This window comes from Mesocricetus auratus, unplaced genomic scaffold (genome assembly GCF_017639785.1).
Source record: "Mesocricetus auratus isolate SY011 unplaced genomic scaffold, BCM_Maur_2.0 Super-Scaffold_100676, whole genome shotgun sequence".
In the NCBI taxonomy this organism is placed as follows: domain Eukaryota; kingdom Metazoa; phylum Chordata; class Mammalia; order Rodentia; family Cricetidae; genus Mesocricetus; species Mesocricetus auratus.
In genome coordinates, this window is record NW_024429266.1 from 40915049 (window position 1) to 40987137 (window position 72089).

The window sequence follows — 72089 nt, forward strand, 5'->3', positions numbered from 1 at the left end:
CTATACTGTGTCCAAATAACTTTTGAAAATTATTTGAAGTCTGTGAGCAGTCTTTCCCAATCTAACCTGTAGAGCTCTCACTAGCTGACAAGGCCTCATTTGTATCTTAAATTTTTCTGTTAAAACATTAACAGACTGGCTGGATGTTCCTTTTAGCTATATATAAAGCAATCTAGGTAGCTTCTGAACTATTTTTGAAGGGATTTAAGTATCCTTTTAATCATATAAGCAGTTCACACTCACGCATTCACAATCACATTTCATACATACCGGTGTGGCCACACCATACATTCAGAACATACATGCATCTTTCAGTCATCCTTTTTCCCTAGGTCATGATTAGTCTGTTGCAATGAAGCTACCTTAATTGAAATCTATGTAAAAGAACAACTCCAGCCAATCCTTGAACTAAAAGGTTAAAAAGTCCTGTATGTTCTTTATCATTCCTCCATTTGAGCTACAGTCATGGGGTACAGCTGTACCTACTCCTTGTAACTGTAGATGCAAGGTAGAGAGGCCAAGCTTTTGGCCAAAAGTTTTTAGAGATGACTCACAAAATAGAACTTAAATGTAAACAAAATTTTTCCATTGTATATACCTTTGTCTTTTTCTTTACTTAATACCAGTACCTCTTTACTGTTACAAATTTTTTTTCACCCATTTTTTTTTTAATCAGGGTTTCTCTGTATTGTTTGAGGCTGTCAGTCCAGCCTGGCCTCGAACTCACAGAGATACGCCTGCCTCTGCCTCCCCAAGTGCTGGGATTAAAGGCGTGCGCCACCAACGCCCAGCTTGTTACCAATTTTTTTTTTCTGTATTATTTGGAGGCTGTCTTGGAACTTGCTCTATAAACCAGGCTGGCCTTGAACTCAAGAGATCTGCCTGCCTGTGTCTCCCGAGTACTGGGATTAAAGGCGTGTGCTGCCAACGCCCGGCTATTCACCCATTTTCAATCCAACTTTCAACCCAGGATGTTCCCTCATGCAAAAAGCCTTAAGATTTACACAATCCACCCTCCAATTGAGGGCAATCTCTGGGTTCCCCTTTTTCCCCGACCTTAGTGTCAGGCTAAGGCCTAGAGATTTAATCCAATCCCCCCTCCAACTGAGGGCAATCTCTCAGGGTCCCCTTACTTTCCTGACCTTTGTCAGGCGAAGGCCTGGAGATTTAATCCAATCCACCCCCCATCTGAGGGCAATCTCTCAGGGTCCCCTTACTTTCCTGACCTTTGTCAGGCGAAGGCCTGGAGATTTCATCCGGTACCCCTAGCTTGGTACCCCTTTTTAACACATCCACATAGCCTTACTGGCTAGCCTTTTAGATCTCTCAGTTCCCCTTTACTTTCCTGACCTCAGTGGATCAGGCGAAAGACTGGAGATTTTTTATTTTATTTCTTATTTTACCCTTTTTTTTTTTTCATTTCTTTTTTGAGACTGGGTTTCTCTCTATCCTTTTGGAGGCTGTCCTGGAACTTGCTCTATAGACCAGGATGGCCTCATTCCTTCCTATCTCTGCCTCCCGAGTGTTGGGATTAAAGACGTATGCCACCAACACCCGGCTCTCTGAATATCATAGCAAACATCCTCCCAATCTGGGACATTTAAGCCTTCCCCAGTAATGAACCATGGGCTCCCTCGTTCAATCCATTTTAAAAAGCCTGCCATGGTTGTAGTCCCCTGTTCTTCAAGCAACTTTTTTACGGGATACTGTAATTTAAACTTCCAGGGACTATTTCCCATTGTTTCTTTTCCTATTTTCCTCCATCTGTCCCTGGCTGGCAAAAGGGACAACCCAGTCCACTTACCTCGCTGTCACGATCTCGGTGGGACCTCCAATTGTCGCGTCTGCTGCGCGGCCTGTGTCCGAGAACGTGCGGAGGGTGTCGGGGATTGACAACACAGAGACTCGTTCAACGATGTAAAGAAAACTTTAAGCAGGCCCCAAAAAGGTTCAAGAAAACTTCCTAAGAAAGGCTCCCACCAGAGAAGCTTCTGCTCTCTCCTCTACCCTGGCTGGTTCTGCTCTCACCCCAGAAACTGATCTGGGCGTGGCAGAAGGGGTGGTTAGTCTTTGGACAAGGTCGAGGTCAGGGTGGTTTCTGTAGGCAGGCCTTTTCCAGGAACTTAATGCCCCCAGGCATTGTATTGTTTTTAGTAAACATTGTCTTACAGCTGCCTACTCCCAGGCAGAAGGGGAAGTGGGTCTCTGCTCAAGGTCTGGTGTTCCCACAGCTAATGGGTTTAGCTCATTAAATAACTACAATAAAAGACTCTTTGCTTTTGCATCTAAATGGGCCTCTTGGTGATTTTGGGGTTCAGAATTTGGGCACAACAGTCACCAAGTCTGACAACCTGAATCCAATTTCTAGAACACTTATGATAGAAGGGGAAAGAGAATCAGCTCTGGCAAATTACACCACGCACAGAGAGAGAGAGAGAGAGAGAGAGAGAGAGAGAGAGAGAGAGAGAGAGAGAGAGAGAGGAGGGAGGGAGGAGGGAGATAACTTGTAAAAATTAAATGCAAATACAAAAATTAATATAAAAAGTTAAATTAGGCCGGGCGGTGGTGGCACACGCCTTTAATCCCAGCACTTGGGAGGCAGAGGCAGGCGGATCTCTGTGAGTTCGAGGCCAGGCTGGACCGACAGCCTCCAAAACAATATAGAGAAACCCTGTCTCATAAAACCAAAAATATATATATATATATATATATATATAATTGGCTATAAACATTATTGCAAGGTGGTTGAGTATAAGTTCTCTGGATCATAGGGGTTCTACCATCAAAAGGGATTAATGTACTTCCCTACTCCACCATGAATTAGCTACACTTAGCCATGTCTCTCGTTGTTCCACAGTCTGCTTGCCCAGTCTTCCTGCATTCGTTGATACATATGAGGCAGAGGCACTCTACCAGAAGCATCACAGCCTTGGACCCTAGCTTCCAGGGCCAGGAGCAAATTAGCCAGTCTCAAGCATTTTGTCATGACAACAAAAAATGAAATACAAGTAAGGGATGCACAGTGGATGAGTTCAGTGAATGATTGAGGTGCTAATAAATAAGGGGATAAGAAGCTCATATTCTTGTTTAGTAAGAAGTCACTGGAAGTTTTCAGACATAGGAGAGCCATGGTTAGGTTGACTTCTAAAAACACATACTCTCATTACCATAAGAAGAGTGTTTTAGACAAAAGGAAGACTAAAGAGGGACTGTCTAGGTTGACACAGGCGGGGTTGGGGAGGAAAGTGACAGAATTCTTATTTGTTTGTGGGATGCCATCGATAGGTTTGCCACTAGAGCAAGTATGAGAGAGGAGAAAAGGGTTTTGCTTAAACTAGAAGATGGTAATTATCTAATTAACTTTAGAAATTATTGTTTGGATTATATGGTGCTTGTGTTGCTTAGGCAGAGATGGAAAGTAAATGATTACATTTGTAAATTTTAGTGGATGGTTGCTAATAGCTGATTAAAATATAAATCAGCAATTAAATATAAAACCTATGAGTGATTATTGTTTGAACTTAAGAGTTTCAGTGCAATAAACATGAAAGGTATTATAGTATGCCAACTTACAGATACAGCAGAGGAACAGAGGTATTCTTTGCAAATGCAAAAGACCAGGAGAATAGCAAACTGTGTGCCACAGTGTGTGTGTGTGTTGTGTGTGTGTAAACAATAGACAAACCCTTGGGTTGAATGCTCCTGAAGAGCTGAAGAGCTGAGTATAGAAGAGGTTAAGCCAGACGCTGGAGCTAATATCTGTAGAGCCAACACTTAGGAAGTTGAGGTAGGATTGTGTGAGCTGGTTGTCACCCTGGGCTGCCATGTGAGACCTTATCTTAAAAACAAACAAACAAACAACAACAACAACAACAAAAAGAACTACAAAGCAAGCACCATGAAAAAAAAAACATGTATATGGGCATGATAGCTAATGCCCTTGATTCCAAAACTCAGAGACTCAGAGGTGTAGGCAGATAGATATATCTCTGAGAGAGACAAACCTGATCTATTTAGAGTTTTATGCAAGCCAAAGCTATACAGTGAGATCTCTCTCTCTCTCTCTCTCTCTCTCTCTCTCTCTCTCTCTCTCTCTCTCACACACACACACACACACACACACACACACACACACACACACACACACACGGGAAGGAGGGAGGGAGAGAAGGAGGGAGGGAAGTCATTGAATGACTGAAAGTAAATTGTTCCAATTAGGTGAATAGAAAAGTACAGTAGGAGAGTGAACAGATGGAGAGTGATTATGAGCAATAGAATCTAAGTTAGATGCAGAAAGAAGTAAGGATAAAATTGGGTGGTCAATAACGACATGATGATACTGATGGGTCAGCAGTAGGCTCAGTGCACACTTAAGTCAGATGTTAGGCTCTGACACTCAATAGGCAGCCTGAACTATAGGTAAGTCAAGGAGCAGGATGAAAATCAAGGTCTTCGAAATGGCACAGCAAGTGATGGTGATGAGGGGTCGGGGCACAGGAATATGATGGGAAAAAGTATCACAGGGAAGGAGAACACCAAGGGCCAGAGAGGTTAGCAAAGGCATGAAATATGTGGCCTGTGGAGTTTGTTTTTTGCTTGCTTGGCTTTTTTTTTGGTATTTTGCTTTGTTTCGACAGAGTCTCACTGTGTAACCCCAGCTGGCCTGAAGCTCAGAGATCCACTCACCTGTCTTTTGAGTGTTGGAATGAAAGTATACCAGCATGCTGATTGACTTCCATTTTCTTTCTCTTCTCTCCTCTCTTTTCTTTCCCTTCCTCCCTCCATCTCTCTTTCCTTTGAACTTTCTTTTCATATTTTGTACCTCCTTTGTAACACAAATCTTTGTCTTTTTAAAAAAAATACTTTTATATTTGTGTGTGTGTGTGTATGTGTGTGTGTCTGTGTGTGTGTGTGTGTGAGAGAGAGAGAGACAGAGAGAGAGACAGAGAGAGAGAGAGAGAGACAGAGAGAGAGAGAGAGAGAGACAGAGAACAACTCACGAGAGTTAGTTGTCTCCTTCCACCATGTGGATTTCAGGGATGGAATCCAAGTCATCAGGGTTGGGGGCAAACAGCTTTACACACTGAGCCATCCCACCTTGCCCATTCTGCCTTTTGTATATTGTATTCACTTCTAGATTAGGCAATGAAAGCAAGCCTGTTGGTGTCTCCTATAGCACAAAACACACCTTGTAACAGTTCTTCAGCAACTGAGATAATAAGCAGTGACTCTCAGATGAGTTCATGGGACCTACGGCAGGGTCATTTTATCAAGGACAGCCTTGATTTTTCTTCTTCAATGTGGAAGATAGAACCCAGGGCCTCCTAAATGCCAGGCAATCACTCTACACCACTAATGTTACCTTTCACTCCTATTATAGATAAAGGAACACAAAACAATGGTTTAAGGTTCATCACTCAGAGAAATCAATGCCATGCAAAAAGATAAAGAAACAATCAACTTTTATTTTCAGAAGTTTTCAATTCTTAAATAGTATAAAAATAAACAAACATTTGTTCTAAGACTTCTTTTTTACATAAGTTAATTTAAATACACATTTTTCTCAGGCACTGTAACAGACACACACTTAACCTGAATTTCCAGGTTCAGTCAGCAGGTTCATGTTCAAAACAATCAAGTTGGCTTGATTAAAAAAAAATCAGTGACAGTAACAATCTTTATACAGTTTTTTCTAAAGCTGATTATTTTTCCATCTTAATCATGAAAAGCATATAATCTTTAGAATATTTTGTAATTATTTGTAATAAAATAAATCTTTCCTTTCTCTTAATAAGACACATTTTCAGTTATTTACATAAATATTATCTGTAATAAGTTCTTGATCCATGGATACTAATGCCTATAGTGCTTTGAAGACAATTTCTTAATTTGACTAGTTAATAGAGCACCTACAGGGCCTTCAAAATGTCTAAGATGTCAGTCTTTATAACACGTTTCGGTGAGACAATGTTCTCTGCAGTATGCTCTATGGATAAATTCCATCTTTAAACCTCTCAATATACCAGACTAATTTTCTTAAAATTTATCTACAAACATTAATCTCATCATTTTGTTTGATTGTTTACACAGGATTTCAGAGAGGTAATCACAAAAAAAGGTACATTGATTCTGACACAAATCAAAAACAAACACTTGTAGGCTTAAACATAGTTTATAACAATAATGTCTAAAAGACATAATTATCCTCAATAAATTAAGTAATATACAGTACCTCAGCTGATAATGAGATGTAGAATTATCTTCAGTATTGTTTTATGTTTACTACTATTGCCCAGAACTACTCACTAACTGACCTTGTTTGTAAGTAAGAAAGCCATTCTTCACAACAAGAATGTAACTTTCTTGTTACAAACCCCCTACATTTCCATATAAGGCACTCATATCTTGATAGGGTCCTCTAGTATAGTTAATTATAAGTAAAAATTTCTGCCTTTCACCTAAAGTGAACTTACTCCTCCAAAGGGGAGTACCTAGTAGTCCTGAGCTGAGGTTGTCCTGAATGTAAAATTTCAAGTAGAGAAAACATTAATAGAGGTTAAAGAGAGAATAGACCTGATATTAAAAACCTGGAAAACAGCAAAGAAAAATCCCAACCCTAGAAAACAGCAAAGAAAAAATCATCAGCAGTTTCTCATAGTAAAATGGTGACAAGAAAAAGAAATAAGAGGAGCAGCGTGCTGGCATCCAAGCTGGACTCACACAGTGCACAGGTCCCTCTGCACTTCATATAGAATGAGCAAGAATAAATTTCAACACTTGGAAGAAGCTCACAAGGCCACTGATACATTTGGCATTGAGAGACGGACTGTTGTATCATACTGTACAAGAGAAAAATGGTTTAAGTCCAGCTTGCTAAGTCATTATTCTCACAGCAAAAACCTGTTGAGTATCATGCCAGCATCACACAAGGATCAAAACGTCTCCTTCAGAAGTGTAACCCCAAATGTGATCTTTAATTGGGAATCCTTTGTCCTTGGTTATTTTATTTGTAAGTCTTTCATTGTTGAAGATTTGCTTGCTACTATTCATATAATCAAACTCTTTAAAGATCTTACTCTTAAACTAGAACAGCAGGAGCTCTACCCTCTTCCTATACTGGCATCTTGAATTATAAGGAAGGTCTCACCACCACAGTAAGTAGCATTTCACTCCTACTGAGAAAAAAAATCCCTGACATAGTTTTTAACCACTAATCATAATGTAATTTCTACTAATTTGAGAGATTTGTGTTTATGATAGCTGTTTTATTGGGATGGGTCCAAAATTAACAGCTTAAGAAAGTGAGAGCATTCAAAAGGGATTCAAGCTCTCCATTTAGAAATTTCAAATCATTCATTTTAAGACTGCTTTTTTAAATGAACTCATTGGCAGTATCTGCCGTAAATGGTCATTGAAAGCTTAGCTGGTACCCTTTTGTTTAATGAGATATAGATATGCAAGATTTCTTTAAAATTCCACATTAGCTGCTCCTAACGTAGCTAGGAAGATACAGTCATAATCAACAGTGTAGACATTTGCAGCATCTGTCATGTTGTAACAGCATTTAAGTATTCAAACATCTTTCCTTTGCTCTTATTAAGATATAATATGAGCTAAAATTCAAGTAAAAATATCAAAAATCATTTCCCATTGGTTTACATAAAAGAGTGAAAGCCGTTTTTCTCTTTCACTCGAGGGCAACATATATTCCAAGTACAAACACAGGAATCTTCACAAATGTAACATCATTCAGGACATTGCCTTCTGTTACAGAAGGTGTTAAGTGAAAAGGGCATTCTGTATAAATATTAAATAATTAAATTAAATTGTTCATATAAATAAATAAATATGACCAGTAGACTTCTACAGCTCAGTTGAACGCCCTTTGATGAGCACTGTGGGGTTGATGTCGTCTAGTCTGGCATGGGAGGCACTTGCATTGATGGTGGCTGCTTTGGTAGGCTGCGGATCGTGCACACTGAAGGAGACGAAAGGGCAGCCCTTAACGTTATTACAGATGAGAGACTGAATTGTGGCAGTGTTGATGATCTTAAAACCCACTTCTCCTCCAAAAGTGCTTGGCTTCCAGTACTGAGGAGAACAGATGGGATTACCCATAAGTCCTTTCAAGGAGAATGGTGCTCCAAGTTCTACCATGGTCTCCCCAAAGATAGCATCTGGACGAGGCTTTTCCACCAGCAGGGCAGGATACAGCTCCATGGCATCAATGTCACTGTAGAGGGCTTTCAACTCTGCGGCCATTTCTGTCTCTCCTAGAAGGTAAAGAAGACAGAGATACAGGCAATGTCAAACTAGAAAAAGGACAAAATAGTTCCAGCTTTCAAGCATAGGCTTTTCCCTGCTCACTAGCCCACTCCCATGCTCACCCCTCCTCAATAAACTGAGTCCTTAAAAAGGAGAGAAGAAGGAGGAGGGAGAGGAGGAGGCTCATCCCTTATCAAATTCTCTCTCATCTTCTCTTTCCCCATTTAATCCTTGATCCTTTTAAGAATTTCAGAAACAATCTCTCACCTGTAAGTTCTTCAAATGATGTATAAGGCTTCAGGGAGAAGCGTTTGCGATACTCATTGAGGGACTGGTATTTCATCTCTCTGCTCTGGTCAATGGAGGCCTTTGCCACTGCTTTTACTGCAACTGGAACATTCCTACCCCCAGCAACCTGAGGAAAGGGAATAATAAAATGCGATTCTTAGGCATATTCCTGTTGTCCTATGTCTTGACGTCAACACCGTCAATACCTCTAGTCTGTAAAGAACTTGTCTTTTACAATTACAAAAAGTAAGCTGATACACAAGTCTGAGTATTTACTTCTATAATCTGTCAGATGATTGCAAGCTATTTAAAATATTAGTTTTAAGATAATGTTTTGTTATTTGCTTGATAACTGTAGATTAAAACTATAGCCTTTCAAAAACTGCCTAGGCTTCATTTTCAAGAACCAGTAGAACATCTGGTTATCCTTATAGTATAAGTTATCTCTATGACAGAAATCCTAAAGCCACTGACCCGCTTGCTCTTGCTTTTTAGGATGATGCTTACCCGACCAGCAATCTGTCTGGTGAATGACTCAACAAACTGGGCGAGTCCGTGCTCGAGGAGAATGGAGTTGTTGTAGAGGAACTGTTTGAAGTTGTACTCCTGGTCCTCGATTTGAAAGGTGTCGGGCAGCAAGGGGTGCCAGTGATACAGTGTGTTGAATTCAGCTGCAATGCGGTTCTGATACTGGAACTGCTGGTTGAAAAGCAGCTCCGGGTCGAACTTGAGTTTGAAGTGGTAGCCGCTCAGGTGCTGCACATAGTCTTCGATCACGATCTTGATAGTCTCTCCTGTTGGACAACACAAGAGAGTCTGTTTTCCTAACGATCAAATGGTTGATATGCTAGCAGTCATGTTCATTCTCACTATTCACAACAGTGTGTCAAAACATAGCAACCACAACACGTGAAGTTTTCTTTTTCTTTGGGGAGATTACTGATTTTCTCCTACTCACCTATCAGTATGAGTCTGCTTGTCTGGAATAACCGCTCATCGTCCCACTCAGGATGCTCCTGTTTAAGCACATCACACACTCTGTTGTGCTCTCGCAGCCAGATGGTAGCATACATCATCAGACCAGGCACCAGACCAAAGACCTCCTGCCCCACAGCGAACCGTAGGTGCTCAGGGGTGTGAGGAGGGTAGATCATCTCCACCTGGGTGTCTTTGACTGTGGGAGGATACACCTCTCCACCAATGACCTAAACCAAAACAGTAATAATAGCAGAGAGTTAAAATAACTCACAAACACACACAACCAGCCGTTTTAAAATGTAAGTGAAAACGGCAGGTGATAATTCCTATAATGTAAGGAAAATACCTGATACTTCAATTTTCCATCCTTGAAAAGGCGCAGTTTATGTTGTCTCTCTAGGGTTTCACCGTAAATGTGGTTCAAGTCCACCTAGAAGGTTATGGAGAAATTTCAATTTACTAATGTCTAGCATTTGTTACTAAATTATTATGACTTAGTTGCCTTTAAAATTCAACAAGTGACGTTTTTAGATTTATTTTATTTTTATATGTGTGAGTGCTTGCCTATATGCACCTATATACATCATGTACATGCCTGGTGCCCAATGAGGTCAGAAGGAGGCATTAAATCTTCTAGAACTGACTGGCTCTAGAGATAGATGCTTTAACCTCCGTGTGAGTGTTGGGAACTTAAGCTGGTTCCTGTTCAAGAACAATAAGTGTTCTTAAACACTGAGTTATCCCAAGCCCAACAAATGGCTTTTTAATCATCACAAAATACTAAAATATTGTCATTCAGTGCTACAAGCCTGCATGCCTCTTTTTTATTAATTAGTTTATTTATTTTACATCCCTCCCTCCTCTCCTTCTGTTCTTTTTCCCTAACTCCCTTCTGTCTCCCCTCAACTCACCCCTGTAAATCTATTTATGTTGAATGATATTAGTACCTTATATTAAATACGGTGCATGCCTCATTATAACCATGATAGCTATTTTTATATTATTTTAAGCAGCGTAGTCATGGTGCAGCTATTTTTTTTGGAGTGATGGGCCTGTACCTCAAATGGCAGAGCACAGTGCCTAACAATCACCAAGTTCTAAGGCCACTTCCCAGTGTTACCAATAATTAGTTAATTAATTTTTGAAAAACGCAGCATTTTTTGTAGATCAAAATTTTAAACTAAATATGTAAGGAAAGTATACATTAACATATCTCTGTGAATTCTGTTTAAAGCCACACTCTACTATGGCTTTAGTAGACATGACATTTGTATAAAAGATGGGTGTGTATGATTTGTTTGGCATGGCAAGGCGTCAGCATTTCCTAAGGATTTACTTTGATTCTGAGTTAAGCCTATCTTACCCCATGGCCCAGTCCTCGGGTGAAGCCAGGTCCTCGTTTCTGATCTGTCTTGAAAAACTGATGAGTAAAGTGCTGGGCAAAGAATGCAAACATCATATTCGTGCCTTGGGGATCAGGGATGAACTTTCTCCTGAGAAGAACTTTTTCCAGAACTTCTTTCGAATCAGGAAGCTCCTTATTTCCTGAAACATGAAAACTCTAAAGTAAAAACCCATTCATACATTTGTTAAAGCAAACAGATGACTGTCTAATTCACGAGAGCATTGGTCACTTAGAAACATAGTCTCAAGGAGGACTGTAAGACCAATAAAGTTGTTTTGCTTTGCTTTGAGGCACAGTCATATGCTTGTACTCCACACTACTCAAACTCCCTCTCTATCCTAAGTTGGCCTTGAGCTTACTGATGAATCTTTACCTGGTCAGTCTAATGCTGAGATTACAGTCAATGAGCCAAGAGTACAAGAATTGGGGAACATCTTATTGAACAGTTTTACCATTTTTAACTAACGCCAATTCTATTTAGCACAATATGCTAATGTTAAGACATTATATCAAAGTGAAGATTTACTTTTACAGAGTAGGCACTTTAAAAATCCTCTGTGGATAGTCATACTAAGTTACGTACTAAGTAAGTAAATGACAATCTAAGGTACCTTTTTAAAATGCACACCCAACCATCACTGCAATTGCTACATCTCTGTTTCTTCTCACTCACCTTTCACACCCAAGGGAGTTGGGCAGTCATCAGCCACAGGAGGAAGGACTCTGGTATAGTAGGAGAGGTTGGAGAAAGCTTCCCAGTTTTTGTAACCATAGTGTACATTGTAAGTTGGTGGACTGTCAATCAAATGTGATCTGGCTGGAATTTTAAAGAAAAAAAATTATTGGCCCTGATATGAAAAAAACAGGGAATGTTAATTATCATTGTACAGTGTGGAAGGCACAGAGATTGGCTTTCATTCAGACAAAGACACCCTGCTTTACAATGACTACACTTGAAAGGGCACCTGGAAATGTGTCTTCAATGAAGCTTAAGCTTTGCCCAGGACCTTATGCTCCAGTAGTCTTGACTTTTCAGGTACCACCCACTCCCTGTTCCATAGCTGATGACTGATACAGTTGGGCATGGCCCTCACTTAGAACTATAGAAAGTTATTTTCTCTTCTGACCCAAAGCTGAATCCACCATTTGCTTTAAAGGGTGATGCATGTTCAAAACAATTCTGGGAGCCATAGGTACTCCATAAACAAGGGGAGCACATTTTCTCCACAGGAGTGAAGGTTGGGGGTCGTAAATAGGATCCTGGCTACAGTCTCACATGTCAATATTGTGGGCATTTTGGGGGGGGGATGCGGGGTTGAAAAGGTTGGGAATATATCTTGGGGTTGGGTTTCTAGTGCATATTTTTGTGGGAGGATCCTAGAAGCAGGGAGTTTGTACTTACATGTCAACACGTATCTCATGATTGAATTTCGAAGAAAGGAAATGTTATTCACAATGTTCCAGACTCCCTTGAAGTGGGTCAGGATATAGTGTACTGTGTTTGGGGTGGGCTTCAGCAGCAATTTAATTCTTGTCAGAAACTCGGCTGGAGAGAGAGCAGGGGTGGGGGGAGAAATTAGGAGAGACTCCCCACAGGGCACAAATATATAAAATGATGGTAACTGTATGTGGTTCCATTCCAAAGGAAGAAAGCTCAGGGGAAACTTACGTATAGTGCAGTTTTCACCATAGAATCCTGTCCGAGTACAGTCGCATTTATACTGGTCAAATCCTGTGCTCATACATTCACCTCGGTTTTGACAGGGGTTGGAACAGCAAGGATTTGCTACATTAAAAAAAAAAAAACAATAATAAGACAGCCTGTCAGTCACTCTTGTCATCCTCATCTTAACTTAAAGATTTAATTGTTACTATGGGTCAAGTTTACACTGGTAACTTAGAATACACAGGTAGTGGGGGGGCTGTTTTAATTAAGTCTGTCTCATCAAGTGACTGTAATGTAGAATTTGCAATTTCTTTTTCTAGGCAAGAAAAGTAGAGGACCTAACATCATAGCTCACATTATTAACATTTCACAGTAATTTCTTAAATGTTCTGATTAGAACTCTTAAGTAGCACTTTCGAAATTAAAATGGATCGATCTAGTACGTTAATTAAAATTTAATGTAAGGAAAACCAAAGTAAAACAGTTTACTTTTAACATTTTGAATATCTTTTTTAAATGTATTCTGAACTTTCTTGGGGGCAGAAAAACACCGGCAGGTATTTAAAGTAATCATTCCTACTCAGTCGTCCCCAAACATGCACTGCACATGTATTGATCATATTTTATCTTACACAGACAACCTGCAAACTATTATGGCTATTAGGCTTTTGCAGATGAGAGTAGCTCTCTGCTCCGCATAACTTGAGAGCCAGTGGCAAAAGCAAGCCATCCTTGCGGTTCCTCCTGACCCAAGTGGTCCAGGCTCTTTGCCACTGAGCGGTCCCTGCACTAGAAAAAGGGGTCTGCGCTGGAGATCGTGGGGGCGCCTTAGTGCGCGGGGCCACTCACCTGCATGGCTGAGCGCCAGAGCGGTGCAGAGCAGCACAGCTCGGAAGAGCATCTCGGAGGTGGCGGCGGTGTCGGAGGTGGCTGAGCTGGCGGGACGCAGCACCGAGTTCCTTCGTGGACAGTCTTCTGACACTCCTGGAGCTCTCTGCTCGCAGTTTGACAACTGGCTGCTAACGGGGAGAACCTCGCTTTTATGCCTGCAAAGAGCCCCCACGTGACCATGTGGTGACTGGTTCTTTCCGCCCAGTCTTTCGCCTACCCCCAATAGCCTTCCCCCACCTCCTCCGCTTCGGGGAGTTGCGCAAGGCGGGTGGGGGCAGGGCTGTAACCCACGCAAACGGAGACGAGGGAAGCCGGGAAGCTGCGCTCGGCTGCCCCAGGTGGTGCCAAGAGAACTGCGCCGCCCTCTCGCATCCCTCCTGGCGCCCCGAGCGGTTCCTGTGCGCGCACCCACGTTGGCTCTCTTTGGGGTCCCTGGGTTCCTCCCAGTCCCGTATCCAGTGATCCAGGTGGCAACCGGGAGCGCTGGATGTCACGTTTCCCCTCCCGGATCCGAGGTCGGAACGCAGGGAATCCCCGCGCCGCCCCCCGGCTGGGGCGGTCTGACGTGCGTGCTGCTCAGAGCGCGCACACAGCCACCGCTTAAAAATTTTTATTTAACTTATTCTATTTTTAATGAAGTGAAAGGGCTGCTGTCAGGGTCCACATCCGTACTGGTGGGGGTAGGGTAAAGTCTGTCAGAACTGCCCCCAGGCTCCTCAGTCCTAGCCCTCCAGTTCCAAGGGACAGATTCTGAGCTTCACTTCATCGGAATGCTAAGTGCCCACGGCATTGCCATAAGGTATTTTTTCCTCTCCCTGCTGTTATGCTTTTATCATTTCGGTCAGCAACTCTTTTCACAGGATATACCACTAAAAAAGAATTCTTTTTTTTTTTTAAGAGGTACTTTTTTGCCTTTTTCTGTTCACGATCTTCAAGAAGTTGTGTTATGGCAATGGGTCAAAGATAATACCTACGTTTCCATAACTGGCTTTATTCTGGCTAACCTCCAAACCCCTATTCATTCGGAAACATTGATAAGAAATTAATTGCATAGAAAGGTGATTTTTGACAGTTTTGAATGTCATTCTGTTTTTTGGTGGTGGCCAGGGAAGGATATGTAAGGATGGAATAGTGAAAAACAAGCAAAATAAGAAAGTTAGGAACTAAAGAAATCAATTGAAATGTTGTTGTCTTTAGCATGAATGGAGGAAAACAGGACACACAGTCTGAAATTAAACTATTCGCTCAGGAAAATGGTTTGAGGCAGGCTGGACAACACAAGACCCCAGCTCAAACAAACCAAACAAAAATTTAAAGAGACAGGGGAAAGCAATGAGGGGAAAACCCATGAAAAACACCATTTAGAAAACTACACCAAATACCTCAATCTGTGGAAGTCTTGGAGAGATTAAAAATACTCATGGAATTTTTTTCAATGGTTTGCTTCATGTGTGTGCTAATTTGATTCTACATGAGACATAGTGACTAAAATTCCATGTCATCCAGCTCTTTGTTCTAGTCATGTTTAATCACTCCATTTCTGGCACTCCCAACCTTTTACACCGATTCCTGTGTGAAATTTCATGTTTTGGTAATTCCTCTAAATAGTTCTTGGTTTCTGTTTTCTTTTGAGTGGATTGCCTGTGCTAAAGCTAACTTTACTAGAGCTGCGGATTCCAACTCTAGATCTCGACAGTGTCCTCAAATCTCACAGTGTAATCTTGAACTGATTTCTTTTTTTATTTTAATTTTTAAATTTAAATTAGAAACAAGGTTGCTTCACATATAAATTCCAGGTCCCTCTCCCTTTCCCTCCCCTCCACCCATGACCCCGCACCAACCCCCTCAACACCTCCTCATTTCCCCAGGGAGGGTGAGGCCCTCCACAGGGGTGTCCATAGTCTGTCATTTCATCCAGGGCAGGGCCTGGACGCTCCCCTGGGAGTCCAGGCTGAGACTGCATCCCTCATTGCTGAACTGATTTCTAACACTCCCACCCTCTTGTGATGTTAGCTGTATAGCTGCTATGTAGAGAAGTGTATTCTGATGCTCTAAAGATTGTGACATGAGAAAAAGCAGTACACTGTGGTGCTGGCCTTGATTCCCAGCACTCAGGAGGCACAGGAGGATGACCCTGAGGCCTGCCTGGTCTACAGAGCAAGTTTCAGGAGAGCCGGTTCTACGCAGAGAAATGCTGTCCCTAAAAAATAAAAATAGAAAGATTATGAATTCAAAAGTGAGGGGAAAACAGGGCGTAGAGAATAGTCACATTAAGACTGTTTGAAATGGAAAGACATTAGAACACAATCATAACGGGGAATTTGATTTAGAAATGTGTATGTTTCAATTACTTGATTTAATCTGTAACTTCAAATGTATAAAGAGAGCTCCGTGTAGCTGTTGAGTTACACAAGAATTCAGGAAGAAACTTGAACCTTGAAGACAAGAGCAGTTTTGAAAGGAAGTCCAAATAAGGATGTAAGGGAAAACATTTTGTAATTGTTTACTTCAGAACGCATCTGGGATGCTAGAGTGAAATACACGGGTATATTTTGAATACTGATTACAGGAGGATATAAAATGCCTCCAAATCAGTATGTTTAGCCTGTTTCTTTTAGCAAAGAACAATGGTAATGATGTACCTCAGTAAAATGGTTATTGTGTGGCAACTATAGCTGTAAGTTGTGTAGAAATTTAGTGTTTCTCTGTACATTTGGGTACATATATGTGTCTGTTATACAAAATATATTTTGTTAGTGTCTGAATTTTTTTGAGAAATTCTAAAGGAAAATAAGAAAGTATATTTATGTCTTTGAGAACATTCTGTTGAGTTTTACTGCCCTCTTCTGCTACTTGAATTTTCAGCAACTTTTTTTCCCCACTTAAGATGGTGGGTAGATTAGATTGTTAGGTAGATTTTGGTTCTGGTTTTATAATGTTCTTATATAGTCATACATGCAGTGTTTATGTTAAATTTGAAGTTCATGCATGTACTGACATTGTGACATATTTGTTGTTGTTGTTTGAGACAGGATCTCTCTGTGTAGCCCTGGCCATCCTGGAACTCACTCTGTAGACCAGGATAGTCTCGAACTCAGAGATTTGACTGTCTCTCTGCCTCCCAAGTGATGATACTAAAGACATGCACCACCTCTGCCTGGCTAATAAATGACATATTTCTTAGTTCAAGCAATAGCCCATTCATAATAAGTCAACAAAGAATTATATAGATTAAAAGTAAAAGGGAAGATATTTCATCTTAATATTAATCAAGCGAAGATAAAATAGTTCTATTTATTTTTAGACAGAGCACTCTTTAAAGCAAGGAAAAATTAAGAGGAATGAAGAAGAGTATGATGGAGGGTTTAAGGAAGTCCACAAAACCCAGATAAGTGATTAACAGGTATTTATAAGGAGAACACTCACACAAGCCAAGGTCTTCCCGATCCTGAAGATGCAATGTCTGCCCTTACAGATGCTTCAACCATAACCCAAGAGAGGGAACCAGCCTCCCCTCTTCCTTATAAGGGGTCAAGTAGGCACACCTGAAGCCACACCACTAGGATGTGGCTACCACCCGAAGTTCACTGTTGGAACAAGATGCCACTACAAGAGTATTGTAGTTGATAGGATAGAAGATTCTTCAAGAAGATATAATAATCCTTATGTATCCTGAAAAACAACAGAGCATTGATATATACATGAGGCCAAATGAATAAAACGACAGGGAGAAAGAGATGCTGGGCACCAAAGTACTCTTATCAGAAATCAGCAGGTCTATTTGCAGATAACATAAAGGAGATAGCCAAAGTCAGTAGAACTATAAATCAACTAGACATGGCAGTTTTGTCAAGGACAGCAATATAAACACTCTTCTAAGTTACATGGAACATCCAATAAGATATAATGCATTCTAGGCTATAAAACACCTTAACACACTTAAAAATAGTAATCATGCAATGTATATCTCAGGCTATGGATAAATTAAATTAAAATATGAATCACCAAGAGCAATAAAACAGGCATAGTAATGCATGCTTTTTATCCCAGTATTTAGGAGGTAGAGACAAGAGGATGAGGACTTCAGAGTCATCCTTGACTACATAGAGAGTTTGGGTCTTAACTATAAGAGACCTTACCTTTGAAAAATGAAGAAAAAGGAGGGGGAGGAGGGAGAAAAAAGTAAGATGAATCACTGATATCTGGAAAATTCCCGAGTAGCTGGAGATCACAAGATGCATTTTAATAATGTAGGCTTCAGAGTGGAAGCTCAAAGGATATTAGAAAATATTTTGAGTCAAGTGAAAGCACAACTTGAAATGTGTAAAATTCAGGAAAAGCCGCATGGAAAGTTCTAGCGCTAGATGTGCAGGTGAGAAAGGAAGACTGAAAACCAAAACTCAAGGCTCCCACTTTTTCAGAGTAGAAAGAAGGAGCAGTTAAATCCAAAGAAAACAGAAGAAGAACAGAAACAGCAGAAATTTGAAAGAATACCAGTGAGAGTAAAGTCAGGAAATTAATAGAGAAAGACCATAAACAGAGGCTACGTTGGAAAGGCCAGTAAAATTGATGTCTCTAGTCAGCCCAACTAAGGAAAAAAAATCAGAAATGAACCTAATCACAAAGACCTTAGGAAGAGGAAGCTGTCAGTACAGAAACCATGGACATTAGGAAGATAATTAAAAGTACACTATGAACAAGAGAGTCAGAGACGGAGGTTTCCTGCAAGTTAGAGGCCAGCATGGTCAACATAGGGAGTTCAGGCCAGTCAAGGCTATATGGCAAGACCTTGTCTCAAACAATCAACAACAAAATTGATACACTATTAAAAACTACTGTTGACAGCCTTTATGCTTTAAACTGAGTGTACCAGTCTCTTCTTCCCCTGGCCTCTTCTTCCCCTGGCCACCCTGCCTCCCTCTGTGTGTATGGTGTTTGGTATATGGATGTACTGCCTAAAGAACAGTGTGCTGGTCCCTCCCACAGGCATTTGGACATCAGAGCATGTTACATTTGTCTTCCTCTTTTCGAGGTCAGAGCAGGATATCAATGTCTTCCTCTATTGCTCTTCCCCTTGTTTCCCTGAAACATGTTATTTTACTCAACAAAAAGCATGCTTTTTTTGGGCTAGACTGCCTGGTCAATGAGTTCTTGGGTCCTCCTGTCTCTGCCAGCCAGATACTGAAACTTGCAGCCATGCCCAGTTTTTTATGTAGGTGCTGGAGATTCAGATTTAGGTCCCCATGTTTGCAAAACAAGTGTGTCTTATCCACTGAGCCACCTTCCCAGCCCCTGTACCAACTTTCCTTTGATACACACACACACAGACACACACACACACACACACACACACACACACACACACACACACACACACAGAGACACGCACATACGCAGTTTATTTATTTGTTTAATGTGTATCCCTGTATTCTATGTGCAAGATTGCTGCCCGTGGAGACCAGAAGAAGGCATCATTTGCCTTAGAACTGGAGTTACAGAAGGTTGTGAGCCACTCTGTGTTGTGCACAGGAAGTTGAACTGGGGTCCACTGGAAGAATAGTCAGTACTTTTTTAAACATCAAGCCATTTCTGTATCCCCATGTACCAACTTTTTGAAAGCAAATTCTATAAAACCTCAGGTAAGAAGAGAACAGTCGCTGAATCAATAATAACCCTGCCAAACAGAAAGAATCAGGGCTTCACGGGCTTGCTGGTGAGCTCTGCCCAACACTTAAAGAGCAATCTCTGTTAGAAAGTGGAAATAGAGGTGTTACTTCCTGTCTCAGTCTATGAGGCTAGTATGACCCTCACGGAAGTCAACAAAGACATTACAAAGACAACTATAACATGAATATTCAAGCAAACACAGGGGCTGGAGAGATGGCTGAAATGATGGTTAAGAGCACTGACTGCTCTTCCAGATGACCCAACGGGGATTTCCAGCACCTGCATGACTTCTTACAGCTATCTGTAACTCCAGCTCCAGGGCTTCAGCGTCCTCTTCTCATCTCTGAAGGAACCAGGCACACACATGGTACACACACAAAACACAGGAAGAAACAAAATGCAGTCAAAACACCTATACACATTAAATAAATGAACTTTTAAACACAAGCATTAAAAATTCAAGTCAAGCAATTGCAAATATAATTAATTATATATTACGGCCAAGTGGAATTTTTTATGATGTATCTTTTTTATTTAATATTGTATAGCATATAGAAGATATATATTTATATCTTTTATTCTTCCTTATACTTTACATCCTGACTGCAGTTTCCTCTCCCTTCACTCTCCCAGTCCTCTCCGTACCTCCTCTCTCCCCATATTCACTCATCTTCTGTTTCCCTTAAAAAAATAAAAGAGCATGCCTCCTAGGGACATCAACCAAACACAGTTGCAATACTACTAGGCCCATATCTCATGTCAAGGCTGGACGAGGCAACCCATTAGGAAGAAAAGGGTCCCAAGTTCCGGCAAGAGTCAGAGACACCCTCTAACTCCCATTGTTGGCAGTCCCACAAGAACACCCAGCTATACAACCATAAGGTACATGCAGAGGACCCAACTCCACCCATACAGGATTCCTGTTTGTTGTCTCAGTTTCTATGAGCCCCTATGACCCCTGTTTAGTTGATTCTGTAGGCTGTGTTCTTGTGGTGCCCTCAACTCCTCTGGTTACTTCAATCCTTTCCCCTCCTCTTCTGTGAGAGTCTCCTGGCTCTGCCTAGTGTTTGGCTGTGGATCTACATCTGCTCTCATAAGATGCTGGATGATGCATCTCTAATGACAGTTGGGCTATGCACTGGTCTATGAGTATAGCAGAATATCAGTAATCATATTGTTGCTTTTTTTCATTGGCCAAATTCTGCTCCAGCATTACTTCAGCATATCTTGGAGGCAGAGCAGACTGTGGTCGAAGTCTTTGTGGCTTGGTTGGTATCTCAGTTCCACTCCTGGAAACCTTGCCTGGTGATAGAAGATGGATGGTTCATGCTTCGTATCCCCCATTCTTACCATTATTATCAATAGGGTCACTCTTGAAGATTCCAGGGAGTTTACACTGCACTAGATTTCCACATTGGCTCCCAAATGCTTCTCAATTCCAGTCATCTCTCCCTCTCACCTCCATCTGATCCCTTCTGTTCCCATGCCCACATGCCCCCCCTCCCCCGTCCAACCATAAAATCTATTTCATTTCCCCTTCCCAGGGAGATCCTTCTTTGAGCTCTCCTTGTCACTTAGCCTCCCTGGGCCTAATTGTAGCATGATTGTCTTTACTTAATAGCCAATGTCCATGCCTAAGTGAGTACATACCATTTTTGTCTTTCTGGGTCTGGATTACCTCGCTCAGAATGATTTTTTTTCTAGTTCCACCAATTTGCCTGAAAATTTAATAATGTCATTATAAATCTACCACATTTTCTTTATCCATTCTTCAGTTGAAGAATATCTAGGTCGTTTCTAGTTTCTGACTATTATGAATAAAGCCACTATGAAAAAGGTTGATCAAGTGTCCTTGTGGTAGGATGGAGTATCATTTGGGTATATGTCCAAGAATAGTATAGCTGTTTACGTAGGTGTTCCAACTTTCTGAGGAACTTCCATATTGATTTCCGTAGTGGCTGTACAAGTTTGCACTCCCACCAGCAATGGGGGGGAGTGGTCCTCTTACTCCACATCCCCACCAGCATGAGCTGTCACTTGTGTTTTTGAGTTTAGTCATTCTGACAGGTATAAATGGAATCTCAAAGTTGTTTTGATGTGCATTGCCCTGATGGCTAAGGATGTTGTACATTTCTTTGAATGTTTCCCAGCCATTTGAGATTCTTCTATTGAGAATTCTCTGTTTAGATCTGTATCCCATTTTTCAAATTGGATTATTTGGTTTTTTGATGCGTAGTTTCTTGAGTTCTTTATGTACTTTGGAAATCAGTCCTCTACCAGAAGTGGAGTTGGTGAAAGCCTTTCCTGTTCTGTAGGCTGCCATTCTGTCCTATTGACAGTGTCTTTGCCTTACAGAAGCTTTTTAGTTTCATTTATTGTCAACCTTAGTGTCTGTGTTATTGGTGTTCTGTTCAGGAAGTTGTTTCCTGTGCCTATGTGTTCAAGGCTATTCCCCACCTTTTCTTCTATTAGGTTCAGTGTATCTGTTTTTATGTTGAGGTTTTTGATCCACTTAGACTTGAGTTTTGTGAAGGGTAATGGATATGGATCCACTTGCAATTTTTTTACATGCTGACATCTAGTTTGGAGGTCAGAGGAGAATACTCTGGGGTCAGTTGTTTTCTTCCACCTTTATGTGGTTCTGGTAATGGAACACAGATTTCCAGGCTTATTAAGTCAACACCCACCTTTACCCAACATATATATATATATATTTTTCTGGGAATATATTGGAAGCTCAAGAATTCGTGGTTGTTCAGTCTACAAAGCTGAATGTCTCGGCTGGTCTTTAGTATATTCAGGCTCTAATGCCAGCCAGAGTGACCATAAGCAGGCTGAGAGAGAGCTTCTTTCTTCCATGTCCTTTATATAGACTGCCACCAAAAGGTGTGGCCCAGATTAAAGGTATATCTTCCCACCTCAAAAGATCTTGATCAAAAGTGGTTTATCCCACCTCAAGTGATTTAATTAAGAATAAAAATTCCTTACAAGTATACCATGCCACTTAGGTTTTAGTTAATTCCAGATATAAACAAGTTGAAAACCAAGTATAGCTGTTACAAGTCTACCCCTTGTGAACTTGACACACAATCATATCTTTATGGCATGCTTAATTTCTACATGAAAATAATAATCATGCCATAATTATGCCTAATATAATATAGTTAGCTCATGCACAATTGCAAATGCATATATTTAGCCAGGGCATAATTAAGCCTACCAATGTAACTATACCATGTACAAATAATTGAAAAGACATTATAAGTTTTAAAATAGGTAGCATTCTTTCAGTATCTCAAAACTTAAATATGATAACCACTGATATTGTCTTTTTAACAATTAGTCATCTGTTTATTAATATCATAGCTCAAAGTCCAATTCAGTTTCACCCATAATATGTATACCCTATATCTATTTCTTTTTCTGTATTAACTTTGAAGCAATTTTGGGCATTATGTAAAGCATTTACCTCTGTAGGGAAGGGAATGTTTACCTGGGGGCCAGACCCAGCTTGCATCTAGCTTGCTTCCATTTTGCCTAGCCAGTATCCCACCATAGACCAATCCCAACATCTTATTTCATGTTATATTATGAAATAAAGACATCAAGGAAAGAAAACAGAAATATCTGTAGTAACAACATTCTTAACAAAATATGACAGAAACAACCCTTGTTTCTGCAATTGTTCACATGACCTTAGGTATTTATATATACTTTCCTCTACTACCTATTCTGTATTGCCTCCAGGGATTCATCAATGTTTTCACTATTTTCCCTGGCAGTAACAACTCTAAAGGCTTCCATTTGGCCTTTCCAACCATAATAACCCGCACTCCAAGTCAAGGAACCACTGTGAGAATTCTGCCAACTTCTAAATATATCTATCCCAATTATATATTCTGGACTGGGGAAGTAACCACTGAATGAGTTCAGGGGCCCACTGAACCTACTCTAAGGCAGATACCATCCAAACCTTCATTGATTCCATGACCTTCATAAGCCTCTATTCTAACTGGCGGGTTATAAGTTTCTTTGGGTCTCCTGGAATCAGTGTCAATTCAGAATCATTGTCTGGTACATCCCAGAAAGTCTGATTCGATTTTTTTCACCCAGTGTACATTACTCTTGTAAAATGTCTCCCTGGAGAAGGACTGGAGAAAGGTTAACAGTAATACCTCTTAGGTATTTTATCAAGGTCCTTGCTTAGGGAAACCTGCCCATATCTCTTCATTCAAAGAGTTCTGGGTCTACAAACTGACTCTAGTCTTGAATTTGATTCCTGGGCTGAGATTCCTTTTTGCCAATGGAATCTTTCATTTGTCTGAGAATTTTTCCACTTATGCAGATCAAACAAAAATGCACTAGACTTCTCATCTAATTCTTGCCTGAAAACACCATGATTGATTAGCCAATTCCCAAAGGTCTATAAAAGTCATGCCACCATAAAAATCACTTTGCCTGTGTTGATCATGACAGTCATGCCATTATGGACGTTGCTTTGTCTATGCTTCCCATTATGACAACTGCTATCATCTTGCTTTTGACAATTCAGTGCTACCACCAGGCCCCTGCTACTTCCCACCCCAATTCAACAGCCAAGACATTTTTGAGAATACAACCAATAGAGAATGGTACTGAGGTATTTTTCAGACCTGATAGGAAATGAGGTCTCATCTATGAAAAGAGAATGAGGAATTCAAATGCATATTACTAAGTGAATGCGGATGTAAAACAGCTCTTATCTCAAGGGGGAAAGGAGATTCTGAACCCAATATGAGTCACCTGGCCCTAAAGGAACAGGGATTCTTAATATCCTGTTCTATGGGGGCAGTTACATGAAACTATTACTTCCAGAACAAAGAAAGTTACACATCAAGGCTCTTACCTAATTTTGAGGGGCAAAGGTAGGTAGCTTAAGGCGAAGCAAGGCCAATTCTAGTTATGAGTTTTAGATGCTATCTGATGACATTCTTAGCTTTTGGGCTGGTGGAATCTGGTGGTCTGCTGAGAAAACATTTTAATGGGTTTTAAGTGACACTCAAAAGGGTGCTAGGGCGTTGTCTCCACTGGTGTGGATAATGATTGGCTATTAAAGGGACTAAAAGTAGCTCAGATAAATAACCTGCAGGATTCTGCTGCAGAATTCTGCTTAGACTTGGGAAGTTCCAATCTGCCATTCAGCCTTGTCTAATCTAACGCAACAGTGTGCTTTCTTTTTCTGAGAACTTAAGACACCAATATGAAGAGGTAGTATACTACAGGATTTCACCGAGTAGGTGGGAAGATGCCATCACACATGTGTCAAATGGGTACCTTCAACTCTAGGATAAACCCCTAGTGTGCACTGTGGGTTTGAGAACTCATATGTGTGTTCATTGACTGCAACACTAATATAACACAGTGGAAGTTATAGTGGGTATGTGGGTGCTGGGACTGTATAGGCACTCTTTATTTCTAGACCCCAAATAAGTTTTGTTTTACAGTTAACCTCAACCTATAAATAATGGCTTCTGAGTTTGGCTGTTCTTTGTTGTCTATCCCCCTCTGCATCTGTATTGCTGTAAGGGAGCAGCCTTTGCTAAAGGCATTGCGTGCTTGTTGGCCGGCTCTTCATAATCACTGGGGAAAATCTTCAGGCTTGAACGAAGTGGTTTTAAATAGCATGGATACTCTTGCTCCAAGCCCAGATGGGACGTCCATTTCCTTTTCCACTAGACCCTCACTCTACCTAAGGGCAAACAGTCGAGGAATTTGTCCCTCCCAGTCCTCTTTGCACATCCACAAAGAACTTGCCAGTGAAGTCACCTTCTCTCTTTTTCTAGAAGCAGCTCTCCTGTCTCACAATCCTATCATGACTTCAGGAACACAGTCACGTCTGTCCTCTCACATGACTTGCCACATGTCTGGTTTTCCCCTGGGTCTTTTTGTATCACCATACTAAAAGCTCAACTTATCTTCTTTACAAAAAAAAAAAAGCCAAAAGTATTTCCAGCCAAAATTAGTGAGGATTTGTCAAAACAAATAAATGTAAGGAAATCATATAAAAACCTACAAACCAGGAGTGGTGGTAGCACACATCTTTAATCCCAGGGCTGGGGAGGCAGAGGCCAGTGGATCTCTCTGAGTTTGAGGACAGCCTGGTGTACACACTGTGATCTTTAACTGTTCTTTATGGCAATGAACAACCTTGTGACCCATCCAAATCCACTGTTAGTGTTTATCAGCATGAAATGTGGCAACTTTAATTGTATTTCTCCTTTGTTCCTGGGTATGTATGTTTCCTATCTCTCTTTCCTACAAAAATATAAATTCCATAAAGATAAGATTTTTAGCTTGTTTTGCTCAGTGTTATATTCCAAATGCTTGGCATTTGGGTCAAAGAAAATATTTGTTGAATACATGTGGTCTAGTTTCTGTAACATCAACTTTAAAAATAAAATGTATTCATTTTATCATACAGTTGTTTCAAACCCAAGGCATCAACATTATTAAATGTCTTTTTTTCCCCTAAATGTCATTGGTAGTTGTTGCAGAAGCTGTTGGAGTTATCTTGTGGTGGCTGGAACTCTGGCTGGCATCTTGTGCTGGGGTATATAAGACATGGAATGTTCAAAATATTTGACAGTACTCTTCAGACTGAGTCCTTAACTGTTTTCCTTGGAACTTGTCTCACTATGCATTTCTTGTTTAACAAATCCAAAAAACTACACATACACAAACAATTCCACTGGGCATGGTGGCATATATCTGTAGTCCCAGCACTTGAGAGACAGAGGCAAGATCAGGAGTTCAAGGCCATCCTCAGCTACAAAGTAAGTTCAAGGTGAGTCTAGGTTATATGAAACCCTCATTAAAGCAATCTGCCTCAACAAAATTAATTGACCAAATATATGTCCATTGTAAAGACCCTGGAGATTTGTAGGATCTGGAAGAGGAACAGAGTCTCATCTTCCTGAGTGAGGGGTAAGGGGAATGTTAATATTAAGCACTTCTACACTTTTTAGTGCACACAATAAATGTAATCAAAAGACAAATTAAACTAGGGGGTAAGTAATTAAATGATGTTATGGGGTACCCGAAAAGAAAAACTCCTAAGAGGCCTGAATAAGTCAGATGAAATCTGTATTAACTACTGGCAGTATTGTCCCAAACAGATTAGCCAGAAGCAACCCAACCCCCAGCTGGAGTTTTTAAGGGGAAAAAAATGCAGTTGTGACATATACAGAAAGGCAGTGCCGGAAATCTGCAACACTCAAGCCTTGCTTACAGAAGTGGAGAGATAACAAAGGGTCAAGCAGTCAACGTGTAACTCACAATCACATTGTATAGGAATTTAGGGCTGGTCCAGAGACCAGTTTTAGCCAAGATAGTTTCAGTCTTAGAAACACTTTATGAGATAGCATAACTATATTTCAGTAGCTTACATTGACATTTGCAAATGGATAAAAATAAATATATCAATCTATATATCTAAGTGTCAAGGGGTGAGTTCTAGTTCAAACTAGCAATGGACCATCGAGATGGTGAAGGTGTTTTCCACCAACCTGGTAACTGGAGTTTGATTCTGGAACCCACATGGGGGAAGTTGAAAAATTCCGCAAGTGCACATCTCTCCATAGCCATGCACAGAAATAAATAATAAATGTAAAACACACTAAGAATGGAATGCGAAATGGAATACCAGGGGTTTCTTACCAGCATACCTTAATTTGTTTGTTGTTGTTTTGTTTAATGACAGGGTCTGGTTAGTCCAGACTGTCTTGAATTTCTGATTCCCCTGCCTTAGCTTCCCAAGTGCTAGGAATACAGGGTTGTGCCATTTGATTTTTTTTTTCTTTTTGCTTAATTTGGTTTTACGAAACAGATTTCAATTCTGTTTCTATCAAGGACCCACCTTTAGGTGCCTGTGGTTCAAAGAAGATGGCGGTTAACCTGAAGCATGCTTATAGCCTTGGGCAAGGAAGTGCATGCTGTTATAGCCTTGGGCAAATGCTTACCCTGATTATGCCTCGGTTTCCTCTTTGTTCAACATTGCTGTAAAGATAAGGGACTGCTGGGAAGTGTGGGGAGAAGCCTAAATCTACTATGTGCCTCTACTTTTAGGCATGTTCTTTCAGGTACAAGTCTTCACTGCTCCTGAAAACCCATTGTAGTTTGCTATGCATATTTCACTCACCTTTTCACTTCTGCTCCTCTGTTGTCATCTTTTAAATTTTACTTTTTAAACCACATTCTGAACAATTTACTCAGTAATAGGATGCTTCAGGCTGCTTTTGGCCCTTGAATCCAATTCACTTACTCCAGGCACGAGGTCACACAGCCTAATAATGTCAACCAACACACGGCATCCTGTGACCACAATAATGATGGGTATTACCTCTTCATCTGCCACAGCTCCTGCTGACTCCTCGTTCTCTGGTGCTGGGACTCTACTGTCACTGTGAACTGGAGGTCCAGCACAGTCACCCAACAGGAAGTGAAGAGCTCAACCTGGAACCAGAAGCCGGAAGGACCAGAATGATGTAGAGGGGGAACAGATGAGCACCCGGATGGTGGCTGTCAACAGGCCCACATCCTTCAGGTACTCTGCCATGCCCTGCTCAGTGTTGAGGACCATGCCACTGTCTATCAAGGATCCATCCTTAGAGAAGGTTGCCTGAGCCTCCAACCTCATAGAATTACCACTGGCCATCAGCGCTGCCATACTAAAGTACAAGGACATCCAAGCCCCAAATGAGGCAGGTGAGTGGAAGGACAGCGAGATTATAAGGCAGGGAATGGCACTGTCCCCAGTAAGACCCACAGGCAAAACCTCAGAGTTCCTTCATTCTCTTCAAATATCTTCTTTCAACATCTTCCCTCTTTTAGCCACTTTGTCCTATGTAGGTGGAGGTTCATGACCCACTGCCCTTCAATCCCAAATGAACAAGCAAAGACTTATATTAATTATAAAACTGTTGGCCAATATCCAGGGCTTCTTATTGGCCAGATCTACCTTAATCATTAACCCATTTCTATTAAGCTATGTATTTCCACATGGTCTTAACTTACCGGTGAAGGGTCCCGAACTGTTACTCCTTCCTCCACTACATGGTGTCTTTTTTTTGGTCTCTCCCTGCCTACCCTTCTCAGAATTCTCCTCATCTCCTAGTCCCACATATCTTCCTGCCTCTATTGGCCAAACAGTATTTTATTCATCAACCAATAAGAGAAACATATATACAGAAGGTCATCCCCCATCAGCCCTGGGCACTGTAGTGCTAAACAAATTCTCCACTATGCATCAAGGGTGAGCTACCAGAAGTGCAGTTAGTAGACCCCAGCAGCCATGAACTTTTGGATGTTTAAAGTACTTGCAGATTGAGACGGTTTTTCTGTAGCTTTTGAGTCCATCCTGGAACTCACTCTGTAGACCAGGCTGGCCTAAAACTCTCAGAGATCCACCGGCCTCTGCCTCCCAAGTGCTGGGGTTAAAGGTGTGGGCCACCACCACCTGGCTAAAGTATTTGCAGATCAATATTTGGGCTGTTGGATATTAGAAAAAAATCACCTTCAGAGATGATTATTGGCTGACAAAATGTTGTATGGCCAGAACATGGTTCCTTTTTGTGGTTCATCATGACTTTGTCCTGGTCCATTATACTTTTAAATTTAGGTACTTCCATTGACATTTTAGTCCAAGCTTGGTATGCAAATCAGCTGTTTTTACTTAGAAGTGTTGAATGTCATTTATTTTAGCAACAAATGGAAAAAGTCTATTTAAAGAAGATGTCAACTTCTAACTTTTAAGTTCCTTATCAAATATTTTAACTTAAGAATTAATTTTCAAGTCTGGTGTGCTGACGTCTGCCTGGCATCCCAGGCCTTAGGGGTTGGAGGAGGCAAGAAGATCAGGAGTTCAAGGTCATTCTCAACTACATAACTAGTTCCAGGATAGCCTGGTTATAGGAGACCTTGCCTCAAACATTTTAAAAATTAAAAGTTATAAAAATAGCTTAATAGACATATTTAATACATTTAATTTTGAAGTTATGTGGAGATTAAACTGATAACATTATTTCCCAAATTTAATCTAAAGCAATCCCTATACATTTAGCTAAACCTGTTGTGCAGTTTGTTTCTTTTTTAATTGTTATTATTGTGAGAGGGCATGGAGTACCTGTCAATGGACTACATGTGGAGGTTGGAGAACAACTTTTATGGAGTCAATCAGTTCTCTCCTTTTACCTCTATGTAGGTTTTGAGAGGGTTGTCAGAATTTACAATAAATGCTCTTACCCACTAAGTCATCTTACTGGACTCGTGTGTGTGTGTGTGTGTGTGTGTGTGTGTGTGTGTGTGTGTGTATCATATGCATGGCACATGTGTGAGGGTGCCAGCACTCATGTGTGCTCATGCAGAGGCCAGAGGATGACATCAGGAGTCTTGTTCTACTTTTGTTCACCTTACCACCTTGACATAGGTCTCTCAGTCAAACTAAAGTAATCTAATATAAATACCTATGCCATAAAATATTATTCTTTCTTTTATATTGTTTCACCGGAAGTAAGGAAGAGGGGGAGGGAGGGAGGAAGAAAGGAAGGAGAAAGTAAACAAAAGTTTAACCCCCTTTTTCTTTTCCATGGTTACTCTTGCACCAGTAATTGTTAATATAGAAGAAACACCTGGTATCAAATATTTATCTTGGTTCACTAAGAGAACACTCCAGTGCCTTTATAAATATCAATAATAAAATATCATTCCTTCATTAAATCATAGCACTGATGAGTATCTGTAGAAGGAAGGCATGTTGGGGAAAATATAGAATTCGTCGCACAGCCCTGTCTGAACTTTGTTATTCAGACTGCTCTGTAGATCATGACCCAGAACCCAGACAGGATGAAAGTCCCATACCCAGTGAGTTAGAGACATGAAGCTTAAGTACTTACCCTCTCTTCTGCCTACACTGCCTAGTAGTAGGAACCTGTGTGGGTAGGGGTGCTTTGGGTTCAAGTTCAGCTAATGCCTTGTTGCCTGGTCTAGGAAAAATTACCTGAGTGTTTTGTGTTTTAGTCTTCTGACTTTTAGTGGGAATAAGATATGGCAAAATACCATAAACATAAAATAAAAATAAGTAAACCTTAAAACACACACATACACACACACACTTAAAATGTAAAAGACTAGGTGTGTGTTCTTGGGAGGCAAAGCAGGCAGATCTCTGGCTAGCCAGTGGTCTACGAGATGAGACTGGCTCAAGAAAAGAAAAAAAAATAGAAGGAAGAAAATTAAAGACAAAAACATGTGAGCGCTAAGTTACATAAAAACACAAATTTTAAAAGTCAAAAAGTACCACACATTACATAACCGAAAACAACTTACTAATTAGTGAGTTACATGCCATACACACATCTCCTTTTCCTCCTAAAAGATGTTAGGTTATAGCAATAACACTTTCTCTTAATTTTTCTTTTTCTTTTCTTTCTTTCTTTTTTTATTGAGGCTGGGTTTCACAGTGTAGCCCAGGTGCCCAGGTGCTGACCCTGAACTTCCTTGGCCTTCCACAGCGCTGGGATTATAAGTGTATACCACTATCCTGTCTAGGATTGGATTTTGTACTACAGTGGCTTACATGTAGACAAAGCTGCTCTTGAACTCTAGACAGACACCAGTCGGAGCAAAGGGCATGCACTACTACACTAAGCCATTTTTTCCTTCCTTTTGAGACATGGTTTCCTGTATCTCAGGCTGGCCTTGAACTGACTGTATAGCTGATGGTGACCCCAAATTCTCAATGCTGAGAAGGTTACAGGCTAACCCCAAGACGAGCAGCTGTCAATAACATTATTTTCAATGATCAGATATTCTCTCCTGTCTCTCCTTCCCTCCCTACTTCCCTCTCTCCCTCCTTCCCTTTCTTCTTTTTTAAACTGAGGCAGAGTCTCCTGTGGCCTTATTGGGTCTTAAACTCACTGTACAGCCTAGTATGACCTTCAATTCCACATTCTCCTGCCTCTTCCTACCATGGACAGCTGTCACAGTCTTTCTCCTACACTCCTGTTTTATCAGGACCTTTACAGATAAGGACACAAAGGCACAGAAAGGTCACTCAATTTGCCTAAAGTCAAACTGAAATTTGAGGCAGACAAGACTGAAGCCTTCATCATCAAGTCTGAGCTAAAACCAAAAGACAAAACCATTCTGCCTCAGACTCCAGAGTTAGGGATTGCAAGTGTGGGCCACCATCATGGTTTACTTGTTTCCCTCCTTCCCTCCCTCTCTCCCGGCTTCTCTACCTCCCTCTCTCTCTCCCTGTCTCTCTTCTTTTCTTCCTTCTTCCTTTCCTCCCTCCCCATCTCTCTCTTTCTTTCCTTTTTTTTTTTTTGAATAGGGGTATCATGTACCTGGCTGGCCTTGAACTCTATGTAGTGGAGGCTGACCCTGAACTCTGACCCTGTCCTTTACTTCCCAAGTGCTGAGATTAGACAAATAATCCCAGTGTAGTCTTCATTTTCTTTATTCTCTTAATTATTCAAGTCTTAAGAAACTACAAGAACTGAAGTGGAGGTAGTGGGAATGTGTGATTCTTTCATTCTTGATGCTAAAGGCAGTGTCCCTGCCCTATGAGGATGATGCAATTTGATCTTGAGAAGAACTGAGAAAGACCTTCTCCTTCCATCTGTCTGAAAAGAAGGGTTATTGACTCAATAGTGGACAGTTAATGTTATTTTCTTTTGGCCTTGCTTTTGACTAAATGATTTATTTCCTTTGATCTTTTAATTATGTTCATCACACTAATAGATTTCCTAATTCTGAAAGCTTTTCTTTGGGAAAACCCCTGTGAGTCATGGAGAATTTAATTTTTTTAATGTCTCCCTATACTACTAAGGAATTGTTCATTGTCGTTGGTACTCTTGGAGAAGATGGCTCTGTCCTGGGTTTGATCTGGACTGTTTGTTTGCTTGTTTGTTTGTTTGAGACATGGTTTACTTTGTAGCCCACATTTACTTGATTCTTTGTAAATTGGTGGCCTTGAAATAATTGTGATCCTCCTGCCTCAGCCTTGGGACTGTAGTTTTAGATCACGTTTTTGTCAGCATTTGCTACTGCAATTTAATTGTGTGTTTGCCTGGATTCTCCTTTGGAGGAAACAGAAAAATGTTCCAGCTGATGAAAATAGATTTACACCAAGAGTGTGTCTTAGTTAAGATTACTGTTGCTGTGATTAAACACCATGACCAAAGCAGTGTGGGATAGGAAAGGGTTTATTTGGCTTATGCTTCCACTGTTCATCATTGGGGAAAGTTAGAACAGGAACTCTAACAGGGCAAGAACCTAGTCAGAAGCCGATGCATAGATCATGGAAAGGTACTGCTTGTTGGCTTGGTCCTCATGGCTTGCTCAGCCTGCTTTCTCATAGAACCCAATACCACCAATCCAGGGATGGCCCTACCCACAATGGTCTGGGCCTTCTCCTGTCAATCACTAATCAAGATAATGCCCTACAAAGCATTTTCTCAGTTGAGGCTCCTTCCTTTCTGATGACTGTAGCTTGTGTCAAGTTAGCATAAAACTAGCCAGTTCAGGTGGTGGGAACTCACCAAGAATCTCAGCACTCTGGGAACAAAGGAAATTTGAGGCTGGTCTGGGCTATATAGTGAGTTGGAAGCTAGCCAGGATTATACTGTAAGACCCTGTATCAAAAAAAAAAAGAGGAAAAAGAAAGGAAGGGAGGGAGGGAAGGGGAGAAGGGGGAGAAGAAAAGAAGCCAGGGATTCATGAAGACCTTTGAAGGTTTCTGGGTGTATGAAAAACTAAACTAGAAAGAGGTACACTCGGCTTCCCTTTGTTACATCTCTGCTCTCTCCTTCCTATCTGTTCCCCATCCCAGTGCAAGCAATTTTTTTTTTTTTGGCAAAAATTGGTAAGTCATCTCTGACTTAAAACTCTTTAATGCTTACAGATACTCTTAGGATAATGGGGGAAAGAACTACTGTTATTGAAGTGCTTGGGTGATAGAGTTAGAAGGATTATCAGGAGTCATGGCCAGTTCAGGCTATAGAGTATATCCCTGTCTCAAGAACAAAAACAAGAGACTAGAGAGATGGCTCAGGAGTTAAGAGTTCATGGTGCTCTTCTAGAGAGATGGCTCGGAGTTAAGAGTTCATGGTGCTCCTCTAGAGAGATGGCTCGGGAGTTAAGAGTTCATGGTGCTCTTCTAGAGAGATGGCTCGGAGTTAAGAGTTCATGGTGCTCCTCTAGAAGATCTTGCATTTCCCAGCATCCACCTGGTAGCTTACCACCATCCATAACTCTAGTGCTGGAAACTGAACCCAGGTCCTTCTGCAAGATCAGCAAGTGTTCTTAACCACTGAGCAATCTTTCCACCCCTATTCCTACATTCTTTTACAAATTTAACAAAGAATTTTCATCCTTTAGGTATCAATAAAAACAAATAAAAAACTGTAATTGTAACTCTCAGGTCATTTTATATATTTCCTGTTATAAAAGAATTTACTTACTTTATGTGTGCATGTATGTGCATCTAAATGTAGATACATACACTGTGTGTTTGCTACCCGAGGAAGCCAGAGACAATGTCCAATTCCCTGGAGGTGGGATTACAAACAATTGTGCCACCCACCATTTAGATGCTGAGAACTGAACCCAGGTCCTCTTCAAGAGCAGTAATCACTCTTAATGGCCGAACCATCTCTTTTGTCCCATGGAAGTACTTTATGTTTAATATGTGAGTAATTATGTATGGGACATCTCTGCAACTAGAATGCATGCTTCATCAAAAGGACCCTCCTCGGGCTAACACAGAATTCTGTATGTATCCAAAGTTGACCTCAAATTCATAGCTATCCTCCTGCCTCAGCTTCCTCGGTGCTAGGTTTGTAGGAACCTCCCCATGTTCATCCTTACCATTATATTGTTAACAAAATGTTTCACTATGTTTATATGAGTGAATGAATAAACCAGTGACTGCAAAATGACTAGAGTCATTAATTCTGGTGTAGATCTTAAACTATCGAAGTTCAGTATTATAAATGTCTCATCATAGCATAATGGGTACTCTGCAACAGGAATTGCCTATAATTTACAACCACACACTTCTGCGATCACATCTGGTAAACTTCCTCTGCACATAGATAAAATCTTACTGAAAGAAGTCGAGTTGTAGGATCTTAGCTTTTAAAACTGCATCTGCAGTAAGATCGTCGGCGAAGGCATGATTCATTTCAGTTAAATGGATTGTATTCGGAAGTCCGGGCTTGAGAAATAAGTAAACAATGATGGCCTTTAAAAAAGATATCAAGTGTTTTCCATGATGCTGTATATTTCCACTCTATTCCCTTCGTGTTGCATTCATCGGAATCAACAATTTTGTGGCTCAGAAGCACATCATTGCCATCATTGCATTAACTGTGAAGAAAGTTTCGGTGACAACATCACTGCTGCAGCAAAGCAAATGTGTGTGGATGCAATGTGCCCAGTGAAAAGCTTCAGGCAGACTTAAGATTGGAGTTGACTCTCTGATAGTCACTATTAGCTTAGGAAGAATAACTATCTCCTAGGTTTGTGGGTTTGTGGGTTTGTGGTGAGGAGTTGTTGTCATTGTTGACTGAACTTCCTTTCTCCATCACTCAGGCTTACAGAAATCAGGTTTTTTTAAAGCTTTTTTTATTACTTTAATTTTAAATAGCTTGCTTCACATGCCAATCCCAGTTCCCTCCCCTCCTCCCACAACCCCCATCATCCTCTCCAGCCTCCCAGTTTTGAAGCTCTGCATGTGATGCTGCTACTGAACCAGTGTTTTACATCTCTACCCTTTCAGTACCTGCCTCGTTAAGTGAGCACTTGGGCTTTGCAAACTTCTTCATTTACTACTCAGTCATTCCTCAGCATTTCTGTTGTATACAAAGATCCTAGAAGTATCAGGTTTGTGGTGGGAGCGGGGGTCATAAGAATCAGGCTTTTATAGAAGGCTTTATTGATGTAATTAACATCTCTGTCTCCAGCATGTACTTGGCTATTTTGCTCCAGTTCTGTTTCTAGGATGATATTTGAGTACCTGGTTCACCCAGGAAGTCAGGAACATGAGTCTGCCTCTGTGAAGTTAGCAGCTTCTGGGCCAGGAGAGAGTCAAAGGGCTACCTGCTGGCTTCACAGCTCTAGAGTAAACTGGTTTTATGTTTGGATTTTAGCTTCCTCTTTTGTGAAGCATAGATGATACATGACATAAGAGGTTTTTTTCATATATATAAGAGGCTTATAGTGATAATCAGAGCAGGTGAAATGAAAAACACTGTGAATATAAGTTGGTTGGTGCTACACAGGAATATAAAACCATCAGATCTGCATTTAGCTAATTCTCATTCATTGTGAATTAGTGAATAAGGCACTGACATTTAACAAGATGATGAACCCAAACAACTTTGCTCCAAAAACATAATTCCATTTCTGCAGGCATTACTCTAGTAAAGGAATAGAAACAAGAGCTGAGGATGTATCTCAGTGGTTGTGTCTGCCTGGTGTACACAAGTCTGTGGTTTCATCTTTAGCACCATCTAAACCATACTTAGTGGTACACTCCTGTTTATCTTGCCCTCAGCATGGAGGCAGAGGAGTGGGGAGATCAAAATCATCTCCAGCATCATAGGGTCATCAAGGCCGGTTAGTTAAGACCCTGTCTAAGCAAAGCAAAACAAAATAAAAAAATAAACAAAAGATACTTGTGTGTGTATGCACACACACATTTTAGTTTAGAGTTTACTTCAGAATTTCCCATTCTTTGACCAACGCACGTTTCTTAGGATGTTAGTGAGAAGTAGGCAGGTTAAACGAATGTTTAATTAGATCTTTACAATTCGCCATTCTCTGGCCAACTAGCCAAGCAAGAGAATGAACACCTGTGATCCCAGAATTTAGAGGATAACTTTGAGATCTAGGCCATTCTTGGTAACTGTAGCAGGATCTATTGTCAAAAATTAAGGGCAAACAACAACAAAATCAATAAATCACTATATACCATTCATTTTCAAAGAGTTAAGCACAAACTAAGATGTGAAGCAAAAGCATAATTTACAATTTCTATTATGTGCTGAAATGAGGGGAGGTAGTGTGTTTTATCTATGGTAACATTAGCTGCTAGTTAAAAGTAGAAACTACAGCCTTCCGAGACAGTGAATGCAGGAGGAAGTGAGCCGGGAAAGGAGTGGACAGTAAATATTCAGTATTAGCTGTTAATGTAATAACACAATGGGATCTGACAGGGGGAATCTTTGATTACAATTACTGTTTATTGGCTAGGTGGTTAAGGGCACTCACTGCTCTTCTGGAGGATGTAAGTTCAATTGGCTGGCACACAATTGCCTTCAACTACAGCTCTAGGGTCTCTGACACTCCTTCGGCCTCCTCAGGCACACACATGCACATTCCTGTACATAGACACATAAACACATACATAAACAGTAAATTTTTAAAAAGAAAATATCCGGCATGGTGGCATCCTCCTTCAATGTTAGCACTCAAGAGGCAGAGACATGTAGATCTCTGCAAGTTTCAGTCCAGCCTGACCTATGTATTGAGGTCCAGGCCAGTTAGGGTTAAATAGTGGGCCTCCTCAAAAATTCATATTTTGTGAAATGCTTGATTAAAAGAACAGTTTAATAGTCATAAATGGTAGGGATCCCCTGTAAAGAAAGCTGGATTTTGGATCAGTTGTCACCATTCCCAAGAATCTAGTAATTTCATGAAGTTTAGAGCTGTGAAATGTTTGGAGAAACTTCTTTAAGCACACACACACACACACACACACACACACACTCACTCACTCACTCACTCACACGGATGTGTTATAGTACAGCTAGTCCAACAATGTCCGTCTACTGATGGAAGGTCCAGGAATCCAAAAGTTGTTCAGTCCACAAGACTGTTGTCTCAGCTGCTCTTTGGTATATACAGGGATCCCAAAGAAGGAGGCTCTAATGCTGGTGAATGAATGAACTGGCCAGCAACAGCAAGGGCAAAAACTTCCTTCTTCCACGTTCCTGATGTAGGCCACTACCAGAAGGTGTGACCCAGATTAACGGTGAATCATCTAACCTTGAAAGATCTGGATTGAAAGTGTGTTTTCCCATTCAAATGACTAAGAAAAGTCTCTCCCGGGTGTGCCCAGTGGTTTGGGCTTTAGTTAACTCCAGATGTAGTCAAGTTGACAACCAAGAATAGCTAGTACACCCACAGAGCATCCAACCTTCTGTAACTCCAGTGCCAGGGGGTCTGACACCTTCTGTAACTCCAGCGCCAGGGGGTCTGACACCTTCTGTAACTCCAGCGTCAGGGGATCTGACACCTTCTGGCATTTGTGGTCACCATGCACTCATGTCCACACACCTAAATGTAGCCATACATACCTGCACATGATTAAAAATAATAAAAATAACTATCTTTAAAAGATCTTCTTTATGACATAAGAAATTAACTTTAAAAAATAGTAGTTTGGGGCTACTCACGGTGGCACACACCTGTATGTAATTCCAGCACGTGGGAAGCATCAAGATTTCCAAAAATGTGAAGACAGCCTGGTGTACAGAGAGCCGAACCCTGGCTGGGGATGTACAATGAGACTGTGCTTCAAAACATGAAACCAGAACAAAAATGGACTTTCATTGTGTATGAAGTTTATTTATTAGCACATTTATGTATTGGTAGAGAAAAATCCATCCATGTGCTATGATTGTTTAGTATGGTGAGAATTTTTTTCTCAGGGTGGGTAGCTAAGATTGGGTCTCACTGGCTAGCCTGGAACTCACTAGGTGATATAGGCTGGCCTTACATATTGGCTCTCTTTCTATCTCAACGTACCCAGTGGAACTGCAGGTGTGTGTGCATCGTCACATCTTGTAAAAGAGCTGGCTTTGCATTGGCTCTGGCAGGTGGTTAACTGATGATTGCCAATAAGTAGTGTGTATTTCTTCATTTGGACTTCTCACAGCTCTCTTATCTTGGTGCATGTGGGTGGGGACAGAGTGGAGAGAGATACCATGTGACCCTGGTTGGCTTGAAACTCATTGTGAATTCACAGGGATCCACCTACTTCTACTTTCTGAGTGCTGTGATTAAAGGTACATGTTACCATCCCCAGTGTACCTTAACCTTCAAAAAATTAAGAAAGAAGTCATTATTCATCATAATCAATCTTTTTTTGGTAAAATGATAACTATTATGAAAGATTTTTTTGAATGTTAAGTCATGTGAAAGCAAACTAGTCCATAACAGGAAGTCAATTATTAGAAATATCTGTTCTCTTTTCTCAAACTCTGACCTGGCCAGTTTGGCATTGGTTAATGGGTAGAGGTAAGAAAGAACTTGCAAAATTGAAGGCTCCTCAAGTCTTTATTTCAGAGCATGAAATATGAAATAGGAAACACTTCAGAAGGCATTCTGAAGCAAAATGTATTGACCCATTGCAGTGTTACATACACATAGCCTCCTTATCCCAGATGTCCACAATCCCACTGTTAATCTTCATTCACACTTTACGCATGCAAACTGCTTAAGCTCCATCCTGTATGCTGAAGGTGATAAAGGGTGGAGCCCTTAAGTGGTTATCTCATTACACCTCTGCTGGTGAGATTAGAGCTCTTTTGTGAGAGTCAGTGAACCACCTCTGCTGATAAAGATGCTTGCCTTCAAGCCTGACAACCCAGACCCAGTTTGACCCCTAAACCAACAAGGTGGAATGAGAGGATTCCTGACAGTTGTGTTGTCCTCTTACAGTGCGTGTGTGCACACAGACAATGACAATACACACACACACATACACACACACAGGCATGCACACAATATTTAAAAAAGAGAGAAAGGAAGGAAGGGAAGGAGGAAGAAACCCAAGATAGTCCTGTTCCTTTTCCCACAGAGAAGACATCATTTACAAACTAGGAAACAGGCATCCTCCAGACCCTGAATCTTGCTCATGGACTCCTCAACTTCCAGAAGTAAAAGACATAAATTGCTATTTATCCTGGTGAGTTTTGTCAACTTGACACAAGCCATAGTTATCTGAGAAGAAAAGATATCAATTGGGAAAATGCTTCTACTAGATGTTATATGGAAAAGTCTGTGGAGGAATTTTTCTTGATTAGTGATTGGTTTGGGAAGGCCTCGCCCAATGGGTGTAGTTCCATGCCTGAGCAAGTAGGTCCTGGGGTGTATAAGAAAGCAGGCTGAGCAAGCTGTGGGAAAAAGCCAAAGAACATTGTTCCTCCATGGCCTCTGCTCCAGTCCCTGCCACCAGGTGCCTGCCTTGAGTCCCTCCCTGACTTCCCTTCGTGATGGACTATAAACTGTAAGCTGAAGTAAACCTTGTTCTTGCACAACTTGCTTTTGGTCATGTTTATTACATCGTTAGAAACCAAACTAGGCTAAAACACTGTTGTTTCCTAGCTTCTCTGTGGCACTGTCATCCCAACTTAGATGGACTGAGAAATACACCAAGGACCTGGTTCACTCCACAGAATTGGTTTTAACATTTGGTCTATCTCCAATTTTAACTCATTTATCTTTTTAGTATACCCCTTTCCTCCCTATCCCAAAGTGGAAGTTGACAGAGTGAGTAAAAAAATCTTGGTATACACCTCTTATCAATAAAGAAAATTGTCCATATCCAGGCAGTGATGGTGCACACCTTTAATCCCAGCACTCAGGAGGCAGAATCTCTGTGAATTTGAGGCCAGCTTGGTCTACAAAACTACACAGAGAAACCCTGTCTCAAAAAAAAAAACACACAAAAAAAAGAAAAGAAAAAGAAAGAAAACAAAATATTCTATAATATTCTACACAGTGTTGGATTTTGTTGGTGAGTGGTTAGTTGGCTGAAGCCCAGGTTTGCCTCAAACTTGAAATTTTCTTGCCTCATCCTCCTAAGTGCTGGGATGGCAGATGTAAGCCCCACATCTATCTGTTTGCTGAATTTCTGAATGTGGAAAGGATTTCCCTCCCTTCCTCTTCCCTTCCCTCTCTGTCTTCCTTCCCTCTCTGTCTTCTTTCCTTCCTTCCTTCCTTCCTTCCTTCCTTCCTTCCTTCCTTCCTTCCTTCCTTCTTTCCTTCCTTCCTTCCTTCCTTCCTTGCTTGCTTCCTATTTTTTAGAGATAATCTCTCTCACTCTGTAGCCCCAGGCTAGTGTTGAATACCCAATTCTCCACCCTCAGTTTTAGGGTTTTCAGGCATGTTGTCTGACTGAGTATATTTCTTTTAGGATGGTATTTATTTCTTCTAAGACAAAACACAACTTGGAACATTTATTTAATATCAAGTCATAAAAAAGAAAATCCCTAACCACTATTATGTTCTTCCCTCTTGACAACCAAAGACTGAAAATTTATGCCATACCCTTTCACCATGTTTGTCAATAACTTCTAAGCAAATGTGAACCAAAAAATATGTGAATTTTATGACTGAGCTATTGGGTTCTTGATTTTTATTGCCATGATTTTTATTCTTTTGAGAAGGCTGTTTCTATATCCATATGTAGGCCCCCAAACAGCTTTACCCACCCTGAGTTTCAGGATCACAGGTATACACTACCATGCCAGCCTGGGTTCCTGATATGGCATACTGCTGAATTTATATATATCAGATTCTTATTTGAAACTTCATATGGAGATTTTATACCTTTACTACAGGTTAATTTATACCTTCACTACAGACAAATCTTTGATTCCATCCCATTAAATATCGTTCACTAAAGTAGTAATTTTAATGCATCCCTTACAAGGTTTCCTGCCCATTTTAAGCTTCTCTTTATAGTATTAGACTATTTATTACAAGTAAATATGAAGGCATGTTTGTCAATTATGATGACAGCGTGGCCCAACGTTGGTAAATGCAGATCTATCCTTTCAACTGTTCGTCTAAGCTATTGAATAGCCAGTGTGTCAGACTCTCCTCCCAGGGTGATATGTAGACATAAAGGGAATTTAGAAGTGTCACTAGAATGTCCAGAACAGAATCACTAACTGTCTTGTAGAGGAAAGTCGTGAATTTAGGACAAGAATGTTGATGGGGCTGATTTGAACATCAAGTATGAGTAGGACTAGCTAATATACCTGTGAGAGTGGGTTCACTAACGCATAGCAGCAAAACCTAGCCTTTGAGTAATGTTTGTCTCAATGTTGTACAGAAGAATACAAATGATAAGAAAGTGTTGTGTCCATAATATATAAATAATTCCCAAGTGCCAGTAAGACCAATGACAATAATTGACTGGGACCAAACCAGACCCTCTGAATGTGAGAGTCATGTGACTTGATCTGCTGGGGAGGGGATGCTGGCAGTGGCACCAGGACCTATTCCAGAGGCATGAACTGCCTTTTTTGAGCCCATCCCCCATGGTGGGATACTTTGCTCAACCTTGATGCAGGGGTGAGGGGCTTGGTCCTGCCTCAGTTTGGTGTGCCAGACTTTGTTGACTCTCCAAGGAAGGACTTAAACCATGTGAGGAGTGGATTGCGGGGAGGGAAGGATGGGAAGTGAGGGGGTGGAGAAACAGGAGGGGGGAACTGCGGTTGGTATGTAAAATGAAAAATAATTCTTTTAAATAAAGGAAAGAAAAGAAAGGGGGGGTGAGAAAAACTAAAAATAAGCCAAGCATTTATAAGAGACAAAAAAAGATTACCAACAATAAAACCAACCTATGAGTAATATAAACAGGACATTTTACAGAAAAATGACATAAGTATGTACATAAAAGTTACTCTAACTTGTAAAGCAAATGCTATCATTTCATACTCACCCACTTATTAAAAATTTAAAAGTTAAAATACTTTGAGGGCAAGGGTCCATTATAAATTTATTTTGTATTAAGTAGCTTGTTTATCTAATTTAGTGGTTGTTTATGAGTTTGTTTTTGTAGCCTAGGCTGGCTTCAAGCTTACTATGTAGCTGAGAATGATCTTGAACTCTTCATCTTCCTGCCTCTACCTCCTAAGTACTGGGATTATAGATTTGTGGAACATACCCAGCCCTTGCCTTTTTAAATAATAGTAAAACACACTGAAACATCAAAAGGCAATGTTGACTTATGCTTAAACTTATGAAAATATTCTAATTTGGAGGTACACTATTCACTAAACTTTGCCACAAGAGCAAGCTGTATCTCTGTGTCATATTTGTTTTTCATATTTTATCCTTAGGATTTGGTACATTCCTATAGACACAGAATGCTTACCATTTGTTGAAGGTGTAATTCACAAAAATCAATTATAGGTGAAAGGAGCCTGACTCCACGCATTTTGAATGACAATTCATTATCTCTGTGAAGAAGCTCATCTGTATTTTTCCGTCCTTATTTGAACATGGTGAAAGCTCATAAAATGGAAAATTCCAGATCTTAAGAATGTGTTTATTTAAATATCATTTCATTAATAAAACCATGTACTTTTAGTAATATTATCTATAAATTTATTTCACTGACATGTTCCGTTTCTTAGTTTGTGAGTGGTGGAGAGTAAGTTGGAGATTTAAACTCTGAATGGCACCATACATCATATCCCAGCAAGCAGTGGGGAGATTGAGGCCAGCCCATACCTCCATAACTCTGTCACAACAAAGAAAACCAAAACCAGATTAGCGGTGACCATGGAGGTAACTGACTGTAGAGCAGCCCCCTGTAGTCTCACTCATACACTGTTTTGATTTCTTCACTGTGGTAGAGTTGCAGCAGTGTTCTGTTCTGTCTCACTTCCTGCCTTGCCTCAGCCCCCACAGAACTTTGCTTAAGCATTTTTGGTCTTCGCTGTCTTGTATTTCTGTTAAGAATCTTTTTGTTTGGATGGTTTTGAGAAGTTTCAGCTGGTTTGGTACTCATGCCTTAACCCAGACTCAAACATATGGCCATCCTGTCTCAGCTTCCTGAATGGTGGGATTATAGAAGTTTACCACCACTTCTAGCAGCTCCAGGTAGGAATCTACGACTTCTCAAGTCTCTACAAACACACACACACACACACACACACACACACACACACACAGACCGACTTATTTAAAAGATTTTGATTATGAAAAGAAACTTGGTTATTGAACGCTTATCCTTTTTTTTTTCTTGGTATGTTGTCTTAGATGGCAGGGGATTACTCTGTGTACCAGCCTGGCCTTGAACTAGCAGTAATACTCTGCCTCTGCCCCCAAGGGCTTGGATAACAGCAGATGTTACCATACGTGTCTTAATAGGGGTGTGAAGACACTTTTGAAGCACAGAAGTTTCTGTAATAACCGAAGTTAACCCCAGTCTTAAGTGGAAACTTGCCTGTAGTGCATCTCTCCTCAGTGTCCTTCCTCTGAATTAGCATTTCAGATCTTTTGGGGCCATTGGGTCAAGAGCTAAAGGGATTTTCTCCTGTAACTTTTCTTTGACATTAAAAAAACAAAACAAGAAAACCCCAAAAACCCCAAGCCCCAAAAAAGTCACGCAATGAAAGTCTTACTGGAGTCAAATGTAAATTTCCAGTTTGTTCATTGGTCTATGATACATCTATGAGACATTTGTTTGACGTTACACAGTACCCTTTCACCTCCCCCCCAACTAACTCAACTCTCTTCATTCTTTAAAAATTCAATTAAAATGTCAAATTGTTATGCTATTTTAGCATGTTCCCTCTTCTTTTCATACCTTTTTTGAGACCGTCTCAGGCTATCCTCAAACTTGCGAGTGAAGAATGACTTTGAATTTCCTGAGTCTTCTGTCTCCATTTAAATTAATGTTCCCATGTTGGAGACTGAACCCAGCTTTGGCAAGTACCTTCCAACTAAGATATATCCCTAGTTCATCAATACATTTATTATTAAATGTTTTATTTGTTTTCTTAAACTAGATCATGCTATATAGCCTGAACTCCATGTGTAGCCCCAGTGAGTCTTCATCAAACCCTTCCTTGAATCTCCTGTGTCAGCCTCCTGAGTGCTGAAATTTACTATTTGCCACCAGATATGGTTAACATTTTGTATTAGAGACTAATATAAATGTGCATTGTGGCACTTAACTTTGTGGCGGTGACTGGAAAAAGTTGAAAGAAGATAGCACTGAGGCTGGGTAATTGATCCCCAATCTGTGTGTAAACAGAGGCTGCATTAATAGTGTATTCACGGGAATAGAGATGAAAAATTAAGGAAGGTTCTAGGATAGCATGAGCCAGGGAATGAAGAGAAAGACAAATGTTATTTTGTATAACTTACCCATTATGCAATAGACTAGATGGTGGGAGAAAAATTCACTTTCAGTTTGTGGAAAACTGAAGAAGTTTTATAACATATGCTACTTGTTGTGGGATATTTGTACGCCAGGTGAAGATATGTTGCTGTGATTGGTGGAGAAAAAGCTGAGTGGCCAATAGCTGGAAGGAGGGATAGGCTGGACTTCCTGGCACAGAGAGGACTCTGGGAAGAAGAAAGGCAAGATTCCTCGGGGAGACACAGAGCAGGTGTGGCATGGAAGAAAGGTAATACCACATGGCAGAACATAGATTAATATAAATGTGTTAATTTAAGTTACAAGAGCTTGTGGAACAAGTCTAAGCTAAGGCCAAGCTTTCATAATTAATAATAAGTCTCCATGTCTTATTGTTATTTGTGGGCTGGCATTGCCAACGAAGAAGTACTACTACAACTACTCTCTAAGTCAGATGTATAGCACATATCCTGTTCATACATTTTCATTTTATGCTTTTTACTCTGTTTGTTTGCTTTTTGTTTTTGGAGAATGTCTCACTATGTAGCCAATGCTGGCCTTTAGCTCTCAGTGGTCCTCTTGCTTCAGACCTCCTAAATGGGGTGTAGGAATGAGCCACCATGCTTGACTATATCACGTTTCTTAATTTCCTTTCTATCAGAACATTTAACCATTATGTCAGTAATTTCACTAAGTATTCCAAATAAAAGACAGAGAACAGTATACTGGATAAAATTATAAAATCCATTATGCACTACTTATAATAGAAATGATTACAACAGCAAGTTTCTGTTTGCTTGAAATTCCATTGCTCAATGGTGACATGAGGTTCAGGAGTTCAAGTTTATTCTTGGATGTATAGAAAACTTGAGGCTTTTCTCAATTGGCCCCCCAGATAAACTCCAAAAAATAATTAAATTTGAATATACCTAGTCACATACTTTGGAATGTGTAAAGCAAAATTTTCCAAAGGCCTAAGGGTAAATATGCAATGTACGTTTATAAGAAAATGTAACTGCAATAACCAAGAGATTAGAGAGAATTTTAAAAGATAGCAAAGATTTGAAAACTCAAACCAAATTTTACTCTGGAACTCAGTGGCAGCCACCTGCAACCCTCAAGTTGGGAGTCTGAGGTACAAGGAGCTAGACTTCTAGGCCATTATGGACTACAAAAGGAGAACTGCCTCATGACAAGATGTCTCCCAATCTATGACATGTAGAATACAGCACCTAATTATTTGTAGAACACACGTTCTTTTCTAGTAATGAAGAAGCTGTTTTACTTTGTTTTAAGATATGAACTTGCCATGTATCTCAGGCTGTCTTGGAGATCACTATGTAGCCTAGGTTGGCTTCAAACTCATAATGCCTATTTTAGCCTATTGAGAACTAGGATTCCTGACCTGATAAATGCTTAGATTTAATCTCTGAGGACTGACCTAGGCCCTTTTTTCTTTTTATTTTGAGACAAATTATCATAAAGTATCTAAGCTGGCCTTGAACTCAGTAGCCCATGCTGGCACTGAACTTTGGATCCTCCTGTCTTGACTTGTCTGTCTGTTTATTTGCTTTTGAGACAAGTTCTCCATCTTTATCCAAAAAGAATTCCAGGTGGAAGCAACACATTAACAATGAAACAAGAAATTTTACATTCAAGTAGATAAAAATACATACTGCTTTGGGTGTAAACATTTGAGTGCTATTAAATGTGCTATGGTAGCATTTGGGGACATAAAAGATGAAGTGATGAGCCATTGGGATTTTAACAAAATCAACTCTAGACTGGAAAAACATCTTATAAAACCAGTAATGGAGTGCTGAGTGGTGGCACAGCCCGATAGCCTAGCATCTGAGAGCTGGAGGCTGGAGGATTAGGAGCTCAAGGACAATCTTGGGTTACATAGTAAACTGAAGGCCAATTTGGGTTGCACGAGACCCTCTTTCAAGAGATCCAATCCAAACCAAAACAATGAGGAGAAGAGAAACTTGACTGCATAATGCACGGTTGGAGATTATCTTTGTATTTCCTACTGCTTAAAAAGCAAACAAGACAAAAATGAGATAACAGCAGCAGGATGTGGCTGGGGATCTAGAGTGTTAGCACATGGAAACACTAATAGATGTTAGGCATTCAGTAACTGGTTCTGAGTGATTATTGCCTGTTTCTCTATGTAGAAATTCATCCAAGTCAACATGTATGAGTTTAAATCATTTTCTGTGCCTGCCTGATAGACCATATAGAATGGATGTACTATTGTGCAGAATATCATGTACTGATGGAAATATTAAATTATTCACATTGTAGCACTGGTCATGCCAAAGGTTACCATGATGCATAGATTGAATCATAGAGACGAGTCTTGTCATGTAAGTACAGCATGATTTAGAATAATTGGAGTATGAATGTATTTCTGGCAAGCTAAGGAAACTTTTGGAATCCCCTCCCAACCACACCTAACATAGAACATTTTGAATGATTTTTGACAGTCCCTTTATTTCTGGTTTGGATGGTGTAAAGCCAGTGGGTGATGGGCAGGGGTGGTGGGGAAGGGTGGCTTAAATCTACTGGACTAGAGACTCTGCATGTCTTTAAGTCCCAGCTCTGTCTAGATTTCTTTGGTTGAATTTTGGGTAAGTTTTTTCTCTTTGTCTATTTTTATCTATTGCTTAGATTCAGATTATGATTATTTAGTGCTTTGATAATTAATTCTTGGCCCAAGCTTGTCTTCTAGATCTCTCTATCATATTCTTGCTTCATCCTTTCACAATATTCTTGTCCTGGCTTATATTGTCCTTTCATCCATCTCATCCATCTCTGCTTATGTTCAGCTCCAGGCCCTGCTAGGTACCACCTTCCTCATGGCTTCGTTTCTTCCCTGTTACTCTCAGGAGCACTCTCCACTCATTCTATATGCTATACCTGCATCCCTTTCATGACTTCTCATTTGTGACACATGGGTTTGAGACAGAATCCTCTGTTGAGTATATTAATGTTGAAAACAAAGTGTCTCCAGCATCCTGTCTGGAGCTTGGTGCTTGGTGAGAGTGCTTAAACAAATGAATGGGGATAATGAACTAAGAGGATGATAAGGTGATTGTGTTGTGAGGTAAGTTCATAAGAACACAGGTAGGAGGGACATCACCATCCTTCCATTGATGAACTCACAGCTTGTTAGCTGTGGCCACTGGTAACCATGGAAAATGTGAGTGGTTATTTGAATTTCAGAAATATAAAAATCTCAGGTTAATCATACTAGTCAGAGTTCTCTAAATTAACAAAACTCTCTCTCTCTCTCTCTCTCGTGTGTGTGTGTGTGTGTGTGTGTGTGTGTGTGTGTGTGTGTGTGTGTGTGTGTCTTATGTGTAGGCTATGGCTCAAGTAATCCTACAATGGCAGAAAAACAATGAAACTGGAATTGTTTCATTAGTTCACTCTGGTGCTGGCTTCCTGGAAGTTTCTTAGAGAGCAACTGGTCCTTGGTCCCCACTGGAGTACTGAAGAAGTGAGCTCTCCTATCAGTGAATGAAAGCCTCAGAAGCAGCAGGATAGCCAGGGAGAGTGAGGGCATGCAGGCACAAAGCCTAGCTTCCGTCTTCCATGACATTTTATGTGTGCTGCCACCAGAAGGTGTGGATCGGGTTTCCACTGGGGCTTCCAACCTCAAATGAGCCAGTCAAGAAAATCCCTCAGAGCCAAACACAGCTGCTCAGGTTTTAACTGATGACAGATGAAGTCAAGCTGACAGAAATCCCAGATTAGCCATCACATTACCTTAGCTTGAGAAACAAGGTGTTAAGTCTGTGTTTTTCACTCATATCAGTTATTTCACACAAATACCCTTCTTTATATTTAAGAAAAAAGAAATTCTCCATGTAAGCCAGTCTACTAAGGTGATGTGAAATATTTTTTCAGTCTTTGGATATGCCTGAGATCATTTAGTGTTTCTTTTTGTATGTTTTTCTGTTGATTATGAGTCTTATTTGCAATGATGCTTTCTACATATCTGAAGTAGTTCATGCATACAGCCTCCACTTTGATATATGTCCCTATGTTTCTGCCTTTCTTTTATTCTCTCATTCATTCTTTTCCTCCACTTATAGCAATATATTATTTATGATTTAATAAAGCTTGCCCGTGAGTTCAGAATGCAAAGCTAGCCACAAGCCATAGAGGTCAGGCAGTGATGATACACATCTTTAATTCCAGCAGTCATACTAGCAAGCCAAGGGCCAGGCAGTGGTGGCACACACCCTTAATCCCAGGACTCAGGAGACAGGTGGATGGATCTCTGTTACTTCAAGGTCACCCTGAGCTACATGAAATTGATCCAGTCCTAAAAAGAAACAGATCACAGGCCTTTAATTCCAGCATTTGAGGTATATAAGATAGGAGCAGATATTCAGTCTGGGCATTTTGGTCTCCAGCCATATTCTGGCAATTAGTCTCCAGCCATGTTGAGCGCAGGATTGCTTTACCTTGGGTAGTAAGAGCAACTGGCTTGGATGCTTTGCTTTTCTGACCGTCAGCTTTTCTGACCGTCAGCTTGAACTCTAATATCTCTGGGTTTTTATTTTCCGTGTTATATTCTCTCCCTCTTTACGCTCTTCCAAAATGATCTCACAGTATAGCCTAGGCTGGCTTTCACCTTGCAATGCCTTTGCGTCTGTGTGTGCTGCTATGCTAATGTATTTCTTTTAAAAAATAGTAATGTAATGTCTCCTTAATTATGCAAATATTGGTAGGAAAACTCTGTGCTAAAACAAGTATTCTACATTTGCCTTTTAAAGATGATTTCTACATAAAGGTAAAAAGAACAGAAAATTGAGGGGCTTTTCTTAATTAAACAAACTCAGAAGAATGAATCTTTTGAGTACCAATGATTAATTTGATGGATGCCATCCAATTAAAATAATTCACACTGTAGTATAAAGGTGTCATGCCAGACTGTGAAGTACGTGAACAAAGATGCCCACATTCATCTGAATTCTTGGCTCTGGGTATGAAACTGACATTCAATAATCGTCTGTTGAATCAGTGATGCATGATTAAATGAAGAGAGTGGATTCTCAGAATTCTCAGATTCCACAATTGGCAGGGACATACCTGATAATTAAACAGCAATAAGTATCAGCTCCTGTCCTTTGACTGGAGTCTCAATTCAGGATATAGTAGGGCCTGCTTTACTGAATTTCCCAGTGTCTTTTTATGGACCATGGCTTGTCTTAAATAGGCAGAAGCTTCACTTTCACTGTTTCCCCAGCATTTGCTCCCACATCTCTAGTTGCTCGGCGACTGTTGTTTCTGCCTAGGCATAATGTGACTTTGGGTCAGTGATGACTCAGATGGCCACCCCAAAGTGACTCACAAGAATGTGCTGCACCTGGTGATCTATCCTACAGAACCCTTCTCTAGTTCTGATGCCTCCTTAAAAAATCAGGTGCTGTGACCTTTGGACAGAACGATTTGTTTATTGCCTATGAAAATTGCTTATAAAATTCTCATCTTAACATGGAAGTCTCATAATTTTTGTTAAAAAGTCTTAGGATCATTAGGGAACTGTTATCATCTACCATTTCACACTACTGGCCATCCATTGTTCACGTGGTCAGTCCGGTATTAGGCATGCACGAGGAAATTCTGTACTTGAGAGAATTCAAGGAGATGATGCAACATATTTCAGAGAAAAAATTACTTTTTAAAATTGTTTTGTTTTGCTTTTTTTTTCTCTTTTTCTTTTGTGTGAGGCAGGTATGCAACACTGGCCTATAATCTACAACCTGAGATTACAGTTACCTCCAACTCCTGCGTGTTCTCCCTGTGCCAGACCTGTACGTGCTGTGGTCTCTGGTATGTGTCCCCATGCCTGGTAACAAATTTATCTTTACACTAAGTAATAAATCAAGGTTTCTTCAGAGAAAACAGTTCCTGAGATCTGACATGCTGCGTTCGTCTCGGATCAGCATTACAAGGACTTCAGGCATTTTGGGGAGGGACAGATGTGTGTCACCATCATATGGCTGGCTTGGAATTCTAGGTCTGTTTATCATTTTCACTGCTGGGATTACAGTGTGCACCACCACACCCACATTCTGAGTATTTTTTTGAGTAGTATTAAGCTTTAAGGACATTTATTTTTGGACCAACTTTGGGCAATGTCCTGCCACCTTGACACTTCTGCCTCTTCTCAGGTATTCATTAGATACAAGCCAACTCAAGCTCCAAACATATTGATGTTTTCTTAATCATATATTTCACTCTTATATCAGTGGAAGAATGCTACCTGGCATTCTCTGTGTTCTTGAGTTCCTGTCTCTCTTCCTTTTTTTATTTTATAAATTTTATTTACATTAGAGACAATCTTATTTTACATATAAATCCCAGTTCCTTCTCCCTCCCATCCTCCCATATCCCCAACCTCCCCATCCCATTCCCCCATCCACCCACCAGGGAGAGTGAGGTCTTCCCTGAGGGACTATCTAAGTCTGTCACATCAGTTGGGAAAGGACCTAGGCCTTCCCCTGTGTATAGACTAAGAGAGTATCCCTCTATGGGGAATGGGCTCCGGAGTTCATTCATGAACTAGGGATACACTCTGGTTTTACTGTCAGAGGCCCTGTAAACTACCCAGCGCTCCTACATTCAGAGGGCCTGGTTTGGTCTTATGTTGGTTCCCCAGCTGCCAGACCGGGGTCCATGAGTTCCCACTTGCTCAGGTCAGCTATTTCTTTGAGTTTTCCCAGCATGGTCTTGACCCCTTTGTTCTTCACTCCTCCCTCTCTACAACTGGATTCCAGGAGTCCAGCTCAGTGTTTAGCTGTGCATCTCTGTTTCTGCTTCCATCAGCTACTGGATGAAGGCTCTAAGATGGCATTTAAAGTAGTCATCATTCTCATTATAGGAGAAGGGCATTTAAGGCAGTCTCTCCACTATTGCTTAGACTTCTAGTTGGGGTCATCCTTGTGGATCTGTGTATAATTCCCTAGTGCCAGATTTCTCTTTAAACCTATAATGGCTGTCTCTATTGATGTGTCTCTTTTCCTGCTCTCCTCTATCCATCTCCGAACTCAATCTTCCTGGTCCCTCATGTTCGCTTTCCCCCTCCTCTTCACCTTTCCTTTCCCCTCCCTCCCTACCCTCCCCCCATTGCTCAATATCCTTAGCCATTAGGGAAATGCAAATCAAAACAACTCTTAGAATTTTTAAATTAAGTTATTTGAAATTGTTGTATTTGAAAATCAACCCAAAATTATAATGTAACATATTATTACACTGGTAATGTGTATAGAGATAGCATTTATAATTCTGAAATACTACTTATAGATTTAAGGCGTATAACATGACATCCTTACTTCAGAACAAAATTTATTTGATGATACCTGTGTCTTATATGAAATAAACAAGGTGGTGTAACTTAGGGTCCATGCTGTATTTATCATTATGGAAGAGTTAAGTATAATAAATTTTTGGATACATATTAAATACTGAATATGTTCTTTTAACTCAGTTTTCCAGGAATTATATAACATGATGTATGTAACAATGAATTGATTTAATAAAGATGTACTACAAAGAAAAAAAAACAACTCTTAGATACCATCTTACTTAGTCAGAATGGCTAAAATCAAAAACACCAAGAACAGTTTTTGCTGGAGAGGATGTGGAGAAAGGGGAACACTCCTCCACTGCTGGTGGGAGTGCCAACTTGTACAGCCACTTTGGAAATCAGTATGGAAATTCCTCAGGAAAATGGGAATCAGTTTACCACAAGATCCAGCAACTCCTGTCTTAGACATATGCCCAAAAGATCCACATTCATACAACAAGGACATCTGTCGAACTATGTTCATAGCAGCATTATTTATAATAGCCAGAACCTGGAAGCAACCTAGATGCCCCTCAATCGAAGAATGGATACAGAAAATGTGGTACATTTACACAATGGAGTACTACTCAGTGGAAAAAAAATGGAATCTTGAAATTTGCAGGCAAATGGATGGAACTAGGATAACCCAGCCACAGAAAGACAAATATGGTACGTACTCACTTATATATGGATATTAGGCATAGAGCAAAGGTTTATCAGACTACAATCCATACCTCCAGAGAAGCTAGGAAACAAGGAAGACCCTAAGAGAGACATACACTTCTCCCTGGTGAAGGGGAAAGGGACAGGAGCCCCTGCCTCTCTTCCTTTACAGGAAGCTCACTTCCTTCTCTCATCTCCCATCTATCCATGGTAAGAGATACTCAAGTCAATTTCTCATCTAACAGAAGAGCATTCCACTCACAGCCCCATTTATCATCTGCTTTCTTTTCCATTCCCCTCCACTTTGCAGAGTGGTGTTGTTGACCCTCTGTCCTCTTCTCTTGAAGTAGCTTAAGCACAGCGATGCTGCAGAAACTGTTATCAAAGGGCTCCCAGGGTCTGAATGCCACCTAAAAACCCCATTAACAATATCCCATTAACTCTCATAAGAAGGGTATGCTTAATGTCATCCTTTTATTGACTTCTTGAGGTTTCCAAAGTAGAAACATCACCTCACCTGTGTGAGGGTGCTCTTACCTGTAGTCCTTACACTTGGGAGGCTAAAGCAGGAGGATGGCCATGAGTTAGCCAGCCTGGGCTACATAGTAGACAAAACAATGCCTTTAAAACCACAGAGAAATGGATACTTGATTTTCATACAATAGCATAACCTAAGTAAGGTCTACCTTTCAAGAAAAATCCAGACTTTTTCTTTTCAAGTACCAGTTGACATCACATTCAAAGGAAGTTACCCCATGATCTACTCCTAGTGAAAGCTCATTCTTTCCAAGTTAAAATGAAGGGAAGCATAGTAGGATTAGCTGGTCATGCCAGTATCATTGATTCATCCCTCAAAGGCAAAGAAATGGATTTAGAAGAGGTTCATGACCCAAGTAAGTTACAGGGAAAACACTAATTGGAGGCTGCCCTTGACCTTTGATGAAATGGTGCCTAAAACTCAGACCCATCTTACTGTTGTAAAGGAGAGACAGTAGGACAGTGATTTACAGCATGACTCTACAATCTGATGTTCAAGTCATAGCTTTTCAACACTGTCATCTGTGGTTGGTTCAAGTCCTGAGTACTGGGACCACAGATGAAAAATGTTGTCTATTTCTTGGTTTGTAAGGGTTTCATAGGTATGCTATTGACAGATGCATACCTCTGTATCTCTTGTTCCATAGCTCTGTTTTTAAGCAGTGATGGCTCAACGATGTAAATGCACAGCAGAGACATCCTTCTGAGCTCCAAATTAATGTATCAATTGACTGCTGCATAAATGTGTCAGAGATTACTCAGTTCAACACTTTCATCACTCTGCTCATTGGCTCTTGTCCTGTCCACTTCAAAGCAGATCTTCATCTGTGCTCTGTTGTAATGAATGTCGCACCATTGGCCTAACTTACACATTTAGGCCTGAACCCTCTTTCTTCTCTAGAGGGACAAGATGAGGCCACATCATAAGCCCAGTCTTTATCTTTTCTCCTGATGAAGTGGGAAATCATAGCAATGGAATACAGTGGTGGCACCAAGCATGTGATCTGTCAGCAAAAGACAGTGACAAGGACTGAGGTGAGCAGGAAATTAAGAAGGCACCAGAACAATGCAGGTGAGCTGTGAACGTGCCTCTGCTTGTGTGTAGTGGAGGAAACCTTTCATCTCAGTATCTGGAAATAGAGGCAGGATCTCTGTGAATGAGGCCAGCATGGTCTACAGGGAATTCCAGGCCAGCCAGGGCTACACAGTGAGGCTTCGTGTCAGAAGAAGAAGAAAGAAGAGGAGGAGGGAGAGAAAGGAAGAAAAAGTGGCCCTGGTTACCAGTTATGTTGTTAGGAACTCCAATGCGGATATCGTATAAAAGAAGAGTCCCATGATCTATTAATGAATTTATGTGAGATGAAGGATGAAGAGAAGGATCAAATACTACATCAACATAAATGTTTATTTTTTTGGTCCTGAGTAAACCTGAAATATGGAATTACCATGTGAACAGCGATTGAATAGAAATATACATAGAGGACAGATATTAAAATTGAATATAAGAACTTGACGTTTGTGGAGCTGGAGGATTGAGACGGAGTCCTACGTAGCCAAAGATGTTATCGAACTCATGATTCTGCTACTTCCATCTCCCAAATGCTGGGATTATATTATGGACTATGATACCTGACCAGAGTTTACTTTTGAATATGTTGAGTTTGCAGTATCTATTAGTATTTGAAGTGGGAAGCTTGAATAGGCCTTTACTAAATAGTTCTGGTTATATAGAGAAGATTGGGTCAGAAATATAATTTGGAAAATAATGTATGGATCAGTTAGAAAATCATGAAATTGGATGCAAAATCAAGAATGGAGAGTTACAATGAAACAATTCAAAGACTGGGCCCCTAGGTAGATCACGGTTCCTCATTCTAACAAATTAAATTGGGTGACATACATGGAGAGAAAGTCCAGCATTGGTGGGAGGGCTGACAGCTCAGGGGGATGAGGATTAAGCACTGACTGACACAGCCGTTGAAAGAACAACACTGGTGATGTGTGCTGCTTAAATTCAGTAGGCTTTGGGGTTTGAGCTTAGAGTCTGCATCCTCCTGACTGTAGTCTCGATTATACAGTGCTCGAGTGAGACGCTTTCAAGATTCACAATTACAAACCTATTGTCTTGTGTTCATCCTCTTGTTTGAAATAGATTTTCTACTTATCGGACTCTAAATTATATGTGCCTCAAGGATAAATTGGAGTGTGATTGCTGTTGTCTCTTGCACAATATCTGGCAAAGGGTAACAGAGTAGGGACAATATTTACCAAACATAATTGAATTGTCTATCACTTGTGCCAGAAGTTCAACATTTTCAGGTCACACACACACACACACACACACACACACACACACACACACACACACTCACAAAAAGGGTGGATAATATCAAGGAGTAGCCGGGTCTCGCAAGTATCTGTGACTCATCATCGATGACAAAACTTGAGTTTTTGCCTCATTTGGTTACTTCCGATTCACTTGTTAGAACACTCCAAAATAAATGCCTTCCTAGTGGAATATCTAGGTGTGCCATTTCCTGAGGGCAAAGAACAGCCCAAAGCCAGCTAAGCAAATTAGTGGGAAATTGTTATTAGTCAGCTATGCCAACTGCAATGAGACTTTATCAATGGATATCTTGTAATTTTCCTAAACTTTGCAAAGAGATGTGCATGGCTCAATTCTCTACATTGGCACAAGTTGGATGGGGGATACCAAGATCTTTTGTTAAATCAAAGATTAATTGCTTGATCATTTCTAAAAAAATTATATAATTCTTCATTTTTCCCTTAAAGTGAAATGATTTGAAAAATAGTTGTAAGATAACATTGGATAAATTAGTAATTATAAAATAATACACCTGATAATTACATGATTAAATAATCATAGGTCACTGTCTTAGTTAGGGTTTCTATTGCTGTGATAACTCTTATAATAAAGGAAGACATTTGATTGGGGCTGGCTCACAGTTTACATGTTTAGGCCATTGTCCTCATGGCAGGAAGTGTGGTGGCACACAGGCAGATGTGGTGCTGCAGAAGGAGCCAAGAGTTCTATATGTGTGTCATTGGGCAGCAGGAAGAGAGAATGACACTGGGAACTTCTGAAACCTCAAAGCCTGCCACCAGTGACATACTTCCTCCAATAAGGCTATACTTACTCCCACAAGGCCACACCTCCTAATAGTGACACTCCCTATGAGCCCACAGGAGACATTTTCTTTTAAATATTTATTTACTTATGTATATGAGTGCTCTATTTTCATGCATGCCTGACAGAAGAGGGCATCAAGTCCTACTATAGATAGTTGTAAGCCACCATGAAGTTGCTGGAAATTGAACTCAGTGCTCTTAACCATTAAGCCATCTCTCCAGCCCCAGGGTCATTTTCATTGAAAACACCACAGTCACTTTAGTTTATTACATTTCATCTATTTATCTTGGATATATTTATGGTAACATATGTGTACATGTATGGAGGTCAGATGACAATTTGCGGGCATTGGTTCTTTCCTTCCACCTTGTGGGTTCTGAGGATCAAACTTAGATCATCTAGTTAGGTGGCAAGTACCTTTACCAGATGAACCATCTCACTAGTCTGGGTCACTTTAATTTTGATTAAAGTAAGTGGCAATATTACTAATAGTAAGTAATTCTATAGTCTTTTTTATAGGACTTATTAAAGTTTAGTTAAATTAAATTTTCTGTGTGTGCATGTGAATGTGTTGTGTATACAGTGTTTATGTGTGTAGAGAATGTTCATGTGTGGGTGGTTCCCATGTGGCTATTTTGCTGTATCATTCCTTAACGTATTTATTTAAGACAGAGTCACTACTATCCCTGGAGCTAGGTTAGTGACTAACAAATCCCAGTGATCTGCCTGTCTCTTCTCCTCACAACCCTGGAATCACAGGCATATATGGCCACATCCAGGGTTTTCTATGCATGCTGAGGTTTGAACTCATAATCTCATGATTGGGGAGTAAGTACTCTTATCCATGGATCCATCTACAGCCCATCTTTACCCATCTCTTACCTCGGGACCCACCTCTATAGTCCATCTCTACCCATCTCTTACCCATGGATCCAACTCTAAATCCCTCCTTAGATTCTCTAAAGATGAGAGTAAATCTCAGATTTTGAGCTTTTATGTATGAAGTTAATTTCATATCAGTAATAAGCCACTATGATACCAATTATAAGACATAACTACTTTAAAAAGTATCTTCAGGGCCAGCAAGATGGCTTACCTAGGTAAAGGAGCTTGCCAAACAAGACTCTTTCTTGTTTATTTCAAGTACCCAGGACAATACATGCATATCCAGTCAATATGTATTGAATAGACAAGGAAACAAATGAATACATGCTCAAGTGATATACTAAATAAAAGTTTATAGATGTTATTATTTCTTTCAAAATGTTCTCACAGTTTCCAAAACGATGTGAGAGAGTGCTAAAGAGATTGTTCAGTGGTTAACAGGACTGGCTGCTCTTCTGGAGGATCTGTTCCCAGAATGCATAGGGAGGCTCACTACCATCTGTAACTGGTTTCAGGGGATCAGTCACTCTCTGCTATCCTTGGAGGACACCAAGCATACATGTAGGAAAAACAATCATACACACTTTTAAGTAAAAATAAATAAAACAAAATACTAGGAAGTAATAGGTTTTTATAGCCACTAAAATTTAAAGTAAATTTTTAGAGAGTTTTACTTTACATCTTCTGTTGTTTACTTTTTCCTCTGTCGTAGCTCTAAAATATCTCCCTAGTTTCATTTTGTATTCTATTTTACTTCTTTATTTCAGGAACAGGGCTAACCCGGAACTGTCTGTATGAGTCTCAGACTGACCCTGAATGTACAGTCTCCTTGCTTCAGGCTTCTGAGAGCTAGGCTGATAGGCATGAGTAACTATGCTCACAATCCCATTATGAGCACACTGCACCAAAATCAGCTTCAAAATTTCGAGCTTAGCCAAGAGTGGTGGCTCATAAATACAGTCCCAGTGCTGAGGAGGTGATGGCAGGAGGATTGCTTTGAGTTTGAGGCCATCCTGGGATACATGAGACCCAACTCAAAACAAACAAATGTTGTGTAATAGATAAATTTCTAACCCATATATGCCCTTTCCTTTTCGCTCTTACCCTTCTCTTGGATCAAATTGTTTCTCTATATAGTTGACTGCGAATAAAGAAATGGCCCATCAGATTAGAGGCAATGAGTTTGAGAAATAACTTCATAACTCAAGACAAAATTTGGTAACGATTTCTGCTGCCTATCACTGCTACAGGAAGCTTAGGCAAGCTTTCCTGGGTAGGTTTTTCAAGACTATGGGAGGGGAGAAAGGTTACTTGAGGATGGGGAAAACTTGCAAGCACTAATTTAAGCAAATAATCAGTGTTCATTTCACTGGTGACATATTTTTGATCATAGAGGATAGTAAGGAGCCCTTTGCCTTTGGGATGTTTTCCTCAAGCCCACCACCCCTTTTTAATAGGAAAAAGGAGCCAAGAAATCCAGAATGATGAAGCAAATAATAAAATACTTGACCAGGAATCATCATCATCATTATCATCATCATCATCATCATCTTCTTCTTCTTCTTCTCCTTCCTTCTCCTCCTCCTCCTCCTCCCCCTCCTCCTCCTTCTTTCTTTTCTTCTTGGTTCATTCAAAAATTTACTGAGCAACTATTGATACAAAGGCATGAAAACATGGTTAGAGAGGAGGCATATGTACAAGTGTAGAAAGCAGTGAAGCCCACTGCATCACAAGAGTAAAGGAAAATGCTTTAGAAAAACAAAAGATTGCTTCTTGTGTGCAAGGGAGGAATGGGTGACCAATCAGGAAAGGGGACTGAGATGAACAGAAGACTTCATTCTGGATTGCTGATGGTATTCAGTATGGACCATGTTTGTTTCTCCTTTAACTCTTTCCCCATCTTTGGGCTTAATTTACCAGTACTACCCAAGAATGTTCAATGTGCTTTTCCTATATGTACTTACATTTTTGCCTTAATGGCTTCTACAGAAGTAGGTCCTTTTGGTATTTTAGGAGTCCCCCCCCCCATTTTTTAGAGTCTTTGTTTTTTTATCTTGGTACTGAAGAGAAAGTTTCAGTGATGAGTACCTTTCAAATTGGTCACGGTCATTGCAAACATGGAAAGAAGGAACTGTGACAGACCAGAGAAGACTAAAGAGACATGATTTTTGTGTGTGTTGTGGTGGGGGCCAGGAAGGGAGGTCACATCTCATGTAGTCTATCTTGTACAGTAACTTTGGCCTTCTATCCCCCCAAGTGTTGTGATTACAGACATGTACCACCATGATCTGTTATGGTATATACTTGTATACAAGAACTTGTATACTTAAAATGGGATGTTTTAACTGAAAAAAGTAGATAGCCAATAGATTAGCCAAATAAATGTATAATATTCTGGGATTGTACAAATTGGTGAGGTTTTAAAGCTCAATTTTAGCCTTAGTTAATAAGTAGTTTTTTGCTACGTCAGTTCTTTTTAATTTTTTTCCATTAGATGAACACTCAGGAGAGAACAATTATGGTTTTGAGAATTACTGACTTGCTGCTATTTATATTCATTAACTGCTAAACACCCAGGGAGTGTATGCCTCAGGGAACTGGGTCCATGGTGACCAAGTAGAGTGAGAAAAAGTTTAATAAATAAAACTTTCCACTTCTATTTCCCTTGTAGGAAGTTTATTAACATTTACAACCACCATGATGTTAGGAACCAACACTTATTAAAGTCCACTTTGTGAAGAAACACTGCCAGCTCCATGCCAGCTCTTGAGACTGAAGGACCAGTTGGCAGGAAATGTGAATGAGCTCTGTTCTCAGCTGCTGGAATTATCTAGACTTGAATTTAAGAGCAACCACAACAGCTGCTACTTTGTGAGAAAGCTTAGGCAGTCAGTGCTATCCAAACATTCCAAGACTTCCTGGAAATTTTGGCAAAACACATTGCTCCTCTCAAGGTATGTTAGCAGTGAGAGTCTTGACAGTCACGTACAGTGATCAGGGTTTAATGATAAAGTCTGTTACTCTGTTAAAGCAGAGAAATTAAAATATATTATGATCACATTCCAGACATAAATGATACATAATAGATACAAAGATCTATCGCCATCGAATGTAAAGATGAAAAAAAAAACTTGAGAAAGTCATTGAAGCATTGTTTAACTCACCTCTAGCAAATATAGAAAACAATGTAAATTCCATAGGATTATTATTAAAATCATTTTATTGAGTAATTTTAAAAATGCGAAGTATCTCAGCTAGTGTTCTATTGTTTTGCGGAGACATATGACCACAACAACTCTTATTAAGAAAGCATTTAATTGGGACTGGCTTACAGTTTTGGAGGTTTAATCAGTTATCCTTAGGATGGGGAATATGGTGGCACACAGGCAGACATAGTAAATGAGAGTTCTACGTATGGATCTGAAGACACTTGGACTGGCTTGGTCTTTTGAAACCCCAAGTTCCACCTATAGTAACACACTTCCTCCAACAAGACTACACCTCCTAATCCCTTCAAATAGGGCCACTCCCTAAGCATTGAAGAATATGAGCCTGTGGGGGCCATTATTCAAGCCACCAGCACACAAAGCATCGTGGGCTGGAGAAATAACTCAGTGGTGAAGAGTGTTTGCTTTTCTCCCAGTGACCCCAATTCCACGCCCTACACCCACGGTAAGCTGCTCACAACCATCCGTAACTCCAGCTCCATCAGAATTCAATGCCTTCTGGCCTCTGAAGGCATCTGAATATCTGTGACAGACAGACAGACAGACACACACACACACACACACTAATGAAAACAAAATAAGTCTTTAAAAAGCACAAAACATCTTTCAGGTATTCTTCTTAATTAATATTAGATAGTACATGCAGAATTATAAACAAATTGGCTTTTATAGCCTTTTCCACTTATTTTTACTACTACACTCAAATAAAGATAAATAAGTTTGTTCAATCATGGGCAGAAACATCCATTCATAGTTTTTAAACAAATAGAAACAAATGACTCAGTAGAAACCTCTGTTTTCATTATTTGCTTTGGTATATAAAATTGTGGGTTCCTAAAGATATCAGATTCTAAATATTTAACCAACATAGAGCATTTAAGTTAGCATTTCCATGCAAGCATAGAAACTCAGGCTGGGCATTTTACTGCATAATCTTTTCTCCATTTGTACTTCAGAATATAAACCAACCCCTTGCCCTTGGGTGTATGCATGTGTATCTATTTTTGTCCACAAGGGCTTGAGGGGTTTTCAACTATTTGGCACTTAGCAGATTTTTGTTCCCCAACCAGATGTTCACGAACCACTTACACGAATTTGTACTTAACAAGATTAAACCAAATTTATGAGCAACATTTACGGATACACAACAGGTATCCTTACTATAAAAAGAAATGCCTCAGTAAATTTTTTTCCTAAAAAATTAACTTCCATCTCAGTGTGGTATCACATGCATGAACTCTGTGCACTGGGATGCTGCACACAGAGACAGGAGGGTCCCTCGAGTTTGGGAGTTTGAGGCCAGTTTGGAGAACATCACGATTTCTATTTTTAAAACAATGCAACAGAAAGTATCACAGAAAGAATATTCTCCCCTTCTTACTCCCGATGAAAACTAGTGTTACAAAAGCTGCAATACTGGTGGCTTTATATGAGAAGGGTTTTAGAAAAGTTTAATTAATTAATTAATTAGTTAATTAATTGCTGTTAAATGTGTGTAGAAGTCATCAGTCCAAACTGATCAAATCTCTTTGTTTACACCTCATCTCTGGTATAGGTGAAACTTGCGCATTTTCCTGGTTAGAAAACAACCTGTTTGCTAGATAGTTCTTTCTGAATTACATACATGGATATGAGAAATTTAGGCAGTGAGGGATGTCCATCACAGTTCTCAAAGCAAGGTCATTTCTGAGGTGAAAATGTCCAACCTTTGCTTGCACTATGGTTACCAAGATAAAGAAAGATGCATAGCAGCAGAGGTTAACCTCGGAGAAAGTGTGGTTGGGATGGTCATGTCTAGCTAAGCTAGCTGAATGTGGCTGGAGGGTTAAAGAATGATCCAGCACCAGCATGCACACATAAAACACAGTAACAACAGCAGCAGCAGTAACAGCAAATCACAGACACACAAAACTTCCAGCAAAGGATACTATTTTTGCTCAGCAAGCATGCCTTTAAAAGTCAGTGAGACTGTGTTATTCCATGGTTTGTGTGTGTGTGTGTGTGTGTGTGTGTGTGTGTGTGTGTGTGCGTGTGTGTGTGTGTGTGTTTTAAGGTTTACTTATTTTTATTTTATGTTTATGGTGTTTTGCCTTCATGTATGTCTGTGATGCATACATGCCCTCTCAGACACCAGAAGAAGGTGTCAGATCCCCCTGGAACTGGAGATATAGATGATTGCTAGCTATCATGTGAGTACTTGGAATTGAACCTAGGTCCTCTGTAATAGCATCCTGTGGTCTTAACTGCTAATCCCTCTCCAGTCCCACATACGGTTTTATTTCTGAAAAGACAACTTATGCTTTTTAGATATCAATTTTCCCAAAATGAAATCCTCTTTGGTATGATAGTACACATTTTCAGCATTTATGTCTACATTGTATTGATTTATTTCCTTGTATGTATCATTTAATTAACTAATTAATTTGCTAGGCACCAAACCCAGGATCCTGAGTATGCCAGGCAAATATTCTACTACTGAGGTACATTTCTAGAAAATCATGAATTTTACTTAGCTATTTAAATAGGGTCTCCTATAGGCTGTCTTCCAACTCATATTGTAGCAAAGGATGACCTCCAAAAAATATTAGGATTACAAGCATCTGTCAGCTACCAGGTCAGGTTTGAAACACGGGGCTTCATACTAATCTAGCACTTTGCCAAATAAAGTGTATCCCCGGCCCTAAATGTGCTACCTGAATATATATTTCATGAATAAGTTTGAAAAAGTTGCTAATGACAACACTTACATATCCCTTTGAACATGGAAAAATTGAGCTGATGCCCAACTGTAGCGAGCTGCCAATGTGTTCGTAGCTACAGTGCTACCATACTTCACAATGATGCGAGGCTAAGGATGAAAATAAAGACAAAGACAGCAGCTCAGTCTTGCAAGGAAAATGGCATTTATTATTACAAGGGTGGAGCCTTATATACCAAAGGCAGGTATGGTGTAACAACACCAAGGTCAGAAGCCTACCTTCCCAGGGCCCTCCAGCAAAGGGTGGGCCAAAAACAGGAATTAGCTTTTAGACAAAAAACAGGAACTTGCATGCAGGCCTTATTGGGAGGAGGGGATGAGAAATGTTTTGCTAAAAGCCTCTAGTAACAAGCAGTCAACAGATCCCTTGGGGGAAGGGTTCAATACCCAACTAGAATCGTCAACTCTGCTAGATGCTGTTCATAATATTGTAAGGTGATAAGCACCAACCCAGCTATAAATGCTCAATCTACAATAGTGACCTACCTGCATGATGTGCTGGTGCAGTGACACGAAAACTGTGGGAGTAACCACCCACTACCTAATTAGATGTAAGGCCCACTCCATGAGATACAACGCATGCCCGAGACACTACTCAGGTGTCCAAGAACCTGGGACTAGAGATAGGCTGTGTATCTAGGGGAAAACCAAAAACAGTTGTTCTGCTTAAGAAATATAGCAATGTCATGGCTCCTAATGACATTCTGCTGTAGCCACATGCCAGTATCTTGCTCAGCAATGATCAGAGAAGTTTCCACCTGCAGTAGATAGGAACAAATGCAGAGACTCAAAACTAGACAACATGCAGAAAGCGAGAGACCTTGGAACACCTAGTCCTAAATGGACTGTCTCCATCACACTTCTCCCCACAGTGCTCAGGGAACTCTGCAGAAGAGGATGTGGAAAGATTTTAAGAGCTAGTGAAGATGGATGATACCAAGGAAACAGTATCTTCCAGACACAACAGGACTGATGCACACAGGGACTCACAGACACTATGGAGGCATGCACAGGGTTTGTACAGGCGCAAGACAGATGGGGTCCCAGGACTGAGAGGGAGACATGATCTCCTCATCCCTAACCAATAAGTTATCTCTATTGACAGTTGCTCACAAAGGAGATATTGGCTTTCTCCAAAAGAGTCTCAATGGGTACCAAAACCATACTCCAGGCCAGATATCATGCACAGCCATAGTTGGTCAACTCAAAGCAGACTCAGTGGTTATTTTGAGATTTTTTTGGTCCCATTATGCTTTAAGAATCTTTTACTTTATTGATCTTTTGCTTATGTATTATGGTTTCCAATTTTGTGTTTTTATGGGTTTTCTGGTTGTATCTATGCGCATTTTCTTTTTGATTTGTTTTATTTTGTTGTTGTTGTTCTATTCTGGTTTGATTTTTAATTTCCTGTTTAAAGAAGGTGTAGCGTTTGATGGGTAGAGAGGTGGGGAGGATCTGGAAGGAGATAAGAAGGGGAAACTGTGATCAGAATATATAGTATGGAAAAATTTTTCAGTTAAAAAAATAGGTCAGCTCTCTGAAACAGAGCCTCCCCCTACTCCCAGCCTTTTATCCATATAATACCATAATTCCCTCTTTCTCTATCCTGCCTTAGTTTATCCCTCTGAGCCTTTGGTCCCTTAATCATAAGGATTGTAGAATGTAGAGAGAAGACTTCCTGCCAGCCTGGTTCCAGAGCCGCATCAGTCCCAAATGAACACACAGGAGGCTATATTAATTATGAAGCTGTTGGCAGTTTGCTTGTTTTCTTACTGACTATCTGACTTGAGTATTTAATCCATAATTGTTAATCCAGTATTTCTCTTACCGAGAAAGGGCCCGGACTTCTTACCCCTATGGCGGCTACATCGTGACTCCCTGTGTTTCTCCTACCCAGAGTCCTCCTGGATTCCTAGTTGCACCTATCTTGCTTCCCTATTGGCCAACAGTGCTTTATTCAACAACCAATAAGAGACAGATTTCAGAATGACATCTCCCATTAGTAGAAGGTTGAAAATATTCCATAATATAACTTCTTCATAAATGAACAAGGGCACATGTACTTACCTGCCAGGGATCAAACGTTTCTGCCTGTCTATCTAAGGAATACAAGGGGAGGGTCACAGCGCTGGAGAATCAGGGGTTCATCATCCCATGGGATTTTTAATAATGTCACATGTTCCCCCAATGTTGCTGTCAGTATCACATTTTGTAAGACAGCTATGCTCATCATATCCTATGGACAAACAGCAGGACAAAATTCTGGCATCCCTGACTGTAGGGTATCTGTATCCTTCACGTGGGAAATCCAAGTGCTGGGTGTTACTGTTTTTTAGAGTTGCATTGTTGTTTTCCTGCATCAGTGTTTCACCATCATGAAGGATAATGAGCAAGGGTATCTGAAAGGCAAGCAAACAAAGTTTATTGAGAAGGAAAGAACTAGCTCCCTGCAGCAGACAGGGGATTTGAGCATGAGTTGCCCTACACTGAACACATGAAGTTATTGGTGACTCAGGTTCTAAGTTGTTCCTGTGGCATCTGGCTATGAATGAATGCTATGTTAACATAGAGCTGTGTATCTTCCTATAGTTTCTAATCATTGTAATTTAGACTCTCACACACAGATGTAACAAGTACTTAACAAGGAAACTGCATTTTCTCTGCCAACACAACGAAATTCTCTGTGTTAACTTGAAAGGCATATAAAGGAAAGTATTGGAAGATTTACAAAAAGAAAAGAGACTCAAAGAGGGTTAAAAAAATAAGCAACAGTTGAGGGCTAGGATGGCTCTGTGGTTAAGAGCACTTGTTGTTCTTTTAGAGGACCTGGGTTTGATTCCCAGCACCCACATAGAAGCTTACAATCATCTGTAATTCCAATTCTAGGGGATTCATTCAGGTGCTCTCTTCTAGCCTTCAGAAGCTACAGGTACAGTGACAAGATCTGCATGTGGTTTATTCTGTAGACAGAGAGGAAATTGGAACAGTAGGACAACACAGGGTAAAAGGGGAAGAAGTTTAAGAATTTGTGGCAATCCGAGTACTGTGGCACTTTTTAATCCTAGAACTCAGAAGGCAGAGGCATGGGGTGGGGGTGCATTTCTGAAAGATCAAGACTAGCCTGGCCTACATACTAACTTCCAGGCTAGCTACTTGGAATGACATTTATTATTTATTCATTTATTTGTTTTGAGACAGGGTTTCCTGTGTATCCCAAGCTGGTTTCCAATACTTTTCCCTTGTACATATGTACCAGGGCTACATAATAAGATCTTGATCCCCCCTCAAAAAACCACCAACAAACAACAGTAAGTAACTGGCAATTCATTTCATGTACTCAGTAAAAAGCTTTTATTGTCTATGTGATATTAATCATTGAACCAGTTGGTTGTCAGAAAAAAATGACTGGAAAGTGATGTTTGAAGTTTTCCATCAAGTAAAGACTTCATGCATATACAAGTTCTTATGATGTATGGTGGAACCTGTACATATGTGCACACACAATGAGCTGCATTTCACAACACCCCAAAAGAATGACCTTCCCTTCCTCCCCTCCTGACTTTCCTTCCTTTCTCTTTCTTTCTTTCTTTCTTTCTTTCTTTCTTTCTTTCTTTCTTTCTTTCTTTCTTTTCTTTCTTCTCTTCCCTTCCCTTCCTCCCTCATCCCACCCCTTTCTCACATTGGTTTGAAAACTTGGCTGTAAATTGAAGTCACCTGAAAACTGTAAAAAGTCTTGACAATAACCTGGTGGGGTGGCACCCACCTTTGATCCCAGCACTTGGGAGACAGAGGCAGGCAGATCTCCATGTGTTCAAGACTAGCCTGGTCTACAGAGGGAGTTCCATGACAGCTGGGGCTATACCCTGTCTTAAAAAACCTAAATAAATAAATAAATGGATAAAGTCTTGATAAAATGGGGAGTGGTTTGAGATTATGATTTCTATGATTGATGTCAGCTTAGGGTATACAGAAAGGCAATGCATTTCAAAAAGAAAAAAAGAAAGAGATAGTAGCCAGGGGAGGGGAAGGGAGGGAAAGGGAGGAGAAAGGGAGAAGGGAGGAAGAAAGGAGAGAAGGTGAGAATCAGCAATTGAGAGAGAAACAGAGAGGAGAGAGAGAGAGAGAGAGAGAGAGAGAGAGAGAGAGAGAGAGAGAGAGAGAGAGAGAGAGAGAGAGAGAGAGAGAGAGAGAGAGAGAGAGAGAGACTGTGGTGGTTTTATTCTCATACCCAGAGATTCATATATTTGGAATAAGGATTAGAAATCATCTTGTTAAACCCAAGTAGAGGATCTTGGAAATATTACATGAAATGACTCTTCTTGAAGGTTCTCTGTGGTCCAATAAAAGGAGAATTTTTAGAAGTATTCCCTGGCAACAAAATGCAGACAGGATTATGGGTTTCCTGAAGTGATTTATTTGCTAGGCTTTGCAGCCAGTATGCTTAGGAATCTAATAAAATGTTTTAATGTTTTTGTTTATTTATCCATTCATTTACTTATTTATTTTGAGACAGGTTTTTTCTACATATCCCAAGCTATTTTCCAGTGTGTAATCCTCCTGCTTCAGTCTCCCAAAGTGCTGGGATAACAGACGCGTGACACTGTGTCCTGCTTAATATTCTTTAAAAAAATCAGAAAAAATCAAATGTTTAGGTAAAAGGTAATATGTTTTGTGTAGTGTTACCAAATAATTCATACCATTTTTTAATCCATTGTTCCTGCACCCTCATAATGTGTTACAGCTAATTAAGTGTGGGCAATCACTTCCCACATGACCCCCAATAGCTGAGTTAGTCGTTCCTGACACAAAGTTCTATTTCCGTTAGTCAAAGTTCTATTAAATATAGTAACTTACAAATGTGAGCTATACTTTGGGGGCAAAAAGCCTAGTGAATTAATAACAATTTCTGGATAGCAAAACGGTTTGAAACAAAGTTAATTCACCCCTCAAACAACTCATACTCCAAGTAAAAGTAAGACACAGATGGGAAACTCCCCCTTATAGCTCCTGGTGGATCTGAAAGAGCTCTCTTCTGTTAGCCGTTACAATGGACATTTCTCCCTGAAGCTTCAGCTGGGAGGCATTATCTTGTGCAGTTCTACTTAGAGATTTGCAGTAACATGCGCTGCCTTGGCTTCCCCTATGGCTCAGACTTGGCCTCACATCTAAAGAAATTTCCACGTCAGCCAATCATTCTGAAATCAATGAAAACCTTTGTTCATAAATGCATTCCATGGAGCCATCTGCTCACATTTAAACACACGTTATCTCCAGTCTGATCAGAGAGAGGACCTGGCTACTTATTTGTATTTTCCATGAAGCACTAAGATTCAGTGTGCTTTTCAGCTTTGACATTTGTGCAAATGTTGGTTCAATTAAGAAGGAGGACAGAGTTATTTTTAATCGAGGGACTATTTTTAATTTATTCCCTAAAGGGTAATTAAATTAGTTGAAAACAATTGCCCACCACAATCTTATCCTTTTCTTTTATGTAGCATGCTTGAATTTCACTGTCAGTTAGGGCAACTTCACCTCTCTAGACATTATATTACCACTTTCTACAGTGTCTATATAGCTTTGGATCAAAGATGACCTCAAAGACAACAATCTAAAATTGGGAAGACACAGACTTCCTCCACTGAGCTGAGAGTTCCATGAATTGCCATAGAAAAGAGAAAATAATGAAAGAATCGACCAGATCAAATAATAGAAGGAAGGCATCATATGAAGAAGAGATTGGGAAAGTGGGAAAGCTTTGTAAGATCCAACAGAAATAGACTGCAGGCTATGGTATTGGTGTACCCTTGCAGCATGTGTACTCCACAGGTGGAAGCAGCAGGATTGAGAGTTCAAGGCTTGGGCTATAGAATGAGACCCTGTCTCAAGCCCTCCTAAATCCCCAAAGGCAATATATTTGGGTGCTGGCATGACAGTCATTGTGTGAACACTGAATTTCTAACCTTGAGGCTTCAGCGGTCATGTGTAAAGGCTCAGCTCTGGAGGTATTTAGCACTGAAATGGTGTCTAAAGGCATTTTCTGAAGGGAGATTTAGAGTGTGAGTATCAAGTGTGAGCATTGACATTGCCAGTTTAAAAGGAACCACAAGTGACAGTAGTCCTGTATTATGTCAATGATCATGAAATGACTCCAACTGAAGCAGGAGACAAGTAAAGGTTCGTGGGTATGGTATGGTGTACCAGTGACCTGAGAAGTCAGGAGGGGAGCTTTCTATTCTTCTGTCTCAGGAAGGAGATAGAGCCCGAACATGGAGTCTCAGAGCCAACAGACCCTGGACATGACACACCCACTGTGAGGTCTCATTCAGGTGATGAAGGTCACCTGATGCAGTTAAGAGCCCAATGTTCAGATCTGATGCTTCATTTTATCAAATTACTTACATCTTTGTTTCGGTTGACTCCAGAGTGGAGCTGGGATTGAGGGAGATAGTGCTCACCTTTTTTAATGAAAATTAAATAGTTAACATCACTAAACTCCCTAGTGACTGATATGTAATAAACCTCTCAAAAATGGTGGCTGTGCATTTCCAGATGCAGAAACCAAGATAGTCACTGAGCAGTCTAAATTGTCTTGTCACCATGTTTCTAGAAATTTCCCACTCCAGCCTCATTAAAATCATTTAAATAACAAAACTTAAACTCTCAGTCCTGTTTTTGTCACCCCCCAGGTTAGTTATGTGATTTTATTATATTAACTCATGTTAGAAAACTAATTGCTGTTGATTTCTCATTTGTTTAAACAGATCTTACCGTTCAGTTTTAGTTGGCCTGGAACTCCTCAGAAGCCCAGGCTGATCTCAAACTTGTAGTGATCCTCCTGCCCCAGCCTCCTGAATGCTGGGATTAAAGATGCATGTTACTAATGGTTAAAAATTAAGGATTATTTTATGAGTGGCAAAGCTTACTGATTAACCAACACACTGAATTCTGAGTCTATAGAAGGCTTTGGCTACAAAGCTTTACTTCGTTGGAAACTTCTAGCAAGAGGAAGCAATGGGCAGTAGTCTCGGAATTGCTTTTGAAGATGCAGAATCTAAGTACCCCATCAGCTAGTCTGTCAGATCTCATCTCTTAGGCTCAGAATTTCCAACCCATTCAGGAAATGAATAGCTGAATATCAACTGCAGAGTTAGTTATATGGAGAAGGACTCCCGTACCTCCCCAACACACCATATCCTCCAAAATGCACACCCTGGCATCTGCAAACTAGCTTTGTACAGGAGCTGTCTCTAGGGACATAAGGACACCTCGTGTCATTGGAGTTCTAGTAAGACACTTACTTTCAGGAGAGAACAGAGGGTTGTTTCCAAATCTGTGAGCACCGTTTCAGAAAAGCTAAATTGGAGAGCATGATGCCATGGCAAGACTTTACCAGGTGCAAAGTTAATGAAATAGTAAAAGATGGATGGCAGAATTGGTACCCAGAGAAGGGGGCTATGTACAGAAGGCTGCTCCAAACAATGTCATTTCACTGGTGGAATGCAGCCAGCTTGGGGCCATTGGCAGGGAAGACATCTGAGAATAAACTGCCCTTGTGCTTTTGTAGCTGTGCCAGTGCCTCCCGTGGGCCAAATGCATCCAGTCTCTATTCAGGAACAGGAAATGCTTTGTGTCTGGAAGTGCACATTCCAACCTCTTTTGTCCATGGTCAAGGAAAATTTTGCATCCTCAACCCACAGAGAGATAAAGTCCCATTTACAAGCGTGTTACTGGAATGATACCAATTTTGCCACATTCTCATTTATAATCTAAAACATTTGTATAACCTGTTTTGGGAGCATGCTGAAAATCCCAAGTAATGTCAGAACTGGGGAGGCTCAGCTGGGGAGATCATTAGGTTTTAGGCCAGCCTGGGCTATACAGCAAAATCATCTCAAAAATAAAATTGAAGCCCGGCATGGTAGTATACTCCTATAATCCCACACTCTGGGGGTGGGGACAGGAGAACTGTTGCGAATTTGAGGTCACTCTGATCTACACAGGCGGTTCCAGATCAGCGGTGGCTACAGTGGATGTAGATCTTCTCTCAGGCACAATAATCAACTTGGTGAAAACAAGCTTTTAGTTCAGAGGTTTGTTGTTGTTGATGTTTGTTACTTAGTTTTAAAGTAGGGCTGGGTTTTGACTTGATTTTTGCAAAGCCAGAACTTTGTAACTCAGTTTCCAGTGCTTAGAAGTTTGGTAAATGTTGGGGAAGTCCTGTGTATTTGTCAATAAAGCACTGTCTGGCCAATAGGGAATTTAGATAGGAGGGACTAGGAGTCCAGAAGGACTCTGGGTAGGAGAAACACAAGAGAGTCAACATGTAACGCCATGGGGTAGGAAGCCCGGAACTATTATCCAGTAAGAAACATACTTAGATTAACAATTATGGGGTAATTACTTAAGTCAGAGCTAGCCAGTAAGAAACAAACAAGGCCAACAGCTTCATAATTAATATAGCCTCCTGTGTGCTTATTTGGGACTGATGCGGCTCTAGAACCAGGCTGGTGGGAAGGCTTCTCACAAAGAAAAAGCTTTTCTTTACAGGTAAACAACTCAGTTACACAATATGTCTCAATCTCGTGTAATGGTACTTACTCCTCTTCACATCTGGCTTCATTTATCAGTCTTAACAATGTGCTCCATATACCCATTGATGACCATGCTAAGCAGGGCGTGAGTATTTTACTGTCCAACCACCGATAGTGTTACAAAGCTAGCATAGGCTTTTATTGCCATATTCAGTGACTTAACCTCTCACCTCTGCCATCTTCTGGGGGCTTTCCTGGAGCAGCATATTATATGGAATACGATTTCTATATAAGTGACCAGAGTGGGAATTCTATTTTACATACTTCCTTTGGTCATAGGTCTTTATTTTCACTTCTCTTCAGTGGTTATCATCTAAGCTCCTCTTGGGCATTAGCTTTCCACTAGACAGTAGGAGAGCAATAACATGGGAAGTTTCAGCCGCTAGAAATGGAATAGTGTGGCCCCATTTACTTGTAAAAAAGAATCCACTTACCGGTCCATTCATTTTTCCCTAAGAATGGATATTACGCTTCAGAGTTCTATATAGCCTACTCTTGCTGGGCTCATGCTGTTCTATGGTAAAGTATAAAGACTGAGTTC

The 72089-nt window shown here is 40.4% G+C and overlaps 1 protein-coding gene across 1 annotated transcript; it reads right to left on the reverse strand.

Annotated features, from left to right (window-relative positions):
- Positions 1-5445: 5445 nt before the first annotated feature.
- Ptgs2 (prostaglandin-endoperoxide synthase 2) lies at positions 5446-13719 on the reverse strand. Its single transcript, XM_005073469.4, has 10 exons — positions 13452-13719; positions 12606-12722; positions 12339-12482; positions 11610-11753; positions 10895-11076; positions 9878-9961; positions 9512-9758; positions 9061-9347; positions 8533-8680; positions 5446-8273 (listed from the first exon to the last, which is right to left on the reverse strand). The coding sequence occupies exons 1-10, from the start codon at positions 13501-13503 to the stop codon at positions 7864-7866; spliced, it is 1815 nt and encodes a 604-aa protein (XP_005073526.1). The 5' UTR covers positions 13504-13719; the 3' UTR covers positions 5446-7863.
- Positions 13720-72089: the final 58370 nt, after the last annotated feature.

Bases quoted from the DNA above. Each gene is read 5' to 3' on its own strand.
- Ptgs2 (XM_005073469.4), bottom strand. From the start codon at position 13,503: ATGCTCTTCCGAGCTGTGCTGCTCTGCACCGCTCTGGCGCTCAGCCAT. The intron at 12,723-13,451 runs GTGAGTGGCCCC...TTTTTAATGTAG, and splicing joins TCTGGCGCTCAGCCATGCAG to CAAATCCTTGCTGTTCCAAC. The intron at 8,274-8,532 runs GTGAGAGATTGT...TTTACCTTCTAG, and splicing joins ATCATTTGAAGAACTTACAG to GAGAGACAGAAATGGCCGCA.